The 72,089-nt window shown below is 41.9% G+C and overlaps 2 protein-coding genes and 1 non-coding gene across 17 annotated transcripts; 1 reads left to right on the forward strand and 2 right to left on the reverse strand.

Moving 5' to 3' along the window:
- Positions 1-9,993: 9,993 nt before the first annotated feature.
- On the forward strand, positions 9,994-12,578 carry rassf11 (Ras association domain family member 11). The gene is made up of 3 exons (XM_014135535.2): positions 9,994-10,085; positions 10,583-10,692; positions 10,817-12,578. Exons 2-3 carry the CDS (start codon positions 10,590-10,592, stop codon positions 12,205-12,207), a joined length of 1,494 nt encoding a protein of 497 aa, XP_013991010.2. The 5' UTR covers positions 9,994-10,085; positions 10,583-10,589; the 3' UTR covers positions 12,208-12,578.
- A 255-nt stretch (positions 12,579-12,833) lies between these two features.
- Positions 12,834-47,879, reverse strand: LOC106566849 (cold shock domain-containing protein E1). 15 transcript variants are annotated; one of them, XM_014135334.2, is made up of 23 exons: positions 47,664-47,879; positions 30,020-30,695; positions 28,914-29,160; positions 26,865-27,023; positions 25,212-25,407; positions 24,696-24,805; positions 23,848-23,934; positions 23,660-23,757; positions 23,468-23,549; positions 23,243-23,371; positions 22,797-22,922; positions 22,435-22,674; positions 22,004-22,168; positions 20,586-20,756; positions 20,282-20,293; positions 17,652-17,759; positions 17,328-17,503; positions 17,099-17,211; positions 16,864-16,983; positions 16,555-16,733; positions 16,184-16,347; positions 14,417-14,549; positions 12,834-14,313 (listed from the first exon to the last, which is right to left on the reverse strand). In XM_014135334.2, the coding sequence occupies exons 3-23, from the start codon at positions 29,037-29,039 to the stop codon at positions 14,266-14,268; spliced, it is 2,742 nt and encodes a 913-aa protein (XP_013990809.1). In that variant the 5' UTR covers positions 29,040-29,160; positions 30,020-30,695; positions 47,664-47,879; the 3' UTR covers positions 12,834-14,265. The 15 variants fall into 15 exon arrangements, with proteins under 15 accessions (XP_013990809.1, XP_013990807.1, XP_013990801.1 ...); XM_014135332.2 differs by having other exon boundaries at positions 23,660-23,778; XM_014135326.2 differs by having other exon boundaries at positions 24,639-24,805.
- A 13,989-nt stretch (positions 47,880-61,868) lies between these two features.
- Positions 61,869-61,945, reverse strand: trnat-ugu (transfer RNA threonine (anticodon UGU)). The gene has a single exon. It is a non-coding gene; the product is annotated as a tRNA-Thr (tRNA).
- Positions 61,946-72,089: the final 10,144 nt, after the last annotated feature.

The following is a 72,089-nucleotide window of genomic DNA, read 5'->3' on the forward strand; positions in this document are numbered from 1 at the left end:
ATTGCAAAAGGGTTTTCTAATGATCAATTAGCCTTTTAAAATGATAAACTTGGATTAGCTAACACAACGTGCCTTTGGAACACAGGAGTGATGGTTGCTGATAACGGGCCTCTGGACGCCTATGTCGATATTCCATAAAAAAATCTGCAGTTTCCAGCTACAATAGTAATTTACAACATTAACAATGTCCAGTGTATTTCTGATCAATTTGATGTTATTTTAATGGACAAGAAATGTGCGTTTCTTTCAAAAACAATGAATTTTCTAAGTGTCCCCAAACTTTTGAACAGTAGTGTACATATGCATAAATCATCAGATACAATTTTAAGCTTTTTAGAAAGTAACATATAACGCATGTACCTGCATTATGTACCAATTTCAGTTCAACAAAGGCTTGATGTAAAGCAAAAAAGGCAGATTGTAGTTCTAAAAGAGCCTTGTCAACAGAAGGGGCAACAGAATACACAACATTATTGTCCGCAAGTGGAGGTTACAATTTCTTAAAGAAAAACCAATATTTTTTATATACAGTGGCAAGAAAAAGTATGTGAACCATTTGCAATTATCTGGATTTCTGCATAAATTGGTAATAAAATTAGATCTGATCTTCATCTAAGTCACAACAACAGACAAACACAGTCTGCTTAAACTAATAACACACAAATTATTGTATTTTTCTTGTCTATATGGAATACATCATTTAAACATTCACAGTGTAGGTTGGAAAAAGTATGCGAACCCCTAGGCTAATAACTTCTCCAAAAGCTAATTGGAGTCAGGAGTCAGCTGACCTGGAGTCCAATCAATGAGACGAGATTGGAGATGTTGGTTAGAGCTGTGACGTGTCTTTGGCATCATTAAAACTGAAGACATATTTATCAAATAACTCTCTGTAATTATTATTACGCGATTCACCTGATTAATCATGTAACTGTAATTAACTAGGAAGTCGGGGCACCAACGAAAATATTCAGATTACAAAGTTATAATTTTCCTAATATAACTTTCAGATATTTTAATATCTGATCAATTAGTCTTCGAATTAAATTGAATGAGACGTCGATATCTAGTCAATTGCGATTGGCTGGATATCTTAACGTGATCCACATTTGGATTTCCCCTACTTTTCCCAAGTGATGCAGAATGCTGAAATCAAACGGAAGTACAAAGGGCGGGACTTCCGTCGCGCCAGGCGGAGGAATTTAAACTGGTCACAGGAAGAGGAAAATGTTCCCCCTTTTGTTAGCTTAGCATCACGTGCAAGCTAATCCTACTTTGTTCAGAGATATCACTTCCAAGCACAAAATAGGGTCCTCTCACCATGGAAAGGGTGGGTTTACTAGTGACGTCTCACATTAACCCATTCGGCATACTTTGCTAGCGTTATGTTGATTGGAGCGACACGGTACATAAATACAGATACGCCTGTGGTCTGCCCACACTGTCTTAGTGCGGTAGGCGGATAGAATACTTCGGCTCGCCGAACAGATATCTCCTAATTTCTAACCTTACTGGCTCTATGCCCTTGCTCTAGAAGTTAATATTGACCGACAGAAATAGTACCGTTTGGCCTAACGGACTAAATCTGGAATTTATCCCTCATTGCTATCGACACACGACCGGAGGCACTCTCCAAATAGCTTGTTCCGATGGGAATACACACACAACCAATTTGTATAGATAGCAGTCTGTTTGTACAATTCTGTTTGCACAATTGATATATAGAATTCCACAGCAAAGTCCAATTCTATCTTAGATTCCTCGCACGGGGGCGTCATAAATGTATATTATCAAAATGACCCAAACGTGCGTCCTAGTTTTACAGTCCTCACAGGGGGCGCCATAAATGTTGTGTCTTTGGCATCATTAAAACTGAAGACATATTTATCAAATAACTCTCTGTAATTATTATTACGCGATTAACCTGATTAATCATGTAACTGTAATTAACTAGGAAGTCAGGGTACCAAGGAAAATTTTCAAATTACAAAGTTATAATTTTCCTAATATAACTTTCAGATATTTTAATATCTGATCAATTAGTCTTCGAATTAATGACTTATTTACCTCACGTCAGTCTCATTACAAACGTCGTAAATTGTTGGTTATCTGCACGAACCCAGTCTTCACTATGAGTCATCCATACATCAATTGTCTTAAAATCATTTATTTACTAACAAAGTAATTCACAGAAATGCATAACAAACAGTAGATAACGTTACAAAGAAATGATAGAGGAATGTGCCCTAGTGGGCTAAACCGGCATGGTGGCTTGTTAGACAAAAGGGGAGTGTGGGTCAGCTGAGAAGACACTACAGAGTTGACAATTATAACAATTGAAATGCTAATCCTTTGCACATGAACACTCACTCATTCGGGAACAATTGCAATCAATATATATATTTACGCTCAGTGTGTCGTCGGGATCTCTGTTGAAAAGTTTGTTTCTGTTGGAGAGGCTGTCCGCCCTCTCTCTCTCTCTGTCGTGGTTAGAATGCGTAGTTCAGAGTAACATTCATTCATGTCGTTATAGAATGGCGGTTGTCGGTCTTCGCGTTCAATGATACCGAATTCCTAGCTGCAGACTAGTAATTAATATCAAATACTTGTTCTTATTCTGTCGGTATCGATAGTCTAAGAGTTTAACCATGTGGTATGGTTAAAGTTCAGAAAGAGGAATGCATGGTCAAACCTTGGCCCTCTCGTTATCGAGGTAAGCTGGTCTCCAACCTTTAGCCATCTCGTAATTGAGGTAAACTCGGTCCGGTGATAGAAAACCAAGGTGGGGGTTTTATTCGGAATAGCAGGAAATGGCTGTCTCATGACGCCAGGCCCTGTCTGTTCATGGGGGCGTGCCCATGACTTAGTGAAGACTCCAAAGGGAATTGGAGTTTCCTTCATTAAACAGTCCAAAATCACATTACACAATTTCACAAACAGTTCCATCCTTATTCATTCATTTTATACAACCATTTAGATGTAAGTCTCATACCTGAGACTCTTCTATAAACATGATTATGGTAATGTGGCTGTATTGTCTCTCATGAGTTTCACAAAATTGTACCAAACGGACAAGTTCGTTGCTGGATTCTTCACCGATCTTTTATACCTTCTCCAGAACATAAATGTCGTTCGGTTCTCCAGTTCTGTGAGGTGGAAGAACTCCTTTGTTCTCTATGAAAACTCACTTTCTCTCTATACTGGGGCCATGAGGCAGGATCTTCTCATAGGAATTCACGACCTCTTCTGACCACAGCAGCCTGGGTGTGGGAGACAGAGGTAGGGGGATGGTGCATAGAAAACCCAAAGAGGGCAACGTCATGACAGCTACCTTGCCCTATTAAAACACTCACAAAATTTGAGTTTGCTATTCACAAGAAGCATTGCCTGATGTGAACCATGCCTCGAACAAAAGAGAGCTCAGAAGTCCTAAGATTAAGGATTGTTGACTTGCATAAAGCTGGAAAGGGTTACAAAAGTATCTCTAAAAGCCTTGATGTTCATCAGTCCATAAGACAATATGTCTTTAAATTGAGAAAGTTCAGGACTGTTACTACTCTCCCTAGGAGTGGCCGTCCTGCAAAGATGAATGCAAGAGCACAGCACAGAATGTTCAATGAGGTTAAGAAGAATCCTAGAGTGTCAGCTCAGAAATCTCTGGAACATGCTAACATCTCTGTTGACGAGTCTATGATACGTAAAACACTAAACAGGAATGGTGTTCATGGGAGGACACCATGGAAGAAGCCACTGCTGTCCAAAAACATTGCTGCGCGTCTGAAGTTCGGAAAAGAGCATCTGGGAAAATATGCTGTGGACAGATGAAACTAAAGTTGAGTTGTTTGGAAGGAAAACACAACACTATATGTGGAGAAAAAAAGGAACAGCTCACCAACATCAAAACCTCATCCCAACTGAAAAGTATTGTGAAGGGAACATCATGGTTTGGAGCTGCTTTCCTGCCTCAGGGCCTGGACAGCTTGCTATCATCAATGGAAAAATGAATTCCCAAGTTTATCAAGACATTTTGCAGAAGAATGTAAGGCTATCTGTCCACCAATTGAAGCTCAACAGAAGTTGGGTGATGCAACAGGACAACGACCCAAAATACAGAAGTAAATCAACAAGAAAATAAAATTTGCCTTCTGGAGTGGCCCAGTCAAAGTCCTGACCTCAACCCGATTGAGATGCTGTGGCATGTCCTCGAGCGGTTCACACCAGACATCCCAAGAATATTGCTGAACTGAAACAGCTTTGTCAAGAGGAATGGTCCAAAATTCCTCCTGACCATTGTGCAGGTTTGATCCGCAACTACAGAAAATGTTTGGGGTTGAGGTTATTGCTGCCAAGAAAGGGTCAACCAGTTATTAAATCCAAGGGTTCACATATTTTTCCCACCCTGCACTGTGAATGTTTACACGGTGTGTTCATTTAAGACATGAAAACGTATAATTGTTTGTGTGTTATTAGTTTAAGCAGACTGTGTTTGTCTATTGTTTTGACTTAGACGAAGATCAGATCAAATTTTAGGACCAATTTATGCAGATGTCCAGGTAATTCCAAAGGGTTCACATACTTTTTCTTGCCACTGTAGACAGTAAAAATACAGGGCCCAAAATCGACTTAAGACCATCAGAAGAAGCACATTGTGTCCTGTCTTTCAGGTAGTTTTCCATCCAAATGTAAGCTGCCTGACCCAGGTCAATTTCAGACAGTCTAAGAATTAATAACGAATGGTCAACAGTGTCTTTAGCCTTCGGCGGGTCTATAAAAAGGGCAGCACAATGCTGCCTTTTGTCCATGCCATTTACAATGTAATTTACCACCCAAAGAAGGAACATAAATAGTGCTATGACCTGGCCTAAACCTGGCTGATTGACACTTAGAATACATTTTATAGCTAGAAAAGATCTAAGCTGAAAATATCAAATTTTCGCTAGGCAAGAGAGTTTGAGCGATAATTATTCATGTTAGAGGGGTCATCACTTTTGTGGAGAGGCAGCACATGGGCAGCCTTCCAGACACTAGCGGTAGCACCTGAAATAATTGTCAGGTTAAAAATATGTGTCAATGATTCCACAATTAGGGAGCAGAAAGCTGCAGCAAGAAAGGATCAAGCAAATCAGCCCCAATGGATATATTTTTATCTTAAGCAGTGCGTCTAGCACATCACAAGTAGAAAGTTGAAGTGAAAACAAAGATTCACTAGAAGTTGACAGAGCTTAGATCCTGCCAAATAGAGGTAGTGCGAGGCGTTGGGTAGAGCGGAGGGAGGTGGGCAGTGGGAGCATTGGCACCGCAGTTTCCCCTATACTCTATAAAGGAATATCAGATCATATAAAGGACTGATCCCTGGCCCCAACTGGTCATTTTGAAGCAGATTACCAATAACGATACACATGAGTTCTGTCTGCATTATTGGAAAAGTGATATTAAACTGCACTCTAAAATCTTAAACAGGGCATCTTGCACATCACAAGTAGAAAGTTGTTGAAGTGAAAACAAAGATTCACTAGAAGTTGACAGAGCTTACATCCTTCCAAGTAGAGGCAGTGGGAGGCGTTGGGTAGAGAGGAGGGAGGTGGGCAGTGGGGGACATTGGGTAGAGAGGAGGGAGGTGGGCAGTGGGGGACATTGGGTAGAGAGGAGGGAGGTGGGCAGTGGGGGACATTGGGTAGAGAGGAGGGAGGTGGGCAGTGGGGGACATTGGGTAGAGAGGAGGGAGGTGGGCAGTGGGGGACATTGGGTAGAGAGGAGGGAGGTGGGCAGTGGGGGACATTGGGTAGAGAGGAGGGAGGTGGCAGTGGGGGACATTGGGTAGAGAGGAGGGAGGTGGGCAGTGGGGGACATTGGGTAGAGAGGAGGGAGGTGGGCAGTGGGGGACATTGGGTAGAGAGGAGGGAGGTGGGCAGTGGGGGACATTGGGTAGAGAGGAGGGAGGTGGGCAGTGGGGGACATTGGGTAGAGAGGAGGGCGGTGGGCAGTGGGGGACATTGGGTAGAGAGGAGGGAGGTGGGCAGTGGGGGACGTTGGGTAGAGAGGAGGGATGGGCAGTGGGGGACATTGGGTAGAGAGGAGGGAGGTGGGCAGTGGGGGACATTGGCACAGCAGTTTCCCTCAGGACTGATTCCTGGCCCCAACAGGTCATCTTGAAGCAGATTAGAAATAACGATACACATGAGCTCTTTCCACATTATTGGCAAAGTGATATTTATTTATTTTATTTTACTAGGCAAGTCAGTTAAGAACAAATTCTTATTTACAATGACGGCCTACATATAAAACTGTACTGTACATTGTATTGTCATTGTGATGAATCATGGATGATATACACAAATTAATTTCTAATTATCAAAGGAATATGGCATGACATTGCAAAAATAAGCACATACAACAGAGCACAGCCTCATGAACAAAGGTTTCCTGGAAATATTATGTCCAAAATGAGACAAGTCCTGAAAAAATGTATTTCACAATTTCCCATAAAATGTTTAAGCTATAGCACTAAAGTGCCACACTAGCCCAACATACATCATTATGGGAGAATAGTACCAATTAGCCTATTGCATATCTTATATAGAGGGCCCATAGTTTTGCACCTCAATATTCTGGAGTTAAGTTTACCATCTCACTTCTAAGCAACAAATCACAACTGTCAGAATTTGTTATGAACAATGCTCCAAACAAATCCAACTGAACAACCAACTTCCCAAAAAACTGAACAATTGATATCAAGAAGTAGTCTTTTAATTTAGGTTAGATTTAATTAATTTACATGAAATACAGTCCTCTAATCTTCTACTTAACACTACTGATTACAATTTAGACACCACTTAGACTCAAGCAACCAAGTGCAAACAAACACACATGAACAAACATGACCTCTTTCAACTATCTGTCCTCCTTGTCTGTCCTGGTCTGTAGCTCACCATTAAGCTATGAGGCCGGGAGCAGCTGGACATGTGGTTTGCGTTGCAGAATGGGAAGGGTTCTAATTTTCAACTCTCACATTTCTCCTAACATTAACCCGTCTAGGGAGGAGGGACTGGCAGGCTGAAGAAAAGTTTGACAACAGGTGTTCCACTTCTTTTACTCCAGCAGTTTACATGATGTATCTAGTCTAGTGCACATTCTAGCCTAATTCACTCCTGTCCCAAAACTATCCAAAACAAAAGCACATGTCGCCTACTTAAAATAATATACAACCTCAGTCTGAATAGTTTTGGCACAGGAGTGAATTAGAATGTGCGCTAGACACAATGTAAATTACCCATTTTTATTTGGTATACAAACGACTTATCTGTTAGCTATTGAGACTAAGAATTTGAGTGGAAAAATTACAAAACCTTTGCTCCCCCTTGTGGGGTGACCGAGCTTAGATATCCAACACCATATTTTCAGTTCAAGCTTCATTTGTACAGTGTGAGCCATAGAAATAGAATGGATAGAGTGAGTGTCCCCATTCAAGTCAAATATGACATAATAGGTGGACTGGCGGCCATTGGGAGTGTACACATAAGAGCAAAGCAGGAAGTAAAAGCAGGAATTGTACCCATCAATCTGTGCTGTGATTTGTTGAATCAACTCAACATTACAAAAAAATACATTCCATTGCATGAGCCACATTTCTTAGCATCATTTCAATGAACAATCTACATTACCATGGAAATATTACATTACATTTAAGTCATTTAGCAGACGCTCTTATCCAGAGCGACTTACAAATTGGTGCATTCACCTTATGATATCCAGTGGAACAACCACTTTACAATAGTGCATCTAAATCTTTTAAGGGGGGGGGGGGGTTAGAAGGATTACTTTATCCTATCCTAGGTATTCCTTAAAGAGGTGGGGTTTCAGGTGTCTCCGGAAGGTGGTGATTGACTCTGCTGTCCTGGCGTCGTGAGGGAGCTTGTTCCACCATTGGGGTGCCAGAGCAGCGAACAGTTTTGACTGGGCTGAGCGGGAACTGTGCTTCCTCAGAGGTAGGGGGGCCAGCAGGCCAGTGGTGGATGAACGCAGTGCCCTTGTTTGGGTGTAGGGCCTGATCAGAGCCTGAAGGTATGTAGGTGCCGTTCCCTTCACAGCTCCGTAGGCAATCACCCTGGTCTTGTAGCGGATGCGAGCTTCAACTGGAAGCCAGTGGAGAGAGCGGAGGAGCGGGGTGACGTGAGAGAACTTGGGAAGGTTGAACACCAGACGGGCTGCGGCGTTCTGGATGAGTTGTAGGGGTTTAATGGCACAGGCAGGGAGCCCAGCCAACAGCGAGTTGCAGTAATCCAGACGGGAGATGACAAGTGCCTGGATTAGGACCTGCGCCGCTTCCTGTGTGAGGCAGGGTCGTACTCTGCGAATGTTGTAGAGCATGAACCTACAGGATCGGGTCACCGCCTTGATGTTAGTGGAGAACGACAGGGTGTTGTCCAGGATCACGCCAAGGTTCTTAGCACTCTGGGAGGAGGACAGAAGGGAGTTGTCAACCGTGATGGCGAGATCATGGAACGGGCAGTCCTTCCCCGGGAGGAAGAGCAGCTCCGTCTTGCCGAGATTCAGCTTGAGCTGGTGATCCGTCATCCACACTGATATGTCTGACAGACATGCAGAGATGCGATTCGCCGCCTGGTTATCAGAAGGGGGAAAGGAGAAGATTAATTGTGTGTCGTCTGCATAGCAATGATAGGAGAGACCATGTGAGGATATGACAGAGCCAAGTGACTTGGTGTATAGCGAGAATAGGAGAGGGCCTAGAACAGAGCCCTGGGGGACACCAGTGGTGAGAGCGCATGGTGCGGAGACAGATTCTCGCCACGCCACCTGGTAGGAGCGACCTGTCAGGTAGGACGCAATCCAAGCGTAGGCCGCGCCGGAGATGCCCAACTCGGAGAGGGTGGAGAGGAGGATCTGATGGTTCACAGTATCAAAGGCAGCAGATAGGTCTAGAAGGATGAGAGCAGAGGAGAGAGAGTTAGCTTTAGCAGTGCGGAGAGCCTCCGTGACACAGAGAAGAGCAGTCTCAGTTGAATGCCCAGTCTTGAAACCTGACTGATTAGGATCAAGAAGGTCATTCTGAGAGAGATAGCAGGAGAGCTGGCCAAGGACGGCACGTTCAAGAGTTTTGGAGAAATGATTGCATCACAATTCCAGACAGCCATTGCGAGTGTACCCCATGAGTTTACCAGTAAAATTGCCAGGGTTAGAGGTTCCAAGCCTGTTCTATTGATTCTATTTCTATGGTATGAGCATCCTATTCAGTTGAAGGTGTTATTGGCAGTAACAACATTTATTTAAGAATATCCATTCCCTACAACATCTAATCAGAGCACTAGTTTGGATAACTTGTCAGGGGTGATGTGTAAGTACATTTACAAGCATTTTGCTGTCGATTCATGATGAACAAGGGTCAGTAGCTAATGAGGGATTACTGTACTGTTCGACTTAAAACCCGAAAGTATTTGGCCAATCGAAGGCAAATCATTTAACAGTTGTGGAATGCTCTAGAACTTGGCGTACTGGAGCTTTGGACAGTTTACCAGAATGTTTATATATTCCGTTCCGATAGGGATCCCCTTCCTGTCAGAAAGATACACAAAAACACCCAGAGCCAAAAATATCTGACAGTTTACTGATGCAAGTGAACCAATGTTGATAGTATTTGGTTAGCTCAAACAAACTAAGTAGCTAAGAGTTTGTCAGCTTGGATATTAATTTATACCCAAATAAGATTATTTATTTTTCTTGACGCAACAATGCCATTTTGAAAATAAATAATACAATGCATACAAAGTTGTCAATTTATCCATTATATTCAAGTATCGTAAGAGACAAACAAAATGCCATTTTAAGCATAATTATAGCAAACCTACTGATAAACCTTCCGAGTCTAATCTGTGCAATTTTCACACAGATCAGCCCTCAATCTTTTTTTGAGAGGAGTGGGATAATAAACTTCCCTGCAGTAGTAGTTACCCAAGGGACTTCAAATTGGCCTTACCCACTCCACGATGCTCCTCACAAGACCGTTTCCATCCCTTTCAGAGCATTGTGCCTTCAGCATAGTGGACGGCTCCCAGCATCGGATCTAAGAGGTAGGTAGCGAACTTTATTCACAGTCTATGCATGTGATATTCTGGCATCGGAACTAACCGATTATTACAATTATCTTGAGCAAATGTCCAACTTCAAACCATCTACTTTTGACGCCAAATAGGTGAATTTTGCTGGCAACTGGATGCTTTGTTCATTAATGCCTTTGATAACATTTTATACAACTATTAAGTTTTACCCTCAATATATGAATTGTTTGTTTACCTCCTTGAGTATCATTAGGCATTATTTGAAAATACTATAAATTCCAACTCGATGATTGCATTCAACTTACAAATATGTAATTTTGACTGCCCTCAAGACACAAACTGGCCAAGACAGTGAGCAGAGAAACTATTTACAGAGAATGGTAATGACCGTCATTAGTCTGTCTCCACCACTTCCCCTGTGTGTACAGTAACGGAGGCTCTTTCCTAGAGATATCAGCACCTACACTAACGCTTCATTTTGTTCTCATGCCTTAATTTTCTGAATACAGAATAAGAATGGAGGTTAAGGTATCAGTGGAGGGAGTCCCACGTGTTGTCTGTGGAGTTACTGAGAAAACCACATGCCAGGAAGTAGTCATAGCTTTGGCTCAATCCCTTGGTGAGTACACATCTGGCGGCATTTACATTGTAGGGTCTTATTTCACTGTATACTTTACTTGATTTCTAATACAAATCAATCTTTTCAGGTAATAAATTCATCCCAATTATCTTCCTCTGCTTAGGTCGTCCTGGGCGCTACACACTTCAGGAGAAATTCAAAGAGTTTGAGCGGAATGTGACGCCTAATGAACGGCTTCTGGAGTCTCTTGAGAAGTACGGCCAGCAGGCCAGGGAGATCCAGCTCACCCTGCTGCACAATGGGCCATCCCTCTGGGAAGGGCCTAGCAGAGGGAAAGGCGGCAGATGCGAGGCTGGCCCTCAGCTTAGGAGAGCAGAAGCTGGGGGCAAAGTACAAAGGGTTAGCGGTGGGCTTAGTTTACACCGTCAAAGCCTACCTCCCTTATCGTGCTTGCGGCAACAAGCCGAACAGCGACCGGAAGAACCAAAAAGACCCAAAAGAAAGTCCCTGACCCTAATGGAGGAGGCTTGGGGATGGCTGGAGAGCATAGGAAGGGGTGCAGTGAACCAATCAGGCCGCGAAAAGGGTAGCAGGATGGACACTGTTAAAAGGGATGGTTGTTCCCTGAACGTTTCGGTCACTGTTGCCAAGGATCCCTCCACTCCTGGGGTTTTGCAGAGCAAATTTAGAGAAAAGAGTGCTAAGTCCACTGAGCACCAGCAAATCTCCTGCTGCATGCGAGACCAGGGCAGGGACAGAGAGAAAAGAAACATTCGCAATTCTGATGAAGGTAATGATATCCAACATGTTAAGAAACACCCAGAGGTTAGCATGGCAAAGATAAAAACTGAGGGCCAGCAGAATCTAACCAGTGCCCTTAAGATGGTTGATGAGAAAAGGAAGTTAAGAGCACTAGTTGCTATCCAACAGGCTAGTCTGAAAGAGCTGCAGGTCCAAATAACCTGCACGGATAGCCAAATTCATGAGCTGGAGGAGCAACGAAAGCCCAGGCAAGCTTACCAAGAAGCCCAGCAAAAAATAGTGGAGGAGGCAGAGCACCTGGAATTTTGGAAGAATGAGCTGAAGGCTGAAGAGGGATATGAGAAAGACTTGCAGGAACAGTTCCTGGAGATGAAGGTGAAAGCTGTGGAGTGTAAGGCCAAGTTGGAAGAGTACAAACGCAAAATGCAAGGTCTTGATTCTTCAAGGGACAGGAGGACTGTTCAAGAGGAGCAAGTGAATGTTCCAAGCCAAGATGCCACATCTCCTGCTGCTGCAGGGTGGACAAGGCTCAATGAGGCCCTGAATCAATCAAGATCTCTTACAGTCAGTGTGGTAAATACTGACAGGAAGTTTGCGCCCAGAGTGGACTCCAGTCATCGTCATGCTGTAGTTCTTCCAAACCAGATCAAGGAATTGCGGCCCCCAGGGCCAAGTCAGTTTAGGGACAGGTGGACATGCTTGTCTGAAGCTCAGAGTCCAAATCCAGAAACACAACCAAGGGTTGTGCATCTCTCTGAAATAATGATACATCTGGACAGCACCAGAGTTTGAAAAGAGGTAGAGGAAAAACAGAAACTTATCTGTGAAAACCAAACACAATTTAGGCTTAGTGTTCAGCGAGGACTGTGAAGCAACAAACATAGGCACAGACATGCATACACACAATAAAATACACACATACACATGGATTTTGTACTGTAGATGTGTTAGTGGAGTTGGGGCCTGAGGGCACACAGTGTGTTGTGAAATCTGTGAATGTATTGTAATGTTTTTACAATTGTATAAACTGCCTTGGTTTTGCTGGACCCCAGGAGTAGCTGCTGCCATGGGGATCCATAATAAATACATGATTTGTTTGCAGTTTCACATTTCTGTACCAACTGTTCTGTGGCTGTAAAAATAAAAAGGCTAAATATTTGTCCTACCACGAGTTGCTTGATATCTTTTAAATATTCAGTTTGTTCCACTTTTCAGGCACCTTGGTTTGAAGAGGTTAGGACAGCATTTCCTTTTTGCTGCACTGTCAAAAGAAAATGACATTGTCAAGCCTATACAAAGAAAACATTTTAAATAAGTATCTTACTGCCATTGAGTAAAATACATTCTACAAACTATATATTAAGAAATAAAGATGAAACTGCCTTGATTTTCTTTTAAATAAAGACAAACGCCAGATGTAATTTTCATAAAACTTTAATTCAATTGTTTCATTCAAGACCATTAACAAAAGTACATAGGAGAGCCTCTGTGCAGTTCAGGAGGAAGCCAGTGATCGCCAGTTTAAATTCATTTAGACTAACTCCCATATGTGCATTCAGGCACAACAGATCACCCACCAATGCCACTAAAGCACAATAATCGATATCCTGATCCTTAAGATTTATTCTAATACTTTAACTTTTCCCCCATCTTTTACTTAAGTAAAATGTATTTTTGTTATATTGTGATGTTTTAATCTTTCACTAAGAAAAAAAGCACACATTACATACAGTATATTTCCACCCACAGGTATTTGGGATGCAGACCAGTATTATTTCTACTAGAAAAAAAAGCCATCCCAAGATTGTTCTTAATATTTTGGCGGTTGGCTGGGGACAGAGGATACATCTAATTTTTTTGTTTTCTTTGTAGTTTTTAGGCACCTTATTTTTACTTCATTTTATTCATTAGCAGATATTGAGATTCAATGGAACAAAAAAAGAGAAAATGTGCAAAAAAAGAATACATTGTATAAAATAACTGCTGGATATAAGATGCCATTAGGAATTCTGCACCTGGGGAAATTGCTTATGGAGCGTGTGAATACTGAAAAGGTATCGAAATGCTCCAGATTTGTCAATGTAAATCCTAATCATAGTCACTTAAATATTCACATACATCACAACACCATGCTTTCACTCCAGCTCTTGGATAAAGTGTTTCAAAACTGCTCAAAAAACCGAGCAGAGAAATAGCCTCCATGTTTTAGCCCCCACACACACGAAAAACAGGATCCTCCTTATGAAGGGAACTTTGCTTTATGCATTTTGTAGGAAAGCATAGTGGAAACCATTGGCAAATGAGAATCATTTAGTTTCCTTAAATGAGGGAGAACAAATGGAAGAAGCAGGTGAGCTCTAATACATGCCCACACTCACACATATCCACATACACAACATGTTGCAGGTGCAGAATTCCAGACATTTAAGCAGATTCAGCAAAGATGAGGACAAGACAATGCCACACAACCAGCACTCTGATTTTAAGGGGAGCAGAAACCCTTTAAAACAAATCCTCTGTAACCTCTACCATTTCTAAAACACCTTATGCACAACAATCACACACACTCAGAAGAGAAACCTGCAATGTTTACTGCAGTATGAAACCGTATCAAGTACATCATATGTGGGTGGCAGGGAACAAATGGAATGAGAGGGTTCCATTGCAGGTGATGGAACAGGGAGAGGTGTTACACATGCTTATTTCTGTGTGCCTGTCAAGAGTATGTATGTGTGTAAGAGCATGTTTCTGCAAGACAGCAAAATTCCCTTTCCATTGTTGTCCTCCATTCTGGGATTGCATTTCTAAATCCGGGCCCACCTATTACAGATGGGGTGGGGTATACACTGTTCAGTCAATTACACCCGGTTGACGAGTCTTCCGCTCCACGTTGAAGCCCTAGGTACAAAACAAAGACCGGTCATTATAAGCAACACGCTTAACACACCTTAAATATAAATCAGAACCTATTATACAGCATTTTGCTACCAAATGTGTGTACCTTTGAGTTGTCAGGGCCACGGGGCTGTCTCACAATGACTAGGCGGGGGGCGCTAGCGTCATCCAGGGTGATGCTCTTGAGCCGGTTGACCAAACGATCGGGACGGGGGGTTGCCACCGGTTTAGGCCCTTCACTGTAGGGGTAGAGAAACAAGATGCCTTTTAACCAACAATATACCGTCTAGGTTTAGGATAACTGGGTCATAAATGAGACATGACTAGTAAATCTGGTGGCTAGAGATTAAATTTAACTTATTTACAGTGCCTTCGGAAAGTATTAAGACAACTTAACTTTTTCCACACTTACCTTACAAGCCTTATTCTAAAATTGATTAAATAGTTTTTTCCCCCTAAGTATACACACACAATAGCCCATAATGACAAAGCGAAAACAGTTTTTTAGAAATGTTTGCAAATTTATAAAAAATTTAAAACAGAAATATCTTATTTACATAAGTATCCGGACACTTTGCTATGAGACTCGAAATTAAGCTCAGGTGCCTCCTGTTTCCATTGATCATCCTTGAGCTGTTTCTACAACTTGATTGAAGTCCACCTGTGGTAAATGTAATTGATTGGACATGACTTGGGAAGGCACACACCAGTCTATATAAGGTCCCACAATTGACAGTGCATGTCAGAGCAAAAACTAAGGCATGAGGTTGAAGGAATTGTCCGTAGAGCTCTGATACAGGATTGTGTCGAGGCACAGATCTGGGGAAGGGTACCAAAACATTTCTGCAACACTGAAGGTACCCAAGAACACAGTGGCCTCCATTATTCTTAAATGGAAGTTAGGAACCACCAAGACTCTTCCTAGCAGGCTGCCAGGTCAAACTGAGCAATCGGGGGAGAAGAGCCTTGGTAAGGGGGGACACCAAGAACCCGATGGTCACTGACCGAGCTCTAGAGTTCCTCTGTGGAGATGGGAGAACCTTCCAGAAGAACAACCATCTCTGCAGCACTCCACCAATCAGCCCTTTATGGTAGTGGCCAGATGGAAGCCACTCCTCAGTAAAAGGCACATGACAGCACTCTTGGAGTTTGCCAAAAGGCACCTAAAGACTCTCAGAACATGAGAAACAAGATTCTCTGTTCTGATGAAACCAAGATTTAACTCTTTGGCCTGAATGACAATCGTCACGTCTAGAGGAAACCTGGCACCATGCTTACGGTGAAGCATGTGTTAGCTGCATCATTCTGTGGGGATGTTTTTCAGCAGCAGGGAGTAGGACTAGTCAGGATCGAGGCAAAGACGAACGGAGGAAAGCACAGAGATCCTTGATGAAAACCTGCTCAGGACCTCAGATTGGGGCGAAGATTCACCTTCCAACAGAACAATGACCCTAAGCACACAGCCAAGACAACGCAGGAGAGGCTTCGGACAAGTCTCAATGTCCTTGAGTGGCACAGCCTGAGCCCGGACTTGAACCCGATCAAACATCTCTGGAGAGACCTGAAAATAGCTGTGCAGCAACGCTCCCCATACAGCCTGACAGAGCTTGAGAAGTTCTGCAGAGAATAAATGGGAGAAACTACCCAAATACAGGTCTGCCAAGCTTGTAATGTCATACACAAGAAGATTCAAGGCTGTAATCTCTGCCAAAAGTGCTTCAACAAAGTACTGAGTAAAGGGTCTGAATACTTATTTCAAACCCTGTTTTTGCTTTGTCATTATCGGGTATCGATTGAGGGGGGAAAAAAACAGATGAATCAAAACATTTTAGCCCACTTCATGGGTACTTGTATACCCCCCTGCAGTCTTTACCTGACTCTGCGCACATTGCAGGCACTACATTTCCCTGTGCGTTGGTTGAGAATGACTGAGAACTCCACCTCATCCCCAGTCTGGAGCTCCAAGCCATCCTGCACCTCTTTGACATGGAAAAACAGCTTCTTACTCTCACCAACTTCATATGTGATGAAACCAAACTGGGGAGACAAGATATTACAGACTAAATAGGCATAGCACTCAACATGGGTAGCCACACCAAGAAAGTCCAAAAACAAAGTATATGTCCTTATTTCTTCATGTTAGGTTTCCTTAGCAAACTTGAAAAATACATCTATAAAGTATTATTTTGAAAGGCAATTAAATCATGTCTGCCTGCACCCTTTTCAACAAGCATGATCAGATACCTGGTCCTTGACGCACTCCACTAAGGCTTTGCGTTGGGGGACAACGTTGCAAGCCATCTTCTGTCCTGTCTGGGCCACTGTGCACAGCTGGAACTTCACCAGCTCTCCTTTCTGCAGACAGTCTGCCTTGTTTGTCATGCCCATGATGCCAAAGGGGTAATTCTGGCCCTTCGTGCCCTCTGAATAGTTAGAGGGACAAGGTGGGAGAACATGAATGGTAAATTTAGCCATTTGGTTATTGTAGAGTATGTGCAGGAGTAAAAACATTGAATTGATGGACATAACCCTCCAATGCCAGTGGTGACTCGCCTTCCTCTGAGTGCTCGATGAGCCCCTGGTACTCTGTCTGCGACGGGTCCACACTACGCAGAGGGCGCACCACCTTCCCCAGCATCACCGCCTCACCAACATCCTGCCCCACACTATTCACTGCAATAACAGCACACCATTAGCATAGACACTGATGACTAATATATAAATGCTTCACCATAGAGCGGACTGTAGCGCAAAATCAAACAAATTATTAGAGCATCGTCTTGCCTACCTGCTGCTACCTTCGTAACCTTCTCAGCGCTGACTTTGTTTCCTTTGCCCTTGGACAGGGTGTATTCCACAGTGTCACCCAGCTCCAGGTTCTCCATGTCTCCACACAGCTCACTGGTAGAGAGATACAGGCACTATGAAAAACTTGGGACCTCCTTTTTTAGACACATCTAATGTGCCAACAACCAACATATTTTACACTGTAGCTTGCCTGTGTTGAATAGTTGTACCTGTAGTGAAAGAAGATCTCTTGATCGTGATTGGCCGTCTCAATGAACCCAAAGTTGTCTTTCAGGGTGGCGATGTATCCCAGCAGCCTTTTGGTGTTGACTGTGCGGTTGAGGATCTTAATCGTGACCGCACTCTGCTGGCCCGTCCTCTTTACCTCATTGATGGAGAACTCCACCTTGAAGACAAAGTTGGATTTACACCAAATAGAAACACCTAACTGCAGGATGTATTTTTGGGGTTGGTACGTTGCCATTTCGACAAAACACATTTGAGCCAGTGTTGATTTGTTTTACTAGTTTAACTTGTAAACTGGTTTTTAGTACCTTGTCTCCTGCCTGTGGCTGGGCAGCTCCCTCCAGGTCTTTGACATGGTACGACACAGTCAGCTTCACTCCACAGTCCTCATAAGAAATCACTCCCTCTTCTGCTTCCTACAGGAGGACACACCAGCAAACTGATTAGACTGGCAGTTCCAGTCAAAGGTTGGGAAATGCTCTTCTCTCCAAAACTCAGGCATTGAACTGTAGCACCTTGATGTAACTTGGAGGACCCTACTGTGGTTCTGAGCATTGGGAAATGTTAAAATACTTCCAGAGAGGAAAAGGCACCCTTCCTGGCAATTTTTTGTATTACTGATCTGAACAGTCTGGATAGGTGAAAGTAAATGGTGTCGTGTCTTTGGGCATCATTAAAACCGAAGACTTATTTTGATCAAATAACTCTAATTATTATTACGCGATTAACTGATTAATCGTGTAACTGTAATTAACTAGGTCAGGGCACCAAGGAAAATATTCAGATTAAAGTTATAATTTTCCTAATATAACTTTCCAGATATCATAATATCTGACCTATAAGTCTTCTGATTTAATTACTTATTTTTACCTCGCGTCAGTCTCATTCCAAATGTCGTAAATTGTTGTTATCTGCACGTACCCAGTCTTCACTAAGTCATCCCTACATCAATTGTCTTAAAATCATTTATTTACTAAACTAAGTAATTCACAGAAAGCATACAAAACAGTAGGTATCGTTACAAAGCAATGGTAGGGGAATGTGCCCTAGTGGGCTAAACCGGCATGGCGGCTTGTTAAACAAAGGGTGATAAAGGGGAGCTGAGGAGGCACAACAGAGTTGATAAATATTAACAATTGATATGCTAATCCTTTGCACATGAACGCTCACTCATTCGGAAACAATTGCAATCAATATATATATTTACGCTCAGTGTGTCATCGTGATCTTTGTTGGAGAGTTTCGTCCTCTCTCTCGGTTAGAATGGATCTTTCAAAGCGACATTCATTAACGTCGTTATAGAATGGATGTTTCGTCGGTCTTCGCGTTCAATGATACCAAATTTCTAGCTGCAGACTAGTAATTAATATCAAAGACTTGTTTAACCACGTGGTATGGTTAAAGTTCAGTAGAGGGATGCATGGTCAAACCTATTGGCCAACTCGTAATGGAGTGGAGGCCTGGTCTAAAGAAAGAAACCCTAGGTGGAGCTTATATACTGAACGTAGAAAAGGCTGTCACATGACGCCTTGTCCTGTCTGTGTCCCTGGGGGCGTGCCGATGACTTAGATAAGCTTTGAACAGACATACAATTCTCTCACATTAACATAAGTACATAGCATCTCAACATACTCCAAATAGCTTTATCCTTATTCCTACATTTTATACAACCATTAGATGTAAGTCTCATCGCTGAGGCTAGTATATAAAACTTAGTATGGTAATATGGCCATATTGTCTCTAATGAGTTTCACAAAATTGTACCAAGCAGACCAGTTCGTAGCTGGATTCTTCACCAATATTTTATACCTTCTCCAGAACATAAATATCGTTCGGTTCCTCCATCCGGTGAGGTGAAAGAATTCCTTTGTCTCTCTATGAAACCATTCTGTCTCAAAACTGTGGCCTGTGAGGCAGGACATTCCCTTTGGAATTTACGACCACCTTCTGACCACAGCAGCCTGGGTAGGGGGAGGTAGGTAGGGGGATGGTGCATAGAAAAGGCCTGGTGCCGAGGGGGGAGGGTTTAACTGTGCTCGCTGTACCCAAAGACGGGAAACGTCTTGACAATGTTTAGGGGGGAAAAAAATATTATAATAATTCATCCAAGCTAGTGCAGATCAGTGATCACTTCAGAGGAAGGGAGGAATGCATCTTTGATATAAGCTTTGGAGTATATCAGATGAACGGTAGTACCAAGTCCTTAAAAAGCTAATTGTGCAGATGACTGGCACACATGCCAAAGCACCCAGTTAGCATTAGCCTTATCTGTTTGAAATCAACACCTTTGTACAAACAGTGTTAAATGTCCTTAAAAAGCTAATTGTGCAGATGACTGGCAAACATGCCATAGCACCCTTGGTAGTATTTGGTTAGCATTAGCCTTATCTGTTTGAAATCAACACCTTTGTACAAACAGTGTTAAATGTCCTATCTCCTTAGGAATTAGTGAAACAAATATCATGACTTTATAAGTGAAGTGTTTTTACAGAGGAATTGATTTAGAGGTTAATTAGTGGACTGAAACCATGCTGCCAACTCTTGGGCAAGGAGCACATTTAGCAGGACATAGAAAAGGTTAGTGGTGTGGTCTACTACTTTATCCTTGAGAAATAAGATAAATATACACATTCAGACTATCTATTTGAGCGTACATGTCAACTATGCTTGTCTGCCGAAATATGAAAAAGAGCAAGTAAAAAACGAAACATTGTGAATTTAAGGTAACTAGGGGAGCTTCTCGCAGTAGCCATGTAAAAACTCTGGCAAATCAATGTTATATCTAGTCAATTTGAGGAGACTTATCCCAAAACCAGTGGTTAGTACTGTGCCTCAGTTTGTGTCAACCCTGTAGGAAAACAATTCAATAGAATGGGCGTATTGGCATAAATAAAGCATTGATCAGGGTGATGGCATCATGCAAAGACAGAATGCCTACCTTGTCTTTTTTCTAATGGAAAGAAGGAGCATGAGGGGGAAAGGAGAAAGCAAAGAGGAGAATTAGAACTAAAGAGGGGTCATCAAATCTGTGGTCTGAAAAATGCATGAACACAATGGGAAGTGTGTGTGTGTGTCTCGGAGCGGTTTTCAATTTCAATACTGTTCAGACTAGGAGGCGAGGGAAACGGGGAAATAAATGTAAAAAAAAGATCAGGCAGGGAATAAAGACAAAAAACAAAAAAGGGACAAAAGTTGACAATGTTGCTGTGGGCTTTCTAGTGTTGCCCTGGGTGCTCTTGTACCTTCTCTTTGGCCTTGCTGGGGCTTGCGCTCTTGTTGTTGGTGATGGCTGCCGTGGTCTCCTTCTCTACCACGCCCACAAAGCGCTGCTCAGACTGGGTATGGAAGGATACGGTGCCTTTGGGCAGCTTCTTGATGCGCACCGCATGGTTCCTCTGGGCAGACAGCATGTCCTGCACAGGAGAGTGGAGGGAGAAAACATCCCTTTCAATTAGTGATGGTGTTCGATAATGCTCTCATTGAGATTGTCTGGATTATATTGGGGAGGTAGCCAGAGACCAAAATATATTTTAAACACAATGTGCCTAGGCGATTTGAATGGGTTCAAAGAGTGAGAATTCTTAATATTTAAAACAATTGACTGCATGTTCATTCCTAAAGCAAGATTTCCCTACTAAAATAACACCCTTGGAAGATTGGGGTTGCGTTAACGCAGAATTCGGTGTTTTTCACAACAACAAAAAGATAACGCATAGAAGAAATATCTTGCTGCGTTTTGTAAATGCAGATCTAAAATGCTTCTTATTGTAATTTCTGCTTGACAGACTTAAGCGTAAATCATAGTCCACAGACACTAGGAAACGATAGTTCAGCATCCCATTGTGACATAGATACATGGCTCCAAGACCACCAGCCGCAGGGACATAGAGCCCGAATGCGCAACTCCCCACAATTCCCAACCAACGCGCCGCGCCCTCTAGTCATTGGAATGTTTTGACAGTTAGACATTTTTGGAGCTGCGTTGAGAATTCAAAAAACATGAACGCCAACGGTCCAATATTCTAAAAACACTGCTGTGCGTATATGTACACGTTTGGTACTCTGACAGACCCTTCCGTTTGTGCTTCAGTTGCACTTCTCCACTTGGATGAGAATTCACAAACGGGCATTATATCAGAAGACTTACAGATGTGTAGCTACTTTTCTCCCGTACTTTTCTCATTGTAGCCTACTTGTCTCTGGTAAAATGAAAGATTAACTTCAACCAAAACATTAGAAAGAATGTAGCCAGCTATATATCCTATGATCAACAGGCATGCATTGTAAAAAATTTTTTGAATAAAAGACTTAGCTTATTCATTGTAAGTTACATTTACTTGTGTGGCTGCTAGCCAAATAGCGCTGCACTTCTGTTGTCATCTGATGAAAATTAAGCTTTTTCTGCCAAATGTGTTGCACAAATTTTCTGTGAAGGAAAACTATAGTTGCCCATCCCTGATCACTATTGAAGAGAAGAAAAAATCCACTACTTTCAATATAAAAACGAAGATGAAATTATTTAAAATGAAGATTTTTTGGATGGTTTCCATTTCGAAAATGTAGATTTCGGAACGCTAACACAACACCTGAAGATGGACAGAAAGAGGGCAGGCAAGAGTAAAGGAATTAAAAGACAGCATTTGTATGTTGAAAAACGGACCATGGACTTTTTCCCTGGACTCACGGGCACAACGGTGAACTCTACTTCGTCAGAGATGTGCAGCTGGCTCTCCTCCAGGACCTCGCTAAAGTGAAAGAACATCCTGGCGTCCCGGTCCACACACTTGATGAAGCCAAAGCCGTCGCGCATGGCAGCGATCACACCCTATAGGACAGAGAGGAGAGGGAGAGCCGTTACCACAGCAGAGATGCCGTCGACTCTATAACATTTAAAGGACAGTGTACTGCAGATACAATGCTGAAAAGTCCCAATCTTTCCCTTTCATTCAGGCCTGAAGGTTTCTGATCATGCATTTTGTAGGATTTACACAACATTATGGAATATGGACTAACAGAGAATTTAACTAGGTTGCCATATTAATTTATTAAAACCCCACAAACAAACTTCCTCAAATGAACTAGAGGGCGTACCATGGATCTCCTCAGGGTCCTTACCATCTCACGGGACTCCTTGGTGAAGTGGAAGGTATCGGGCAGGATGTCGATGTTGGTGGCCCGCTCCAGCTTGTCCCTTCGGTCCGTGGAAATGTTGAACTGCACATGGTCACCTTCCAGCAGGGTCACCTTGGACTTGGTGTCCTTCTCACCAAACAGGAGCTCCTTGTCCGTGTAACTGATCCTGGCACAGATGCGGCCTGGTAGTGGATCATTCTGAAATGGGGAGGAACAATGTAAAAAGATTTATCATTATCATCAAAATAATCTACATGATTCAGTAAAAAACAAAAACTCAGGTTACTTGTGAGCATAAAGGCATGGTTTAAGTTTCTGACCTGGTTCTTGGTTGTTACTTTAGGGATGACCTTGATAACAGTGCCTTCAAACTGCTCGATGCTGATGTCCTCAAATATGACTGTCCCCTGGGCGAGCAGCCTCACGTCAGTAGCCACCTCTTTCCCCTAAAGGAGAGAAAACAAGATGCTTTAGTTACTTCAATGTTGCTTTCCCCCCCCCTCTATTAGGATATTATGTTGCATCTTTACAGGCTTATGGCATCAATATATGTTCAGAACATATACATGAGCAGGAATCATTTCTGTTGAATGGCTTTTCCTATTGAGACATATTGACTGCCATTAAACCTAAGCCTGCTTTGACAAGTCCCCAACATCTTAAGAACAACAACTTGATTCCAATGATCCAATACTGGCCTCGTATTCTATACTTTTGCAACAACTTGAGTTGGCTGGCCAGAACAGTTCCATGTGATGCCACCTACGTTTCTCTCTTTGATGGTAAACTCCACGTCGTCGCCGGCCTGCAGGGCCTCCAGGTCGCCCTTGAACTCGCTGTAGTGGAAGAAGATCTCCTTCACCACGTCAGCTCTCTCAATGAACCCAAAGGCCTCCTGGCAGACACAACACAAAGGGTTATAGAACATAATCAGGCACGTAGACTAGCGAATGTCCAGCCAGGGATCCACAACAGTGTAGTGTGGCTTTACCTTGGTGGCACAGACAACCCCCTGGCACCTCATCTGTTTCTTCTTTACCAGGACAATGTTGTGTGCACTGACTGCACCGGTGCTGAAACACACAAGATAGGCATGAGGAAAGGGCTAAGGTATTGTGCAATCAAACATTGTAAAAAGATAATTTGTTTGGGAAACAATAAGACACAAAGAAAAACAACTCACTGCTTGTTGGTTTCCATGTAGAAGCTGACTTTGTCTCCCGTGTCCAGGTGCATGTTGCCCTCTATGTCGTCTGGGGTGTAGGTCAAGTAAAACACCTCCTGCGTGGGAAGGAATCCATACTTTACATTACATTGACTACCAGCCTTGACATGACAAGTCTCTTTCTTTAGGCCATTTGACAGTCTTACCCCATTTCTCTCGTAGCACACACTGCCAGTGGGCACCTGCCCTGGAGCAGACTTGCCATCCAGGTGAGTAGGAATCGCTGAGACGACCTAACGGACAGGAAGAACCACATGGGGAGGAGATGGTTAAGAATGGCATTTGGGTGAGTCAGACAAACACGATTACCTAACTACAATCATTGTAATTAATTAGATTGCATAAATTACAATAATCAGGTAAGTGAAAAGACAAACTGGTTGATTTTCAAAAGTATATCAAGAAAGCAAAGGGCTACGTACTGTAGATACTACTGCATGTGATGTGAAATGCCAAATTGAAGAGAAGGCTAATAGAAAAGACTTCAATGGACATCAAAAAATTACATCCAATCAAGCTTATTCGATTGAATGACTTTCTGGATAAAGATTTATGCTCTGTACAATTCTTTATTTTCTATTTTGTTTAAACATTAAATCCCACCTCCACCCCTGAACACCACACAAATTGTATGTCGAGGAAAGTTAAGCCCATTGTAAATCTCCATGGAAACAGATGGTATCCCTAGTGTTTCAGACAAAACGGAGACACTAACGATAACATAAATAATGGAAAGACAAATGTGGATTTAGAATCAGATTCAAATCCTTGGGGAGAAAGGTTTAGTATAAAGAATGTACGCATCTATGAAACTATTAATGAACAAAAATTAGTGAAAAGATTTACAATGAGCTTGAACATACACCCAACCGACAAACACCAACATTGAGGTGACACGGACAAGAACAGAACCAAAAGTAAAATGGTGTTCCTTAACTGGATGAATATAACCATGCAGCACAGTAAATGGAGAGGCGTGCGAGTCTGGCCCCACCTGGCCCGAGATGCGCTCCTCTGGAAGCACCTCTGGTTTGATCTTAAGCAGCTTCACTGCTATGGGCTTGCCAGTACGCCTGTCTGAGGACACTTCAAACTCCACATCATCTGGAGAGGCAGAGAGAGATGTAAGAAAAACGGGTTTTGAGAAAATGTGTGTTCCACACCAAATACTGACCAGACATTCATGGAGTTCCATTGACTTAAAGGCTACCCACAGTATCTTGTGAAGAGACCGAGGCAGAAATCAATTGTCACCACTAAGCTCCCAGGATATCTTTGGGGGATTTTTTATTTTTTGACCAGATAAACATTAAGGGGCAGTTTCCCAAACACAGATTAAGCATAGTCCTTTACTAAAAAATTAACTCAAAGGAGAATTTCATTTAAATGCTTTAGTCCAGGATTAGGCTTAATCTGTGTCTGGGGAAACCACCCCTAAAAGGTTGTGTTGTTTAGTAGAAGGCTGGTGGATGAGACTACTAAATGACTAGAAGAAGCCCTGGCCTCTCACCTCCTATCTTGAGCTCCTGCAGGTTGCCGTTGTACTGGGAGCAGTGAAAGAAGAGGCGTGCCTGCCGCTCCGAGCACTGGATGAACCCATAGGAGGTGAGCAGCTTCTCCACCACGCCAGTCTCCCTGATGCCCACCGCCGTGCCGTTGGCAAACGCGGTGTGCCCATTGTGGAGCATGCCAGGGTCAAAACTCATCTGAACAGAACAAGAACGGAGAATGTTACTCATTGAACAAATCAAAAGGTCAGTCAAAACACAGCTCTTAAAATTGAGAGCGGATGTGAGTTTATGAGTGGGATTGTGTAAATGTATGATAGAACAATTAATTGACAAATGAAACTCCCACACACACAGAATGGATCTATTTTACCCAAACATGCATTTAGTGAACACACATCTACAAAGACCAATCCCTACCCAAAATGTGCTTCCCGAACAGGTGGTTGAACCAAAGTTTGGAGAGACTAACCCAAAGAGCTTTCTGGTGTTACCTGACAATTTCCCTCTCTTGTGAATTCCAGGGGGAGCACATTTGGCCAACCCCAGATTGGTTTTCATGTCGATTCAGACCATTCACTATAAGCTTGGGCAGTATACTGTATATACCGCAGTATTTGGAAAAAGCTCTCGGATGGTTTTCAATACTGTTTCAACTTTTTTTTAATACATAAAACATTTGAATATTTGTAGTTACTTTTAAGTAAATACCTGCAGTCCACTTGTGCAATACGTTAGGAGATAAAAGAACATTGCTTTCTTCATTTCACCGGTCACATTATGTAACTTACGGTAGTCCCCAGTCACGAGGGGTTTGTTTACAAGCCCACGACGAGAGACCAGCGCCTATAGTCACTCACTGTCGTGTAGCATGCGCCAGGTGATCCAATTACATATTGAAATTCATAACTAAATGTTTACCAGCTAGATATCTTATAACTTGTCTAAAATGTGCTAAATGCTCTGCAGTTGTGCATTTGGTTTGCTAATGTAGTAATGTCAGCTAGTTAGCTATCTAGCTAAGCGGTTAGCTTCTTCCAAAACCAAGAGTCTTGCTGGCTAATATTCGTTTTGTGCCTGCAACAAACTGTGCAGCATTGGAGTTACTTGTATAATTTAGGTCAGAAACTGTACAAAATGTTTGCAATGCTCTCGTTAGCATTCTCTATGGGGATTCTTTAGTACTTGTAACCAGAATGCTAACATAATGCTAAGTGACATTAGATTTTTTTTTTAAGCCCCTTGCGGTAAAACCATATGTGCCGGGATGGCACAGGCACGGTATGAAGGTATGGAAAGCTGGATACCATCCAACCCTAATTCACTACAAATAAAGGCCACACTGTAGTCATTTCTAGTTGGCTCGAGAAGCATGCACTTCTATTCACTCCATTTTTTACAATCACTATCACAACTGAATCCACAAGCACCCCTAAATTGACAAAGTTAGGAACATTATACATGCAAAATCAGTTGGTTATAGAAACCATTGCCTTCTTCCATTGACTAGCACAATAATCAGTCATCAAGAACCACTGCAAAACAATCAAACCGTGCGGTTAGCAAACGTCACCAAAGGAGACCACAGGAGCAGACAGGGCAGTCCATCACTGAGGGTGCAACCGATGCGATGCCCACACAACATGCCCACTTACTGATCTCTGATACAGGGGTGTCCGCTTGTGTTTTTTGTGGGAAACCGAGAACGAGCGGGGGATAGCCACCACAGAGGTGGCAGAGGCAGTATTACGTGCCAAAGGGGGTTCAGAGTGCACTCTCTCCATATCTGACAGTGGGGTCAGGACTGGGTCACACTGGTTGGATGGAGGAGAGGAGTCAAAAGATTTTTGGAATTCAGAGATACTTGGAGCTGTGGTTTTAACCATGAGCTCAGATTTAATTCCATTACACCTCAGTGTTCTAGTTCTAAGGTATATTCTTAAGCTTTCTTTAACTGTAAAAGTGAGGCAAGTAAAAACACTGATCGATACTGACCCTGAGAATCATAATTCCATAAGAAAAACCCATAATAAATGTAATTGGCAGAGACCTAGCATCCCCATCACAAACTAAAAGAATACAAAAACACTTGCCATTCAGCATATTTGATGGAATGGAACAAAAGGTAGAGGAAGGAGGTCATGTAACATTTTAATTGCTGAAGTGGAATGAAACTCATGAAACTCAATGTTATATCATTATTATTGCCTGAAATAAAGTTAAACTGTCCAGTTAATCTCACTTTTTAAAGTTAATATTCTGCCCAAATAATGTTGTTGACTCGTCCTATACTCATGTGGTCAAAGTATTATTTGGCGGGAAAAAAACATCCTCAAATGTGTATCTCAAACAGTTTTAAAAAAATGCTTGCCATTTCCTCAGAACGTCATTATTTTATTACTGCTGCTCTTTAATTATTTGTTATTTGAATTTACTTATCTATTTTTTTACTTAGTCAACAATGCAGTTAAGAAAAAAAGTGTTACGGGCTTGTAAGTAAGCAATTCACGGGCTTGTAAGTAAGCAATTCACTGTAAGGTCTACACCTGTATTCAGCGCATGTGACAAATAAAATGTCATTTTATTTGTTGGCTCATTGGCTGAGCTGGCTAATCAGCGGTCTACTTGCATTAATAATTTTTATGAAGCGCATCTACACAGTAAAGTAATAGTTGGCTACATGAACAGTTCCAGTGCAGCCTTGTCACCTTAGGGGGCTTTCACACCAAATGGGTTTGGAGTAGTCTTTCCCCGAACTCTGGTGCGCTTACTCACTTAGTTCAGTTCGTTTGGCCTGGTGTGAACACCATCCACACTTGGGGGCGCAAAAAACAACACACTGTGGTTCCCCCAAAAAGCGATGACAATTGGGACACAAAAGTGATGCTTCATGATAATGATAGATGGATTTAACGGAAGCATTTTGTCCGGTAAACAAATGACTTGCATGGACATGTGGTTTTGTTCAAGAATATTTGTTACATTTCAAAACAACCGGACCAAAATGAAAAAAATAAAAATACAATGTAACAAATAATCGAACTGATTCTAAATACAGCTCAAAAATGTTTGTAAAAACACCCTTCCTAGCAAAGCATCGATGCTAACAGAGTTGAACTTACTAGTAGTTAGTTAGTGATCCGTCCTCAATAGTTTTGATTTGCGGTTTTGATACCTAAGATTTCAGATTAAGCAACCTTGTTTCCACGCAGTTCCAAATAAACTAGTCTTACAAACTAACCTCTCTCGGTTATAAATTTGCTTAATTTCAGTCTAGTATTACTTGAGGAAGAATGACAGATTTTGTCCCAAGTCTCGTCGAAAGTGTCTTCTGTACTGTCTTCACTGCACAGAAGTTACTGATCAAACAGTTTGTTTATATTGTCTACATAAGATGGCAATTACAACACTAACCATATCCCACACCTTTAATCTAAGAGGTGGTGGGGCATGGCACAAAGCATTTACGGCCTCATTTACATAAATTGTGGTGGGTAAAACAGAATTTGAAACAAACCCAAATTCCCAGTAACCTTTAGACCACCCTGTACTTGCTACACAGCACCTGAGCAAAGGCTAGTCTCTGAGTCCAGAGCAATGGAAAGGTTAAGCCAGTCAGAGCAGAGGCAGGGCAAGGTGGGTGAATGGGTGTTCGATGGGGGGAGAAGACGGAGGGAGGAAGTGGTGGGGATGATGGAACTTACGGATCGGCCGTACGGTGACAGGCTGAGTCCGACGGGCGAGGTGCTGCTCAGGTCAGCGCTAACGAACGCGGCAGGCGGCGACGCGGGCAAGGTAAACTCGACAAAGCCTTTCCAGGGGCTGCCCATATTTTTCCATAAACTTGAGTCAAACTCCACCCCTTTGTTGTACTTGATTACTGGTTTGCTTGAACACCTTGATTTTTCTAGTTATTTTTCCTCTTTTTTTTTTTAACCACCCAGTGGACGTCTGCAAGGGTAAAAGGGACAAAAATAAAGTAAAAAGTAGGCAAAAAAGGTCAGCCAGTGAGCAAAGTGTCAATCATGGGAAAGGGTCTGTGGGTGTGAGGAGACAAAGGAACATAAGGCTAGATGGACAGGTAGGATAAAGAGGCAGAGGAAAGCCTGCTAAAAACAACTTCCATAATGAAGTACGCCTATGGCTACAACAACAAAAAATATTTAAAAAATGAATACTTCACAACTGCGCTAAATTTCTCTGCAAGTGTTGGTGCAATTAATCTGGCTTGTTACCAATTGACCCAAAGCAAGTTACAGAATAATACCATTGTTAAAATTGTAGCACATGTGCACATGTACAAAGAGCAGCATATTGTTTAGTCAAGATTGATTTCTGGGACATTTAGTGGATTATTTGTTTTCATAGTCAAATAAATATCTACATTGCTGCTCTATGACAGCCCAGCACTGAACCAGAGTAGAAATTGGGAGCATGTGCTTTCCCCTTCTTAGATTTAATTTCAAATGACATCTATATCAAATGTAATTTGATACATGCATTTTGTGAACTGCTGTAATAGTGTATCAATTGAGTCCTTTCAGTCCTTGATATGTGTAGATAAGTAAAAGCCTCATGCAGGGTAAAGGATATTTTTCAGTTTGTGCAAATTTCTTTGGAGATGGACAAGATGGCTGGGCATATAAAGGATGCCTTTACAGACCTGACACATTCAAACATGCGCCATAATTATTATTATTATTTTTTAAATGAGAGTTTAAAAAAAAATCCTACTAAGCTTTGTAATAGAAATTCAGCTGCCCCAACATTTATGGAATAAGTGTGTAAAAAAATAAATAAAAAGACCTACCTTGATTTGGCGTCTTAAAAGGTGTGGTCTTGAACGTTAACGACTGTGCAGATGTTGCAGATCTTCTCTTCAAACACACACACACACACCCACACGTATTTGTTGCAGGTTTCTGGCACAAGTTCTGCATACGAGTTGCATATAGAAAAAAATAAAATAAAAATAGGAGGCAAACGCAGGTGCAATAACACTGCTTGAAATCAACAAAATGAACAGAGTACAAGGAGATAGAGAAAGGAGATGGGGAGACAGCTAAAGGGATGAGAAGGAAAAAAAACTAGCAGACAGCAGCCCTCTAAGCACCCCGGGGTGAGTTGGTGGTGCGGTGAGGTGAGGAGGGCTGGGAGCAGCGTTGGGACGTGTGCTTTGTCAAAGCTGTTGAGTAGGCACAAACTTCTGGTCTCAGATCAGTTATGTTCTCGGGTTTGCAATTTTGGCAAAGGATTGTTTCTCTTGAGCGCGTTTCGATTGGGCAGCTGTGTATCTTGACTTTGGTTGTTTCTTCGTTTTGTTTGCTTCTATATTTTCCTTTGAAGTGAGCCTTTCCTTTTATTGAGTTGTTGCGACTTTGTTCATTTTGGGATGTTTCTCTTGAATTTGTTTCTTCGTTGTGATCTGAACTTGAAGAAGCAGTTGCGGATAGTACAAAAAAAATTCAGTTCCGTTTCACTTCATACTGTTGAGAAAAAGAAATACACTATTAGTTGACAATAGATCAATGTAGCCTACATATTTCCTACTGGTGTGAATATACAACTAGAAAAACTGGGTGAAGCCTGAAACGCAAAATTCTTGCTTGAAAAGAATTGGTCTTAGTTTCTTTCTTTTTTTTTTACCATTTTAAAAATTGTACACAAGTCACAGTAATTGTTACCCAGAAATGATTTGATATATAAATAAAGACAGCTGCATTGGACCTTTAATGTTTTTATCGTCACATGAGAAAGTTAAAGCCGCCTGTGGACTAGTGCCCTGGGTCATTTCCTTTTCATGCGAATTAAACTCCAGATTCTTTGCACCCAGGCTAAAAGGCCTAAAGATAGACCATCTTCAGCTGCCCGACTACGTGCAAGTCCTGTGGATAAACAAGTCCCTGTGCATATCTTTGATCATATTGATGGCACAGTTTCTGACCAGGGAGGTGTGTGTAATCATATGAACTATGTCATAATCCACAGTCTCAGACACTGATCCTAACATTCAAGCTAACTGTATACACAGTAACAAGAAGCAGAGACACACCAAGTTTGGCTTTTGGGACAACGCCCTTGGCTGGGCATTGCTGGCATTATTGACCTAATTGCAATTGGCTGAACAGGGCCACGTGAAAACTAATCTGACATGGCAGTGTCGCAATGTGTGCCATCCCACCTGGTTTCCAGAGTGTTCAAAAATAATGTTGTGAAAGGGGTCAAATTTCATTCCAAGGAGTGGATAGGTCTTTATAGGTCCTACTTGGCAATCAGGCTAGAGTTGTTTATTGACAGCAGCGCTCAGTTGAACCTCTTTGAAGTCAAAGTTTCAGTGAAATTATGCAATCTATGGCTTAAGGCGTTCGCACGCTTACCAGCCGAAACTCTTCGGAAGAGTTTGAGCAAACATAATCTTTGTTCGTTTTGAACTATAGTAAGAGTTTTTTCAGCTGTTCAGACACACACAAAAAAAAGTCCAAGGCAAGCAGGTAGCCAAACTCTACGCCCCTTCGTTGGTGATTGGTCGACAGTAGGGATTTTCAATTAAGTCTTGACATTCAACGAGAGTACTTGTTTTCTTGCACATTTTTTTCATTGAGAAATACCAATCTGAAGCAAGCGGGCGCCTTTCGTTTATCTACATAAAATTATAAACTGGGTGGTTCGAGCCCTGAATGCTGATTGGCTGACAGCTGTGGTATATCAGACCGTATCCCATACTTATGGAAGAAGAAAAAGAAAAAAAATGTACTGCTCTAATTACGTTCACAACCAGTTTATAATAGCAATAAGGCACCTCAGGGGTTTGTGGTATATGGCCAAAATAACAAGGCTAAAGGCTGTATGCAGGCACACCGCATTGCGATATGTCTATGTCCTGGGAAATGTTCTTGTTACTTAAAACGTCATGCTAGTCACATTAGTGCACGTTAGCTCAACCGTCCTGCGGGGGGGAAGACACACACACACACACACCCTGTAGAGGTTAAGAACAGCCCTTAGCCTTGATATATTGGCCATATACCACACCCTCCCGGCCTTATTGCTTAAACATGATGCCTTGCCATTCAGATGCCAATTGACATCTGCATTAACATGTGGTTTGATAACACTCTTTAATAACTAACTGTTTGGTTACAGCATGTCATTGTGTGGTCAGGCTGTCATGATGGGATTGGCACAACTCGACTACCATTTTTCAAGGTACGTTGACACATTACACCGATGTAAATGTTAAACTGAGAATGGTCTGCAATTTCATCACCCTTGGTAATATGGTCACGTTGATTGAAAGGAGTGGAGGAAACGTATGTTCACTCCGACAACAATCCTTACTGAAACCAATGAAGCGGTACCTCAGCGCCATGCCTGGGGCCAAAAGGCTCCTGAACAGCTTCTAGTCCCAAGCCACAAGACTGCTGAACAGTTAATTAAATGGCTACCCTATTTGCATTTACCCCCTTTTTATTTGCACAGACTCTTGCACTGGCTCCATGTTCATTCACTGGACTCTACCCCAACCCACATACATATTGATGACACGCACACACAGTTTATTATCTATCCTGATTGCCTAGTCACTAAAGACGTTAACGGTTCACCGACTAGCCACCAAAAATACATTTGACCACTCATGCTTACCGGGCTTTAGGTTAATTTTCCAAATTTTGTGGAATTATATTGGCGCATGTATTTTCGTTAGTTGTCATGCATTTTATTTATCACATGCGCACAGCATACAGAGCCTAGTTTGAGGAGCTGAATAACCTACCACCTGTCAGACAGCACAAGAGTAGCTCCTCAAAGCCTATAGGGTACTGGAGTGAAACTTGCTTTTGTAAGCCCAGTCATTGCGCAACAACAATTCTAAATGCAATCGTATGTTAACTTTGCTGGCCATGAATAAAAAGGAGCTATTTTTTTATTTTAACTCGTAAAGCGTGCCTCCCATTCGTATGCATAGGCTATAGCCTGCCTACCGTTGACTATCAGCACGTCACTCCCACTTTTCCATTTGAGCTTGAGGTAGGATAATTGTTTAAAACCTGAACATTTTACTTTACTTCAAATAATGAGGCATGTCTTACCTTGCTTCAAAGTAGCCTTGTGAAAATCCATCCATAGAAATATGAAGGCAATTATTTAATGAATACTTCCTCAAGCCATTGACCAGCATTTCTCTCCTGTTCTATTGGTTTTCATATCAACTTTCTTTCATTGTCCAGAAGCCAAAATCACAATGCTAGTCAGATAGGGCAGCTGTGCTTCTAGCTCTTAGGCAACTTTGCAGTAGGACTGGGCAATATGGCAAATACATACATACGATAATTATCACAATTTTAACCAAATAATGTTTAAAAGGGTCATTTCTGCTTCAGACTAAAGCCTGCCTGAACAAACCAAAGGCTTTAATGTTTCTTATTTATTGTCAGAAGTAGAAGAACTCACAAATAACATTAACTCCACTTTTTTTAAAGCTAAAAACCCTGACAAGTTTTGGAGAAAAAAGAAATACAAAAATTGTGCAAGTCAATATGCATTATAACTGTTAGCCTAATGGCACATCACAGTTGAAGTTGGGGTAGTTGTTGTCTTACAAGCAAGAAAAGACAAGTCTGTCTACGGTCTCTGGCTTTAAAGCTGCCCTATGGCAGGTCACTATGTTGCCACCTGTGCTAAAAACACGCTCTGACGGGGAGCTGGTTGCAGGAATGCACAGGTTGCGCTTTTGACAGGTGGCTGACTTTGGGAACGTTTTTTGGTTGATCTTCACCAGTCCAGTGGATTGGTTTCACTGTCAGCATCAGGAGACTGAAGGTAGCAGCAGAGTTCCTTTTCTACCAGCTGGATTTCAGTTAGACCGGTGGTGGAGCATGGCTTTTTAAAAACTGCCCAGGGACTTTCTTTTTAGCTGTCAGTTTTGGTGAAGCAGCATCAACGTCTCCCTGTGCTGGGCTTGGGTTTTCATGTTCCTCATTGACCATCTCTGAGACAGCTCTTGCGGCCCACCTTCTCTTTGATGTATTGTGTTTTAAACCGAGGGTCGGCCAACGAGGCTATGTCCAGGTCATCTGTGGCTAGGTCATCATATTTCTCATTCAGATAGTCCATGAATATCATTTTGATGGTTTGGGTGAGCTCGGTTTCACCATCATCAGGTTTCATAACCTCTGTATTGAACAGGTATAGTACTGGCTTCAGGTAAGACACACTGACATAAGACTCACCAGACAGAGCATCTGAATTCTAGGAGTGGGGTCACTGCCTGGTTGATGGACTTGAACATCTATATAGGTGGGAGCAAAGTGCCAGGTCTTCTTGTCATTGGACAAGACCTGTGAAATGGCCTTCTCCTGCGGCAGTAGTCTTTGCAACATCTTTTGACGTGATCCCCACCTGTTAGGCGACTGTCACCAACTTGTGCTGGGGTAGGTTGTGCTCTTTTTGAGCAACTGCCAGGTCTCTTCTTTTTCCACGAATAGGAAAAGGCACCTACCACTTTCTTACACACGCCAATTGCTCGATAAACCCATTTGTCTCTACCCACTCTCTAAGAGAAAATAGATTTTAATAAAATGTTAATCACAATAATCCCTTTAGTATGTACAAATGTAATATTTAACTTACTCAGTTGAATATAAAACGCACATTTAGTTTCATCCAACCAGTCACTTCAATATACACAATTGACAAGGTTACTTACCAATGGCCAAGTGCAGACAATGTCCAAAACATTGCAGTCGGGTCCATTTGTTGATTTGAGCAGCCTTCACCGCGTTCGCACCACTATCTATTGTAATGCAGACCTGTCTGTCTTGACTGAGTCCCCAGGAGGCGAGAGCGTCAATGAGCCACTCTGCTATAGCTTCACCCGTGTGGTCGTCGGGAAAGTATGTTGTTTGAAGGCATTTATTTCGAAGATCCCACTCTGTCAATATAGTGGATAGTGAGGCTAATAAGGCTCTGACGTGCGACTAGACCACAGATCGGTAGTAGCAGCAAAATATGTCAAATCTGTCTTAAGCTGTTCCTCAACCTTTTCCCTAAACTCGACGTAGAGTTTAGGCAGTGCGGTGTGAGAAAAATGTTTGTAGCCAGGGAGCCAGGGACCTGGGGTCAATTGATAAGCCTCTTGAAACCTTCCTTATCGACTGTGCTAAATGGTAGCATGTCCTTAGCAATGCATAATAGCATGTGTGATGTATTTGTGTCTTTTCGATGTTTGCTCGTAGGGCATAAACGCTGTCAGTGTTGACTGCTTCGGGTGAACATCCCTAGATTGGTTGGTGCTTTATCAATACCGTGGCGCAAACACAAACTTTCTGCATGTTCCAAAGAGTGATTTTGCTTCAGATGGTGAAAAAGGTTTGTCCTATTACCAGACTTGGTAGCCACCCGTCTACGGCACAATTTGCACCGAACATTGCTCTGCTCTTTGTCAGACTTCAAAAAGTCAAACCACTTCCAAATAACAAACAGTTGAACCCTTTTTATCAGTAATTTCTTTGTTGGAAGCTGCTCCTTCTCCATGGCTATCACTGCCACTGTTTTCACCTACATCACTAATTTTGTGTGGTTAAAACCTCTATGGGACCGGCGGGACGAATTCGTCCCACCTACGTAACAGTCACTGCCAGCCTGTGGCGCGATTTTCAAAACCTTAAAAATCCTATTACTTCAATTTCTCAAACATATGACTATTTTACAGCCATTTAAAGATAAGACTCTCGTTAATCTAACCACACTGTCCGATTTCAAAAAGGCTTTACAACGAAAGCAAAACATTAGATTATGTCAGCAGAGTACCAAGCCAGAAATAATCAGACACCCATTTTTCAAGCCAGCATATAATGTCACCAAAACCCAGAAGACAGCTAAATGCAGCACTCACCTTTGATGATCTTCATCAGATGACAACCCTAGGACATTATGTTATACAATACATGCATGTTTTGTTCAATCAAGTTCATATTTATATCAAAAACCAGCTTTTTACATTAGCATGTGACGTTCAGAACTAGCATACCCCCGCAAACTTCCGGGGAATTCGCTAACATTTTACTAAATTACTCACGATAAACGTTCACAAAAAGCATAACAATTATTTTAAGAATTATAGATACAGACCTCCTCTATGCACTCGATATGTCCGATTTTAAAATAGCTTTTGGTGAAAGCACATTTTGCAATATTCTAAGTACATAGCCCAGGCATCACGGGCTCGCTATTTAGACACCCGGCAAGTTTAGCACTCACCATAATCATATTTACTATTATAAAAATGTCATTACCTTTTGTTGTCTTCGTCAGAATACACACCCAGGACAGCTACTTCAATAACAAATGTTGGTTTGGTCCAAAATAATCCATCGTTATATCCGAATAGCGGCGTTTTGTTCGTGCGTTCCAGACACTATCCGAAATAGTAAAGAAGTGTCGCGCTTGGCGCAATTCCTGACAATAAAATTCAAAGTATTCCATTACCGTACGTCGAAGCATGTCAACCGCTGTTTAAAATAAATTTTTACGTCATTTTTCTCGTAGAAAAGCGATAATATTCCGACAGGGAATCTCCTTTTCGGCAAACAGAGGAAAAAATCCCAAAGGCGGGGGCGGTCGGGGTCACGCGCATAAGCTAGTGTCTCTTGATGGGCCACTTGAGAAAGGCGATAATGTGTTTCAGCCTGGGGCTGGAATGACGACATTCTGTTTTTTCCCGGGCTCTGAGAGCCTATGGAAGATGTGGGAAGTGTCACGTTAGAGCAGAGATCCTTAGTAAATGATAGAGATGGAAAAGAAGTTCAACAAATGGTCAGACAGGCCACTTCCTGTAAAGGAATCTCTCAGGTTTTGACCTGCCATTTGAGTTCTGTTATACTCACAGACACCATTCAAACAGTTTTAGAAAATTTAGGGTGTTTTCTATCCATATGTAATAAGTATATGCATATTCTAGTTACTGAGTAGGAGTGGTAACCAGATTAAATCGGGTATGTTTTTTATCCAGCCGTGTCAATGCTGCCCCCTAGCCCTAACAGGTTTTAATAGTGGCTACTCCATCACTTGAGGTGCTAAGTGGTTTTTAGTGGGCGTATACCTATCCACATGCATATTGTCACTTCTCCGCACATTCCTATAGATCCACAGACGATGCAATCGCCATCACACTGCCCTATCCCATCTGGACAAGAGGAATACCTATGTTCATTGACTATAGCTCAGCATTCAACACCATAGTACCCTCCAAGCTCATCATTAAGCCTGGGGCCCTGGGTCTGAACCCCGCCCTGTGAAACTGGGCCCTGGACTTCCTGACAGGCCACCCCGAGGTGGTGAAGGTAGGAAACAACACCACTTCGCTGATCCTCAACACAAGGGTGTGCTCAGCCCCCTCCTGTACTCCCTGCTCACCCATGACTGCCTGGCCACACACAGCTCCAACTCAACCATCAAGTTTGCAGACAACAACAGTAGTAGGCCCCATTACCAACAATGACGAGACAGCCTACAGGGAGGAGGTGAGGGCCCTGGGAGTGTGGTGACAGGAAAATATCCTCTCGCTCAACAAAACAAAGGAGCTGATGGTGGACTTCAGGAAACAGCAGAGGGAGCACCCCCCTATCGACATTGACAGGACCGCAGTGGAGGTGAATTTAAACCCCATTATTTAATTTAAATTTAAAATTTAAATTCAATTTAAAACATTAAACCCCTACAACTCATCCAGAATGCCGCAGCCCGTCTGGTGTTCAACCTTCCCAAGTTTTCTCACGTCACCCCGCTCCTCCGCTCTCTCCACTGGCTTCCAGTTGAAGCTCGCATCCGCTACAAGACCATGGTGATTGCCTACGGAGCTGTGAAGGGAACGGCACCTCCATACCTTCAGGCTCTGATCAGGCCCTACACCCAAACAAGGGCACTGCGTTCATCCACTGCTGGCCCCCCTACCTCTGAGGAAGCACAGTTCCCGCTCAGCCCAGTCAAAACTGTTCGCTGCTCTGGCACCCCAATGGTGGAACAAGCTCCCTCACGACGCCATGACAGCGGAGTCAATCACCACCTTCCGGAGACACCTGAAACCCCACCTCTTTAAGGAATACCTAGGATAGGATAAAGTAATCCTTCTAACCCCCCCCCCTTAAAAGATTTAGATGCACTATTGTAAAGTGGTTGTTCCACTGGATATCATAAGGTGAATGCACCATTTTGTAAGTCGCTCTGGATAAGAGCATCTGCTAAATGACTTAAATGTAAATGTAATGTAATGAGGTGGAACGCTTCAAGTTCCTTAGCGTACACATCACTGACAAATTGAAATAGTCCACCCACAGACAGTGTGGTGAAGGAGGCTGAAGAAATGTGGCTTGGCACTTAAAACTAGGCATGCACGATATATAAAAAATAAATTAGGTAAGCATATCAGAATCGGCCAATATTAGCTAAAAATGCCAACATCGGCGCAATGTCTAGTTTAACCTGTTTAGGATAGGGGGCAGTATTTTCACGGCCGGATAAAAAACGTACCCGATTTAATCTGGTTATTACTCCTGCCTAGAAACTAGAATATGCATATAATTATTTGATTTGGATAGAAAACACCCTAAAGTTTCTAAAACTGTTTGAATGGTGTCTGAGTAAAACAGAACTCATATGGCAGGCCAAAACCTGAGAAGATTCCATACAGGAAGTGCCCTGTCTGACCATTTCTTGTCCTTCTATAGCCTCTTTATCGAAAATAGAGGATCTCTGCTGTAACGTGACATTTTTTAAGGCTCCCATAGGCTCTCAGAAGGCGCCAGAATGGGGAATGATGACTCTGCAGTCCCTGGGCGAAAAACAGTAGGGCTTTTGGAAAGTGGTCGTTCTGAGAACAATGACACGGGCGCACGCGTGCATATGACGACTACATTTTCTATTTTCAGTGTTTGAACAAAAACAAGGTCTCCCGGTCGGAATATTATCGCTATTTTACGAGAAAAATCGCATAAAAATGTATTTTAAACATGCTTCGAAGTACGGTAATGGAATATTTAGAATTTTTTTGTCACGATACGCGCCGGCGCGTCACCCTTCAGATAGTGTCTTGAACGCAAGAACAAAACGCAGCTATTTGGATACAACTATGGATTATTTGGAACAAAAACAACATTGGGTGTTGAAGTAGAAGTCCTGGGAGTGCATTCTGACGAAGAACAGCAAAGGTAATCCAATTTTTCTAATAGTAAATCTGAGTTTGGTGAGTGCCAAACTTGGTGGGTGTCAAAATAGCTAGCCATGATGGCCGGGCTATCTACTCAGAATATTGCAAAATGTGCTTTCACCGAAAAGCTATTTTAAAAATCGGACACCGCGATTGCATAAAGGAGTTCTGTATCTATAATTCTTAAAATAATTGTCATGTTTTTTGTGAACGTTTATCGTGAGTAATTTAGTAAATTCACCGGAAGTTTTCGGTGGGAATGCTAGTTCTGAACAAAACATGCTAATGTAAAAAGCTGGTTTTTGATATAAATATGAAATTGATTGAACAAAACATGCATGTATTGTATAACAATGTCCTAGGAGTGTCATATGATGAAGATCAAAGGTTAGTGCTGCATTTAGCTGTGGTTTTGGTTTTTGTGACATTATATGCTAGCTTGAAAAATGGGTGTGTGATTATTTCTGGCTGGGTACTCTCCTGACATAATCTAATGTTTTGCTTTCGTTGTAAAGCCTTTTTGAAATCGGACAATGTGGTTAGATAAAGGAGAGTCTTGTCTTTAAAATGGTGTAAAATAGTCATGTTTGAAAAATGGAAGTTTTTGGATTTCTGAGGTGTTTGTAATTCGCGCCACGCTCTATCATTGGATATTGGCGAGGTGTTCCGCTAGCGGCACATCTAGATGTAAGAGGTTAACGCCGATGTGAAAAACCGACGTTAAAGCTGCATACCTATATAACGTAGGTAAATGACACCACGAAAAATACTGCACTACACGTGCAACACAGCATTCCTAACCTAGCCCACAATGTCTGCTGTGTGGTGGATCTATTTTGAAGATTCAAAGGAAGATAAAAAAGGCCATATGCAACATTTGTGCTGCTATTATTTCCAGAGGGGAGAAAGTGAAATCTTTCAATATCACAAACCTAATTACTCATTTGAAAGTGCATCACCCCCAGAGGTTCAACGACTACATAGAACAAACGCAGGAAAAAACTAGGTGCACACTTCCAACAACTGCTTAGTGTGCTCGGGTACAACCTCTATGTTGTGAGTGGCTACCTGGTTGATCCTGCCAGTAGCGTAAGCTTGTCTCAAAGATTAAGCCATGCAAGTCTAAGTACACACGGCCGGTACAGTGAAACTGCGAATGGCTCATTAAATCAGTTCAGCGAGACAACCCAAGGCAAAATCCATTAACGCCAAGATAATGGAATTTTGCCCTTGACAATCAACCGTTCTCTGTTGTGGATGATGTTGGCTATTGCCGTGGATGATGTTGGCTATTGCCGACTGGACGACCACCTCAAGCCCCGGTACACTCTACCAAGTAGGTACTATTTTTCAGATGTTGCCCTACCGGAGTTACACAGTACATCCATGAGCTACTTGCTATGGTCATCACTGCTATTAGCTTCACGTCTGACATTTGGATGAGCGACGTCAGCCCCATGAGCATGCCGAGTCTGACAGCACAGTGGGTCGACGAGGATTTCATACTGAAGAAATCCATATTGCATTCTCAAGAATGTGCTGGTTCTCATACCACTGCTGCCATTTCAATGGCATTTGAGAACATGAACACACTCCTAGCGCCATTCGAACTACTGACTCGAGAAATAAGCTCATCAACCACATCTGCAGATACCCTCGGGCATGGCATTGAAACGCCTGCTCAACAAAAATGACAATACAGACCGTCGGGTTAACTTGGAGTACTTTACTAGAGGATGTGAACAAGCAATTAGGTGGCATTCTCTTTGAGCCTCTTTACGGTGTCGCCACCATGCTCGATGCTAGGTACAAGGACCGCTACTTTGATGCAGACAAGAAACCGGGTTTACGAGAAATGTTAAAGACACAGCTGGACAAGATGGAAACGGAGACAATGACAGTACGCACCGAGGAAGAGGCCACGGACAGACAGAGCTGAAACTTCACTGCTTGACATGTATGATGAAATCCTGGTTGAGAATGAAACGACTGAACAAAATGACCAACACAGAAAGTATGCAAAATACATTTTGATTATGTTTTACTGGTAATGGGGACATACAGTTGAAGTCAGAAGTTTACATACACCTTAGCCAAATACATTGAAACTCAGTTTCACAATTCCTGATATTAAATCTAGTAAAAATTCCCTGTCTTAGGTCAGTTAGGATCACCACTATATTTTAAGAATGTGAAATGTCAGAAAAATAGTACAGAATGATTTATTCCAGCTTTTATTTCTTTCATCACATTCCCAGTGGGTCAGAAGTTTACAAACACTCAACTCGTATTTGGTAGCATTGCCTTTAAATTGTTTAACTTGGGTCAATGTTTTGGGTAGCCTTCCACAAACTTCGCACAATAGGTTGGGTGAATTTTGGCCCATTCCTCCTGACAGAGCTGGTGTAACGGAGTCAGGTTTGTAGGCCTCCTTGCTTGCACATGCTTTTTCCGTTCTGCCAACAAATTGTCTATGGGATTGAGGTCAGGGCTTTGTGATGGCCACTCCAATACCTTGGACTTTGTTGTCCTTAAGCCATTTTGCCACAACTTTGGAAGTATGCTTGGGGTCATTGTCCATTTGGAAGACCCATTTGCAATCAAGCTTCAACTTCAATGACTGATATCTTGAGATGTTGCTTCAATATATCCACATAATTTTCCTCCCTCATGATGCCATCTATTTTGTGAAGTGCACCATACCCTCCTCGTTTTACTGTGGATATAGATACATTTGTACCGGTGTCCTCCAGCATCTTCACAAGGTCCTTTGCTGTTGTTCTGGGATTGATTTGCACTTTTTGCACCAAAGTACGTTCATCTCTAGGAGACAGAATGTGTCTCCTTCCTGAGCGGTATGATGGCTGCGTGGTCCCATGGTGTTTATACTTGCGTACTATCGTTTGTACAGATGAACGTGGTACCTTCAGGCGTTTGGAAATTGCTCCCAAGGATGAACCAGACTTGTGGAGGTCTGCAAATGTTTGAGGTCTTGGCTGATTTCTTTTGATTTTCCCATGATGTCAAGCAAAGAGGCACTGAGTTTGAAGGTAGTCCGTGAAATACATCAACAGGTAAACTTCCAATTGACTCAATGATGTCAATTAGTCTATCAGAAGCTTCAAAAAGCCATGACATCATTTTCTGGAATTTTCTAAGCTGTTTAAAGGCACAGTCATCTTAGTGTATGTAAACTTCTCACCCACCGGAATTGTGATACAATGAATTATAAGTGAAATAATCTGCCTGTAAACAATTGTTTGTAAAATGACGTGTCATGCACAAAGTAGATGTCCTAACCGACTTGCCAAAACTATAGTTTGTTAACAAGAAATTTGTGGAGTGGTGGAAAAACGAGTTTTAATGACTCCAACCTGAGTGTATGTAAACTTCAAAAATTGTATATCGGTGCATCCCTACCTAAAACCCTCAAACTTTTACAGATGCACAATTGAGAGCATCCTGTCGGGCTGTATCACAGCCTGGTACGGCAATTGCACCGCCCAGAACCGCAGGGCTCTCCAGAGGGTGGTGCGGTCTGCACAACGCATCACCGGGGACAAACTACCTGCCCTCCAGGACACCTACAGCACCCGAAATCACAGGAAGGCCAAAAAGATCATCAAGGACAACAACCACCTGAGCCACTGCCTGTTCACCCCGTTATCATCCAGAAGGCGAGGTCAGTACAGGTGCATCAAAGCTGGGACCGAGAGACTGAAAAAACAGCTTTTATCTCAAGGTCATCAGACTTTTAAATAGCCATCAGTAGCACCTTAGAGGCTGCTGCCCTATACGGACTTGAAATCACTGGCCACTTTAATAACGTTTCGATATTTTGCATTACTCATCTCATATGTATATACTGTACTCTATTCTACTGTATCTTAGTCTATGCCGCTCCAATATTGCTTGTCCAAATACTTATATTCTTAATTCCATTCCTTTACTTTGGATTTGTGTGCACTGTTGTGAAATTATTAGATATTACTGCACTGTTGGAGCTAGAAACACAAGCATTTCGATACACCCACAATAACATCGGCTAAACACGTGTATGTGACCAATAATTTTATTTATAGTATTTTCTATTAAGTTCATCATCTTTCTAAGTTTCTAATAGAGATTTTCATTTTTGTCACTCATGGAATTTCTGGCATTAGGTGCGCTATTTAGAACTGGTTTCCACAAATTGTATTTTGGCAAATTGAAAAATGACGTTTTATTAGCTGCTTCATTACAGGAGTTGCATGATCAATAATAGGCTATAGCCTTTTGGCTGTAAGACGATATGCAACAACAGCAAGCTTGTTTCCATTAAGCTTTTAATGACAAATGTCTGGTCCTTGTATGCATGCATAGTAAGGCGAGAGGTTTTGCTCGCTCCAAAATCTTGCCAAAATAGGTCCAATGCATTTCCAGGGGATTATTTTGGGCCTAAGCTTGTCGCCTGCCCTCCCGCCTTGGGACGACTCCCATTGTTAGAGTGGAAACATAAGCATCTCGTCATTATATACAGTACCAGTCAAAAGTTGACACCTACTCATTCAATGGTTTTTCATTATTTTTTACTATTTTCTACATTGTAGAATAATAGTGAAGACATCAAAACTAATAAATAGCACATATGGAAACATGTAGTATCCCCCAAAAAAGTGTTAAACAAATCAAAATATATTTTAGATTCTTCAAAGTAGCCACACTTTGCCTTGATGACAGCTTTGCATACTCTTGGCATTCTCTCAAACATCTTCACCTGGACTGCTTTTCCAACAGTCTTGAAGGAGTTCCCACATATGCTGAGCACTTGTTGGCTGCTTTTCCTTCACTCTACTGTCCAACTCATCCCAAACCATCTCAATTGGTTTGAGGTCTTGTTCTCAAACTGGCCTACCCGGTTATATAAAAGTGAGGGAAAAAAATCATAATAATAATTTTTTTAAAGTTGGGTGATTGTGGAGGCCAGGTCATCTGATGCAGCACTCCGTCACTCTCCCGGAGGCGTGTTTTGGGTCTTTGTCCTGTTGAAAAACAAATGATCGTCCCACTAAGCGCAAACCAGATCAGATGGCACATCGCTGTAGAATGCTGTGCTAGCCATGCTGGTTAAGTATGCCTTGAATTCTAAATAAATCACTGACAGTGTCACCAGAAAAGCAACCCACACCATCACACCTCCTCCTACATGCTTCACGGTGGGAACCACACATACGGAGATCATCCGTTCACCTTCTCATCAGACCAAAGGACAGATTTCCACCGGTCTAATGTCCATTGCTCGTGTTTCTTGGCCCAAGCAAGTCTCTTCTTCTTATTGGTGTCCTTTAGTAGTGGTTGCTTTGCAGCAATTCGACCATGAAGGCCTGATTCACATTCTGTTGGTCATGTCATTTTACTGTTGGAAAAATGTTTTACCGTTTGTTTACCGGTTAATTAGGGTCAGTTAGTCTGCAGCACAATTGACCGAAATTTGCATCCCTTCTAGTTAATCTTACCCCTTCTGTAGAAAAAGCCCATGGAGTTTGTGGAATAATCCTTTAATTCATTGCCACTTACTCAGCTGGGCCAGGGGCGCTTTAATTAGGTCAGGTGGAAATGTCCGACAGATCTCCAGTCCATAAAAGGAGGAAATCACCATCGCCTGATCGCGCTGCTTTCTCTTCCTTCACTCTGTCAAATCCAGAAGTTCTGTGCGTCCATGAGTCCACCGACTCTGTTACCTTTCATCTGAACTATCTGTTGCGATCGGGAGAGTGGGCCATCAGTTGTTGGAGTTATTATCGCGGAGCACGGCTTGGAGCGCACGCTTTAAACATTTTGTGTAATGTGAATGGTCAATGATCCCGGCCCTACGGATCATAATAGGCCAATTATGCAATTGGTATGGTTAATATGTAATGAAATTACATGTACGCATGAAGACACTTGAAGGGGTGAAATAAGAAAGTCATTGTTTGTTGAACTGATCGGCTCTGATCCAACTAATGGCGATTATAGATTGAATAACCGATCACTGTTTGTATTTCATGATTTATGATAAATAGTTACGAGCCTAAATTGCTCACCGACGATTCCTATTGACTTAATGAACTGGATTGTTGAATTCCCTAAATGATGTTAACGAATGATTGTTATGATTAGATCTTTGTGATGATGGATTTGATTGGATACACGTTATTCTGTTTCCTTTGTTATGCAGCACAGACTACACAGTAAATATACCACTTTATGGTTAAGTAGCTATACGTTTTTAAAAGGCATACTGCCTCCAGCTCATTGCAAAGTGGTGTGTGACGAGCTGATGAAGCCTGCCTTCTGTTGCCTATGCATTTGAATGGAAAGTGTGTTTCAATTACCGGTTGAAATAAAAATAGCCCTTTTTAATCTTGGCCATTTGAACTATTTTTAACATACTGTCTGACAGATTTTCTGCTCAAAGACTGTCTGCTGTGCACGTGTAATAAATAAGATGCATAACAAATATACACATGCACCAATTGAATTCCACTAAATTATGCAAATGTACAGACTGATAAGGCCAAATATATTTACATTGATTAGTATTTCGTCAAAGCGAAATTATTCTTTTAAGCATATTCAATGGGATTTCCCCTCCATTGTAAATGTCCAGTGCCATTTTTATTTAAAAATGTAAAACTGGCTTTGTATACACCAAAAGCAGGGTGTTTCCTTCTAACAGAAACCCTGAGGTACACATTACCACAATTAGATCGTACCTCTTGCACATTGACTCAGCACCGTTTGTGTAACTATTTCCTTTATTTTTTTAACTCTGCATTGTGGGGAAAGTAAGCATTTCACGAAAAGTCTACACTGTTGTATTAGGTGCATGTGACGAATAGAATGTGATTTGAAGAGCATCAACATGATAAACAAAATAGGACTCGGGAGCGTCTGCTTTTCAGCTGCTTATGACGCAGTGATAAAAACATTTGCCCACCCGTGCCCACCCACTAAAATTACTGGCTGTGATTGGCTCTTTAGCACAGATTTCCAAAACAAGTGGTCGAACACATTGTCGAGTTCAGAAGCCCTTACCTAGTTTACTTACTAACGTTACCTAGCAAGTGTTTTATGTTTAACCAAATAATTAATTTCAGTGATGCATGCTGAAGTATGCAACATGCACACGTATATACGGCCTAGTCTCTCGCGGCCTTCAAGCTGGTGGTAGCTAGCCAGCCAGCTAGGTATTGTATCGGCCTTCCGCTAGCTGACTAGAACTGCGACGTTCATTAATAACGGCAAAATAGTTAGCTATCTAGGTCGTTCATTATATTACCGAAGTAACGTAGATAACCAACTGTCCCTGATGGTTAAAACATTGTTTTACAAGTTAATGGCACAAACAATACCATTAGTTACCAGCTATGCACAGCCATGGCATGTGATTTGCTGTCAAGCGACCATGCTTTGCAATGCAGTAACGTGGCGTACTAGCCAACGAACGCATCATTCGTTTGCATAAGTAACATGCAGTGGTTTGCTAACAAGCACTTTAGCCAGCTACAAATTAGCTAGCTACGTTAGCTATACAAACAGGGGTATTATCAAATCGTCAAATGCAGCAATGTCTAGCTAATGTTAGTCAACAACATTAGCTTTACTTCGCTACCTATTATGATCACTTAGCTAATCATACATTGTTTCTTAATTCAGGAACTTGTCAAAACGAACATGTCAATTCCAACAACCATGTCTAAAACATGTTAAGTGCTGGCAGGCGCCGTAACTGAGTGTTTCACCTGACAACAAAGGAACTGCGACTGATGAGGCTAAACCCGCTAGTTCGTGGCTAACTAACCAACACTTGGTAAACTCGTGCCAGTCCAGATAGTAGGTAACGTTAACTAACAAATGCAGTCGTCGGGTCAGCTAGTTTGCCACTTCAGCAAATTAGTTTAACGCCAAACATAGTTGGTATACCGGTAGGCATTAAATAATTAAAATGTTTAGACAGTACGTTGGCATCTTATTAATACGCCGAAACATTTGTTAAAATAAGATAGGTAACTCCCCAGCTAGATAGTGTCGGTATGATTTATGACGAGCAAAAACACCGGCGCCCGGAGAACACTGCCCCCGCCCAGGCCTAAGATTTGAAGGGTAAGAACATTGGTTACAGATTATTTTTACAGATATAACTTGAATACGAGGAACATCATCTCCCACACTTATATTAAGGGGTTCTCAACCGTAATTTTCAATTTGTTAATAAAACAAAACTCACCCCAACAGCTTTCAGCACTGTCACCAGCGCCGCTAGAAGCAGCACGGCACATTACGTAGTGATCTAAGTGGAGTCCTACCGCGAGATTTCATATGACAGCGGTACAGGAGAAAACGTTGGAAATCATGTTTTTGGGGGTTTGTTCAAGAGCCAAACACCAGAGCCCAAGTTGAATGGATCAAATCAAACTTTTTTTTGTCACATGCGCCGAATACAACAGACTTTACCGTGAAATTCTTACTTACGAACCCATTCCCAACAATGCAGAGTTAACAAGTAAGAAAATTAGCTAATAAAAATAAACAATAGTAACACAATAAATAACAATACCGAGGTTATATACTAGGACTACCGGTACTGAGTCAATGTACACATGTAGGTAAGGGTAAAAGTGACTCGGCAATCCGGATAGATAATAAACAGAGTAGCAGCAGCGTGTGTGTGTTGGAGTGTCAGTCTAAGTATCTGTGAGTGTATGGGTAGACTAGAGTCCAGTGAGTGTGCATAGAGTCAGTGCAAAAAAGGGTAAATGGGGCCAATATGTGACATCAGGGTCAACATTTCAAAATGGTTTGATATACATTTAAATGTGATTTTTCTTGCAGCTCCACATGTGTAGTAAAAGGAATAAGAGTCTAGATAGGCACAATGAGACCATAACTCCTAGCAACAACAAAACATTTACATGTCATTCAAAATGTCACATGAAACATGGACCATGCATGTTTCTTTGTCATGCCTAGTAGCCAGGTCTGTTTGTGCTTTAGTCATCTTATCTATCATGTATAGCCATGCTAAACATTCCACAAGAATGTAAAAGACAAGCAACAGCATTTCTATATTTTGTAATAGTTTATCTTGTCATTTAGTACAAGAATATAATACAATGGGTTCTGTCAACAAAATCATTGATAATTATTAATAACAATAACCAATAAGGAAATCTTTATAATCAGTAAAGTCTTCAAGCAGTGTGTGAAAACTAGACATCACATTCTTGCTTCCTCTGTCCTTGTTTCCTTCACTCCTTGCCTCTCCTTGAAAGTGCATTGGCGCCTGAGTCGAGGAACCTTCCCTGCTCTCCCTCAATGTGCTTTGAGAGTGAGGTGAGGAATGGAGGAAACAAGGGGAAATCTCAATTGCATTTCCTTCATTCCTCATGTCCTCTCTCTTCGCCTCCTTCTCAAAACCCATTTGATAAGAAGTTGAGAGGGGAGGGACCTCTGACATTCTCATCCAATGGTTTTGAGAACGAGACGAAAAGAGAGGATGCAGTGAATCAAGGAAATACCATTTAGATTCTAATAAGGACAGAGGAAGCAAGTATTTGACAGCTATTCAAATATTTTGAGTGCCAGACTGACTGAATGACTGAGCTACCATAATACCCATGGCCTGTCCAACCCCTAACCCTTACTGCCCAGAGTCTAGACACTTGTGGAGAGCTGAGAGGGATTGATGGTGAGAGCTCCACCTTACCCTCTTATAGGCTTGGTGAAATTTTGGCGGTATTGCATTTATTTATTTATTTATTTATTTAACCTTTATTTAACTAGGCAAGTCAGTTAAGAACAAATTCTTATTTACAATGACGGCCTACACCGGCCAAACCGGACGACGCTGGGCCAATTGTGCGCCGCCCTCTGGAATTCCCAATCACGGCCGGTTGTGATACAGCCTGCTTACACCTGTCCAATTCCCTCAGATCTCCACAAGTGTCTAGGGGTGTGTGGTGAATCTACAGCACAACACTTGAGGCATTGGTTGGATGTGTAGCCCATTACTGCAGTCAACTGACCTAGTGGCCTCATGGGTGGAATGTTGAATGTCATAATTTCATAATTAATAAACATATATTTTATTTAACAACGCTGAACATTTTGGATTTCTTTTGTCTAACAGTTTTGTTATATTTCAGTCTTCTGTGATATATATATGTATATGTATGTATGTATATGTATATGTGTGTGTGTGTAATATTGGGATGCAAACTCAAAATTGAGTACATATATCTGACATGGTACATGTCTTATTTCTTTAAGCCCATAACCATGTGTGTGATGTGTATACTTTTGTTTCAAAGTAGATTTGTTTAAGACTACCAAGAAATACTCTGTTACCCCGATTTAGCCCACTGCAGTAAAATGTTAATTCCATTGCTATACACACACAGATTTGCACAGGTGTAAGCTGGACACACCCATGGCACCCTATCAGGCTGATCAGACAGGTCTGGGTAGCTGGAGACCTGCTGTAAACATTGAAATTATATATTTGCATGCCTACTATTCACATCGTTGCTTCGGAAGTCTAGTTAGATGTGCAACCACTAGAAAATAAAGGAAAGCCGCACACTCTAAGAGCTCAGATGCAAACATTTAATAACCAACGTTTTGACAGCGAGGCTGTCTTCATCAGGGTGTCTTCATCAGGATACCCTGATGAAGACAGCTTCGCTGTCGAAACGTTGGTTATTACATTTTTGCATCTGAGCTCTTAGTGTGCGGCTTTCCTTTATTTTCTAGTGTTCTACTCCGCTAGCCAGCACCTCGCCTTTATAGGTGTGCGTTTCTTTTTTCTAGATGTGCAACCACTGACTAACTATAGCTAGGGCATATCTCTAGTCAAGCAATGTATACTGTTGTTTTGCCTGTATAGTATAATTTAATAAGATTACCAATGGGTAAACATTACAGTCGTGAGCGAACAGGGAGTACAGGAGGGGACTAAGCACACACCCCTGAGGGGCCCCCATGTTGAGGGTCAGCGTGGCAGATTTATTGTTACCCATCTTCACCACCTGGGGATGACCCGTCAGAAAGTCCAGGATCCAGTTGAAGAGGGAGGTATTCAGTCCCAGGGTCCCGAGCTTGGTGATGAGCATGAAAGAAACTATTGTGTTGAACGCTGAGCTGTTGTCAATGAACAGAATTCTCACATTGGTATTCCTCTTGTCCAGGTGGGAGAGTTCAGTGTGGAGTGCAATAGAGATTGCGTCATCTGTGGATCTGTTGGGGCGGTTTGAGAATTGGAGTGGATCTAGGTTAGAGGAGGCTGGTGGGAGGAGCTATAGGAGGATGGGCTCATTGTAATGGCTGGAATGGAATGGTATCAAACATATGTAAACAATGTTTGACTCTATTCCATTCCAGCCATTCCAGCCATTACAATGAGCCTGTCCTCCTATAGCTCCCCCCAACAGCCTCCTCTGGTCTAGAGTGTCTGGGATGATGGTGTTGATGTATGCCATGACCAGCCTTAAAGCATTTCATGGTTACAGATGTGAGTGCTATGGGACGATAGTCATTTAGGCAGGTTACCTTTGAAATCTTTGGTACAGGGACAATGGTGGTCTGCTTGAAACATGTTGGGATTACAGACTGGGACAAGAAGATGTTGAAAATGTCTGTGAAGACTTGCCAGTGGGTCTGCACATGCTCTGAGAACACGCCCTGGTAGTCCGTCTGGCCCAGCAGCCTTGCCAGCATTAACCTGTTTAAAAGTCTTACTCACATCGACAGAGCGAGATAGTCTGGGACAGTGAGGGCTGTCATGCCTGGCTCAGTGTTTGCCTTGAAGCAAGCATAGAAGGCATACAGCTCATCTGGGAGGGTTGCATCACTGGGCAATGTAGGTTAACAGTTGAGTGCTCCTGATGTAGTGCTTACTTTAGAATTATGTAGTGTATGGTAGAATACTATACTGCAAACTAGTATCCTCCTCGACCGTGAAGTGCTTACTATAGAATGTTGTAGCATACTGTAGAATACTATACTACACACTAGTATTCCTTGATCATGATCAGACTCACATTAAGCATCTCCAATCCAAAATTAAATCTAGAATCGGCTTCTTATTTCGCAACGAAGCCTCCTTCACTCATGCTGCCAAACATACCCTCGTAAAACTGACTATCCTACCGATCCTGTCAGGCGTGTGCGTACTTGTGCTGAAGTTAGGTGCAGGAGAACAGAGAATTGTGAACAGGCGCACACTTTATTTCGGCAGGAGAGATATACAGACGGACGCAGCTGCGTCCAAAAACCTCCAGCCAACAAGGCAAAGTGTAAAACGTGCAAAACAGTCACAACACATCAAATGTATAAAAACAGGCTTCGTGAAATGACACGGGAAAAACGCACGCAAGCCTAGTGCATACAAAAACACGTGTAACACACAATCTTACACAAAGACATGAGGGGGAACAGAGGAATAAATACATGTAGTGTGATTGGGGAATGAAAACCAGGTGTGCAGGGAACAAGACAAAACAAATGGATACATGAAAATGGAGCGGCGATGGCTAGAAAGCTGGTGACGTTGACCGCCGAACTCCGCCCGAACAAGGAGAGGAGCCGACTTCGGCGGAAGTCGTGACAGATCCTTGACTTCGGCAATGTCATTTACAAAATAGCCTCCAACACTACTCAGCAAATTGGATGCAGTCTATCACAGTGCCATCCGTTTTGTCACCAAAGCCCCATATACTACCCACCACTGCGACCTGTATGCTCTCGTTGGCTGGCCCTCGCTACATATTCGTCGCCAAACCCACTGGCTCCAGGTCATCTATAAGTCTTTTCTAGGTAAAGCCCCCCAATACACAATCGAGGTCCCCCCTCGATTGTGTATTGCTTACTATACAATTTTGTAGTATACTGTAGAGCCGTGGTTCCCAAACTTTGTATAGTCCCCTTCAAACATTCAACCTCCAGCTGTCTACCCCCTCTAGCACCAGGGTCAGCGCACTCTCAAATATTGTTTTTGCCATCATTGTAAGCCTGCCACACACACACACACACTATATGATACATTTATTAACCATAAGAATGAGTGTGAGTTTTTGTCACAACCCGGCTCGTGGGAAGTGACAAAGAGCTCTTATAGGACCAGGGCACAAATAATAATATAATAAAAATCTATAATTTTGCTCTTTATTTAACCATCTTACATATTAAACCTTATTTGTTAATCGAAAATTGTGAATAACTCACCACAGGTTAATGAGAAGGATGTGCTTGAAAGGATGCACATACTGTAACTCTGCAATGTTGGGTTGTATTGGAGAGAGTCTCAGTCTTAAATCATTTCCCACACAGTCTGTGCTTGTATTTAGTTTTCATGCTAGTGAGGGCCGAGAATCCACTCTCACATAGGTAAGTGGTTGCGAAGGGCATCAGTGTCTTAACAGCGCAATTTGCCAAGGCAGGATACTCTGAGCGTTGCCCAATCCCAAAATCTGGCAGTAGCTTCTGATTAAATTACATTTTCACAGAACCGCTTGTTGAAATTTCAATGAGGCTCTCTTGTTCAGATATCGATAAGTGGACTGGAGGCAGGGCATGAAAGGGATAATGAATCCAGTTGTTTGTCTCATCCGTTTTGGGAAAGTACCTGCGTAATTGCGCACCCAACTCACTCCGGTGCTTCGTTATATCACATTTGACATTGTCCTTAAGCTTGAGTTAATTTGCACACATAAAATCATACAATGATGGAAAGACCTGTGTGTTGTTCTTGTTAATGAAGACAGAGAAGAGCTCCAACTTCTTAATCATAGCCTCAATTTTGTCCCACACATTGAATATAGTTGCGGAGAGTCCCTGTAATCCTAGATTCAGATCATTCAGGCGAGGAAAAAACATCACCCAGATAGGCCAGTCATGTGAGAAACTCGTCATCATGCAAGCGGTCAGACAAGTGAAAATTATGGTCAGTAAAGAGAACTGCTCATCTCTCAATTGATAACCAGCGCACTTCTGTATGTTGTAAAAGCGTTACATGGTCACTGCCCATATCATTGCATAGTGCAAAATATACACGAGAGTTCAGGGGCCTTGCTTTAACAAAGTTAACCATTTTCACTGTAGTGTCCAAAACGTCTATCAAGCTGTCAGGCATTCCCTTGGCAGCAAGAGCCTCTCGGTGGATGCTGCAGTGTACCCTAGTGGCGTCAGGAGCAACTGCTTTCCACGCACGTTACTACTCCACTATGTCTCCCTGTCATGGTTTTTGCACCCTCAGTACAGATGCCAACATGAGCAGCAGCTACATTTGGCTACATACTGACCGTTAGGGGAATTTCCATGAGAGAGTAACGCTTAATGTGATTCGATGTTAATTATTTGACTAAGCTACCTGTATTTTACATTGTGTTGTTATTTCACTGAACACTAGATGGTTTAATTTTATTTTTGGCAGTGAAACGAGGCTACTCAGGCGAGAGAAAAAACTCACCCAAATGTATAGCCCTGTTGGAAAATGTAAATGGTTGTTTGAAAATGTGAATTACATTTCTTATATATATATTTGTCATACCCCCGACAACATTGCGCGTACCCCAGTTTGGGAATACCTGCTAGAGAATACTATACTCCACGCTGTAGTATCCCTTGATTTGTATTTGACTATTTAAAAATTCTATCAAAATGTGGATACAATGCATTTAGAAATGTATCCAGAATAACAAAAAAAGTTACATTTCCATTGTTGTTCAAACATATTAGATATTTACAGCGAACCCACATGAAAAAAATACAGTAGTAAACCATGGTCCAAATACTGTAGTATTACCATACTTATGAACTATAAGAGTCACTAGTGTTTTTGCAGACATGACTGTAGTATACTGTAGTATTTACTGTAGTGTTTACGTGTACATGGCTGTAATATGCTGTAGTGTTTTTGATGACATGACTGTAGCATATTGCAAAAACATCTGCCGATTAGGGTTAGCAAAAATGGCACAACTATCAGATTATGCCAGTTACTGTTTAATGAGGGGAACACGTCAACCAGAACAAAAGACACAGGTTCGTGACAGGTCATCTATTGAGTTGGGTCAACAGTTCTGAGCAATGCAGTGGACCCGACAACACCTTAACAAAAATATACTATTTTTAATTAAAAGGTTCTAGGCCTATTAAAAGGAAGCAGATACAGTATAAAGAACAAGCAATGTTTATTAAAGCTTAGAGGATTAAGTTTGCTTGTTTGACAGATAAACACACATTAATTATCAAGAGTACACCAAAATGAATTCTTAGAGCTGTTACTTCCACTAGATAGCTTTCTGAAATACAACAGTGCTTTCACAGGGATTCAGCTGACCAAGTTCACAAGATGACCAAAAACAGTGAAACAATACTGTACTTCTGATGGTAGAAAATAACAGTTAAGCACAGCATTTACATAAACAATTGCCATTTTAGAAATACAAATTACTTTACTTAGACAGTCACCTTATTGGAGGGCACTGCCAATAAATTGCCTGGACCTGCAAAGAAGTGTTTGAGTTACAAGGTGTGTTGAGTGAGTCCTGTCTTTTCAGGCTGTTGACCTGAGGTAAGAATAGATAGGTTTAAATAGTGGAGTAGGGTGGTGTTTTTATTTATTCCTTTTTTTGTACTTTTTACTCCTTTTTCTCGTCCCATCGCTGCAACTCCCGTACGGGAGGCGAAGGTCGAGAGCCATGTTTCCCCCGGAACACAACCCTGTCAAGCCGCTCTGCTTCTTGACACACTGCTCGCTTAACCCGGAAGGAGTTGCTAGAACGCGAGGCGACAAGAACATCCCGGCCGGCCAAACCCTCCTCTAACCCTGGCGACGCTGGGCCAATTGTGCGATGCCCTCATGGGTCTCCCTGTGGCAGCTGACTGCGACACAGTCTGGGATTGAACCCGGGTCTGTAGTGACGCTTCTAGCACTGCGATGCAGTGCCTTAGACTGCTGTGCCACTCGGGAGGTTTTTAATGAGTGTAGGGTTAGATGGTAGGGTATTTGTTGATTTATTGTCCTTTATTCAAGCAAAGTATAAGGGAGCTATTCTCCAGTCTAGTTGGTGGCGGTAATGCAACATTTAGTGGATGGCAACCGCCGTTAAACCTCATTGAAGAAGGTTTTATCAAATCAAATTTTATTTGTCACATGTGCCGAATACAACAGAATACAACCTTAGTGAAATGCTCTTAACCAACAAGCTCTTAACCAACAATGCAGTTAAGAAAATACCTAAAAAGTAAGAGATAAGAAAAACAAATAATTAAAGAGCAGCAGTAAATAACAATAGCGGGGCTATATACAGCGGGTACAGGTGCCGAGTCTGTCACACGGGTCGTAAAATGGAGACGAAGACGCAGCGAGGATAGTGCTCATTTTCAAACTCTTTAATGAACACACTTGACAAAATAACAAACAACCAACACAGTCCCGTCAGGTACACTAGACTAGAACGGAAAACAACTGCCCACAACCCCAAAGGAAAAACAGGCTGCCTAAGTATGGCTTCCAATCAGAGACAACGAAAGACACCTGCCTCTGATTGGAAACCATACCCGGCTGAACATGAAAACCAACACATAGAAAATGATAACTAGAACAAACCCACATAGAAACAGAAAACCCAAAATATCTACAAAACAAACCCCCCTGCCACGCCCTGACCACTCTACTATGGCAAATTACCTCTTTCACTGGTCAGGACGTGAAAGAGTCAATGTGTGGGGGCACCGGTGTCAAGGTAATTATGTACATGCAGGGAGGGCTATTAAAGTGGCTATGCATAGATGATAACAGAGAGTAGCAGCAGCGTGGGAGGAGGGGCGGTGGGGTGCAAATAGTCTGGGTAGCCATTTGATTTGCTGTTCAGGAGTCTTATGGCTTGGGGGTAGAAGCTGTTTAGAAGCCTCTTGGACCTAAACTTGGCGCTCCGGTACCGCTTGACTAGGGAGGTTGGAGTCTTTGACAATTTTTAGGGCCTTCCTCTGACACCACCTGGTATAGAGGTCCTGGATGGCAGGAAGCTTAGCCCCGGTACTGGGCCGTACGCACTACCCTCGGAGGCCGAGGAGTTGCCATACCAGGCAGTGATGCAACCCGCCAGGACGCTCTCGATGGAGCAGCTGTAGAACCTTTTGAGGATCTGAGGACCCATGCCAAATCTTTTCAGTCTCCTGAGGGGGAATAGGTTTTATCGTGCCCTCTTCACGACTGTCCTGGTGTGCTTGGACCATGTTAGTTTGTTGGTGATGTGGACACCAAGGAACTTGAAGATCTCAACCTGCTCCACTACAGCCCTGTCGATGAGAATGCGTGCTCGGTCCTGTTTGCTTAGGGCGGAATACAGTTCATTGACTGAGGTTTTAGTGCCAACCATGCTCTGAGGTGGTATGTAGATAGCTACGAAAAATACAGATGAGAACTCTAGGTAGATAGAGTGGTCTACAACTTATCATGAGATACTCTACCTCAGGCGAGCAAAACTTTGAGACTTCCTTAGATATTGTACACCAGCTGTTTACATAAATGCATAGGTCCCCGCCCCTTGTCTTACCAGAGGCTGCTGTTCTGTCTTGCCGATGGAGTGTATAACCCGCCAGCTGTGTGTTTTTAATGTCATCGTTCAGCCACGACGACTCGGTGAAACATAAGATGCAGTTATTAATGTCCTGTTGGTAGGATATATGTGCTTTCAGTTCGTCCCATTTATTTTCCAGCATTTGAAGGTTAGCTAGCAGAACGGAAGGCAAGGGCAGATTAGCCACTGGTCGCCTGATCCTCTAAAGGCACCCTGATCTTTTGCCTCAATCTCAGTTTCCTTCTCCAGCGAATCGCGGGGATCGGTACCTGGTCGGGTGTCTGCAGTATATCCCTCGCGTCCGACTCATTGAAGAAGAACTCCTCGTCCAATTTGAGGTGAATAATCCCAGTTCTAATGTCCAGAAGCTCTTTTTGGTCATAAGACGGTAGCAGCAACATTATGTACAAAACAATATACGAACAACGCAAAAAAACAAACAAAATAGCATGATTGGTTGAGAGCTGAAAAGACGGCAGCCCTACTCTCCGGCGCCATCATTCATTATGTGAGGGTCATAGGGATGCCCATCTACTGTGGGTCTCCAGTTAAAGAGCAGGCAGAGGCAGAGATGCAGTTCAGTTTAAGAGTCTTTATAGACTCAGGTAATGGAGATGATACATGGCAGGGAATGATTGACATTGTTGACATGACTCTTCTTGAATTGAGATGTGGTTTGCTTTGTATGGTTTATCTAATAGGAGACACAAAGGTACAAATAATAACAGGCAATAACAGCAATGAACATGCATAATACAGTTGGCTGTTGATGGCAATAATCAATGACAATATGCAAATGAAATAAGCATATAAATGTTTAAAGCTATGCATAAATATAGCAGCAGTTAACATTAATGGCCAGAAAGGGGGTGCAATAGCATGTGGCATGGTAGGCCGAAGCTATAGCAGGCTATTTTATCAATGGCTACATAGCATAGCATGGCAAGCAAGCAAACAATATAAAACTAACAAGAGTAACAAGCATCAACTTAAAGCAGGCCTAGTTAGCATAACAAAAGGCAATGCATTAAAAGTGCAACAATTATAAAAAACTTATTGCTATAGAGTTATAGACTTGTCACGAGTGCCCTCCGGCCTCACGTGACCATAGAGATGGGTAGAGCACACATTTGTTTATAAAGCAACTACTCAGACAATCATAAATAAGTAGGACTTCAAGTCATGTATCAAACAGGATCATTTCAAATACCTAGCATATTTATGATTGTCTGAGTAGAGTAAGACACTATCTGGGTATGTACAGTCGTGGCCAAACGTTTTGAATGACACAAATATTAATTTTCAAAGTCTGCTGCCTCAGTTTGTGTGATGGCAATTTGCATATACTCCAGAATGTTATGAAGAGTGATCAGATGAATTGCAATTAATTGCAAAGTCCCTCTTTGCCATGCAAATGAACTGAATCCCCAAAACACATTTCCACTGCATTTCAGCCCTGCCACAAAGGACCAGCTGACATCATGTCAGTGATTCTCTCGTTAACACAGGTGTGAGTGTTGACGAGGACAAGGCTGGAGATCACTTGTCATGCTGATTGACTTCGAATAACAGACTGGAAGCTTCAAAAGGAGAGTGGTGCTTGGAATCGTTGTTCTTCCTCTGTCAGCCATGGTTACCTGCAAGGAAACATGTGCCGTCATCATTGCTTTACACAAAAAGGGCTTCACAGGCAAGGATATTGCTGCCAGTGAGATTGCACCTAAATCAACCATTTATCAGATCATCAAGAACTTCAAGGAGAGCGGTTTAATTGTTGTGAAGAAGGCTTCAGGGCACCCAAGAAAGTCCAGCAAGCGCCAGGACCGTCTCCTAAAGTTGATTCAGCTGCGGGATCGGGGCACCACCAGTACAGAGCATGCTCAGGAATGGCAGCCGGCAGGTGTGAGTGCATCTGCACACACAGTGAGGCGAAGACTTTTGGAGGATGGCCTGGTGTCAAGAAGGGCAGCAAAGAAGCCACTTCTCTCCAGGAAAAACATCAGGGACAGACTGATATTATGCAAAAGGTACAGGGATTGGACTGCTGAGGACTGGGGTAAAGTCATTTTCTCTGAATCCCCTTTCCGATTGTTTGGGGCATCCGGAAAAAAGCTTATCCGGGGAAGACAAGGTGAGCACTACCATCAGTCCTGTGTCATGCCAACAGTAAAGCATCCTGCGACCATTCATGTGTGGGGTTGCTTCTCAGCCAAGGGAGTGGGCTCACTCACAATTTTGCCTAAGAACACAGCCATGAATAAAGAATGGTACCAACACATCCTCCGAGAGCAACTTCTCTCAACCATCCAGGAACAGTTATGTGACGAACAATGCCTTTTCCAGCATGATGGAGCACCTTGCCATAAGGCAAGTGGCTCAGGGAACAAACATTGATATTTTGGGTCCATGGCCAGGAAACACCCCAGACTTTAATCCTATTGAGAACTTGTGGTCAATCCTCAAGAGGTGGGTGAACAAACAAAAACTCACAAATTCTGACAAACTCCAAGCATTGATTATGCAAGAATGGGCTGCCATCAGTCAGGATGTGGCCCAGAAGTTAATTGACAGCATGCCAGGGCGGATTGCAGAGGTCTTGAAAAAGAAGGGTCAACACTGCAAATATTGACTCTTTGCATCAACTTCATGTAATTGTCAATAAAAGCCTTTGACACTTATGAAATGCTTGGAATTATACTTCAGTATTCTATAGTAACATCTGACAAATATATCTAAAGACACTGAAGCAGCAAACTTTGTGAATATTTATATTTGTCATTCTCAAAACTTTTGGCCACGACTGTATTATTTGTTTTCTGATGATTGTTAATTCATACTGGTAAAGCCAAAAGGAACTGTCAGTTGGTTTAGAATCTTTGTACAGAATTCAAACCTCGGTGATGTGGCAGATGTGCCCTCTACCCATCTCTATGGTCATGTGAGGCCGGAGGGCACTCGTCACCGGTGTGCCCTCTATATAACTCTATGGCATGGTATTTTTACTGCTAGATTTGAGGCAAGGTTATTATATTATTTGTGATTTAATTAGTATTTATTTTTATTTGTTTTTATATTTTATTTGAAATTCAGTTTAGTTTCAGTTCATTTTCAGCCTTGATTTACTAGTTTTGATTTAGTTTCAGTTGAATAAAAAATAAAAAAAAGAATTATTATTTTATTTAGTTTTAGTGTTCGGGACAGAAAGTAGCCTATGGATGGGAGGATAGGAGCCATTTATGTGTTGTAGGCCTATAGTTAGCTTTATTGAGATGTCACTTATTGCCACTTGGGAAAAGTAATACAAAGCGTTCATACCCCTTGACTTAATCCACATTTTGTTGTGTTACAGCCTGAATTAAAAATGGATTAAATATATTATTTTGATCAGCCATCTACACATAATACCCCATAATGACAAAGTAATTTATTTATTTTTGTACAACTTTATTGAAAATGAAATACAAAAATATCAAATTTACATATGAATTCACACCCCTGAGCCAATATTTTGTAGAATCACCTTTTTTCAGTGATTTAAAGCGGTGCGTCTTTCTGGGTAAGTCTATAAGAACTTTCTGGATTGTGCAACATTTGTCCATTATTCTTTTCAAAATTCTTAAAGCTCTGGCAAATTGGTTGTTGATCATTGCTAGAAAATCATTTTCAGGTCTTGCCATAGATGTTTAAGTAGATTTAAGTCAAGACTGTAACTCGGCCACTCAGGAAGCTGTCACGGTCTTCTTGGTAAGCAACTCCAATGTAGATTTGGCTTTGTGTTTTAGGTTATTGTCCTGCTGAAAAGTGAATTTATCTCCCAGTGTCTGGTGGAAAGCAGACAGAACCAGGTTTTCCAGTAGGATTTTGCCTGTGCCTAGCTCCCTTCTGTTTCTTTTTTATCCTGACAAATTACCCAGTCCATACCCATAACATAATGCATCCACCACTATGCTTGAAGATATGGAGAGTGGTACTCAGTAATATGTTGTATTGGATTTGCCCCAAACATAACACTTATTCAGGACAGAAAGTTCACTTCTTTGTCACATTTTTTGCAGTGTTACTTTAGTGCCTTGTTGCAAACAGGATGCATGTTTTGGAATATCTTTTGTCTATACAGGCTTCCTTTTCACTTTGTTAATTAGGTTATTATTGTTAAGTAACTAAACTGATGACGGATCAACAACATTGTTCTCCTATCACAGCAATTAAACTCTAACTGTTTTAAAGTCACCATTGGCCTCATGGTGAAATCCCTGAGTGGTTTCCTTCCTCTCCGGCAACTGAGTTAGGAAGGACACCTGTATCTATGTATTGATACACCATCCAAAGTGTAATTGATAACTTCACCAAGCTCAAAGTGATATTCAATGTCTGCTTTTTTCCCTCATCTACCAATAAGTGCCCTTCTTTGCAAGGTATTGGAAAAACCTCCCTGATCTTTGTGGTTGAATGTGTGTTTGATCGACGGAGGGATCTTACAGATAATTGTATGTGTTGGGTACAGAGATGAGGTAGTCATTCAAAAATCATGTTAAAAACAATTACTGCACACAGTGTTAAGCAGAACAGCACAGGGGAACCCAAGAGCAGACTCAGACCAGGAAACAGGGATGAATGAACCAAGATATTTATTGTAACACAGGGAGAGATGAAGTGCAGATCCAGGGAAGCTTGGATGAGTTGTAGGAAACCAGATGAGGCTGAGGTGAGCTGGGTTGGGACAGGGTAAACAGGTCTGGAGGGGAATCCAAGGGAGTGATGAGTTACGTCATTTAGCAGACGCTCTTATCCAGAGCGACTTACAGTAGTGAATGCATACATTTCATACTTTTTTTCTTTCTTTCCCGTACAGCCCCCCCGTGGAAATCGAACCCACAACCCTGGCGTTACAAACACCATGCTCTACCAACTGAGCTACAGGGAAGGCTTGAATCCAGAACAGGATAGCAGGGTGGTGAGATGTGGAACAGGAGACAGGAACCAGCATCAGAGCGGCAAAAAAGCAGTGAGAGGAGAAACAGCGTCAGGCAAGGTAATAGGCACAGCAGGATCTTAAATAACAACAAATAGCTAGAAGCATGACTGACTGAACGGAGATTACGATCTGGCAGAGTGGAAGTGGCAGGACTGAGTATTTGTAGAGGTCTTGATTATGGAACGGGTTGCAGCTGGTGGGGAACTGCTCTGACTCCAGCACACCTGTCTCCAACCACACACACAGAGAGAGAAGAAGAGGGAGAGGGAGAGAACTGGGGGAATGACTGCAGGTCAAGGAGACACCGGATGTCCACTAGGGGGTGTAGCAGGAGCAGATGTGACACAGAGTTAGTCTCTGCAACTTATGTGACTTGTTAAGCAATTTTTTACTCCTGAACTTAAGTAGGCTTGACATAAAGGGGTTGAATACTTATTGACTCAAGATATTCAGCTTTTCCTTTTTAATAAAATTTGTAAACATTTAGAAAAACATAATTCCACTTTTATTGTGTGTAGGCCAGTGACATTTAAAAAAAGGTGTAATCAATTTTAAATTCAGGCTGTAATACTTTCTGAAGGCACTGTAAGGTGATCGGCCAGAACATACAGTACCAGTAAAAAGTTTGGACACACCTACTTTATTTTTACTATTTTCTACATTGTAGAATAATAGTGAAGACATCAAAACTATAAAATAACACATATGGAATCATGTAGTAACCAAAAAAAGTGTTAAACAAATCAAAATATATTTTATATTTGAGATTCTTCAAAGTAGACACATTTTGCCTTGATGACAGCTTTGCACACGCTTGGCATTATCTCAACCACCTCCAACTCAATCATAAAGTTTGCAGACGACACTACAGTGGTAGGCTTGATTACCAACAACGACGCGGCTTACAGGGAGGAGCTGAGGGCCCTCGGAGTGTGGTGTCAGGAAAATAACCTCACACTCAACGTCAACAAAACAAAGGAGATGATCGTGGACTTCAGGAAACAGCAGAGGGAGCACCCCCCTATCCACATCGACGGGACAGTAGTGGAGAAGGTGGAAAGTGTTAAGTTCCTCGGCGTACACATCACGGACAAACTGAAATGGTCCACCCACACAGACAGCGTTGTCATGACGTTGGCCTGTGGGTAAGGTTTATGACCCCCCCATAAATACCTTTCTCCCTTTCCTCTCTTGACTCTACTGAAGGACTCTTGAAAAGCCTTTGTTAAACATAGAGAGTCGGGAAACATCAAGGTGGGGGGAAAGTAACCATATTTCGGTAATCCAACCAGTTGAAAATATGCATTGGTACGTTCGGTTGTCATCTGAGACATTCTTATTAATGATAGGATGACATAAACTGTATCGTGGAAAGTCTACACATTATGATTAGATTAACCAGGTAATATTAATTACAGAGAAAAGATTTTATAGAATAGCATGTCAAATCCCTTAATCCGGCATAGCCAAAGACACAACATTAATGACGCCCCCTGTGAGGACTCTAAAACTAGGACGCACGTTTGGGTCATTTTGATAATATACATTTATTGGAACCCCCGTGCGAGGAATCTAAAATAGGATGACGCTTTCATTTTGATTCAGCCTGTATGAAATTGAAAAGCAGATTACATAATATACCAAGTTCATTATACACATTATGGGAGTTGGAGACAGGAATTATTGGTGCGCGTGTGCTCTGGAGAAATTCCTCCGTGTTGTGCTCTGACGTAGTCAGTGGGTACCGTAAGCGAATACATTTCTGTATTTGGGCTGATAAAGCTAATTATAGAAATCTGAGAAATGGAGCATTTGGCCAAACGCAGGGCTATTTCTGCCTCGCGCGTTTCAGACGTGGATTGGCTCGGTCATATTAATCTCAGCGGTGCCACCAAGGGCCAGCCGATTGAAATTGAGGAGATATTAGCTTGACCAGTGATAATTAGCTCTCTCTCGCGCATTTCCACTCGAGTAGACCATGGTGCATTTCGTTGTTTGCCGCGCGTTCCGGTTAAAACATCGTCAAAATAACGCCAAAAAGGGTTTGAACATAATATGTTATGAGTAAAACCTTTCCCTTGCCAAGGGAATCCTATGTTGTGCATTTCTCAGGCATAAAGTAGGATTAACTTGCATGAGATGCTAAGCTAACAAAGGGAAAACAGCCATTTTGTCTTGTGCCACATTGTAATTCCTCCGCCTTGCGGAATGGAAGTCAAGCCTGGGTACTTCCGTTTGATTTCAGCGTGTGCAATCAGTGACCGCTGAAGTGTGCCATTACATTCCTTCAAGAAGAATTATTCAGGTCACACTCAAGCCATTACTTATGATATCCAGACAGATATCGATGTCTTATTCAATAGAACTAATAAGTGAAATTGCCAAACTTACATTCTCAAATGGATATTTTTAAAGAATATCCAAATTTATGAGTTTTCTAAATGAGACTTTGTAAACCTTTTCCACACTAACCTACATGAAGCAGCTTCTCAGGTTAATTAAGTTTAATTTCCAAATAGCCTATAAAGGTGATTTATCATTAAATTGATCAATCAATAAAATTTGGCTTTTGCAAAACCCATTCAGTAATCCAGTACTGACAGAAGTCCCGCCCCAGCGGGAATCCCATGTGGCTTCGACCTTAGGGAGAAGTGTACCATAGTGGTGAATGTCCCCAACATTTGATCTACTGTTTACACTTATGATATCCAATCAATGGAGATTGTATGGATTATCGTCTCATTCAATTTAATAAGTTAAATTGTTGAACATACCTTCATGTTTTTCCAAGCAAATGAGACACTTTTAAACTTCTCATATCAACCTGGATGAAGCAACCTATCAGGTTAATTAAACTATGAATTCCAAACCCAAACTTTGAAAGAATAGGAACATTTTTCCTCTACATTTTTCTAATAATGTGCAAGCTATCAAAGGAGGTGGTCACCACTCCTCTTCTAATTAGTAAACCTCCACCCATAAAAGGATTGATCTCTGACCTCAGCAGCAATACCAACCCTAATTATGCCATTAGTGAAAAAACAGCCGAAATTGCGAACAACACTCTTCAAAATCAACCATCAAACACAGGCTTTGTGACGTTTCTCTCCACTTTAGCACTTAAAAATCGCCATCAAAGGTTGGCATCGGTCCAATACCACACAGCACAGTTGAAGCACGTGCAAGACATGGCTAACATGAGGGCACAGGTGGAGAGAACTGAGCAACTATTGACAAAAGCAGGAAATGAAAACATTCTGCTAGTCGAGGAACTGCGTTTGAAATCTGAACAATTAAAAGTAATTGCAAATTCTTATGACGATGAATGAGCACAAACTCTTAAACAAAATCGTTGTCTCCAGGAACAACTCGATTTAGCCAAAACTAAATACGATGTAGTCCACTCCGAACTAGATAAATCTGTCGAGTTATCTATAAATAGGAGCGTGCAATTTGATAACATGCAGGCAGTTTTGTTGAACGTTACTCAAGGTAACAATGTTCTACTCCAAATTCTGCAGACCAAAGTAAAGGTCGACCGATTATGATTTTTCAACGCCGATACCGATTATTGGAGGACCCAAAAAAAAGCCGCTACCGATTAATCGGCCGATTTTTATTTTTTATTTTTATATAATAATGATAATTACAACAATACTGAATGAACACTTACTTTAACTTAATATAATACATCAATAAAATCAATTTAGCCTCAAATAAATAATGAAACATGTTCAATTTGGTTTAAATAATGCAAAACAAAGTGTTGGAGAAGAAAGTAAAAGTGCAATATGTGCCATGTAAAAAAGCTAAGGTTTAAGTTCCTTGCTCAGAACATGGGAACATATGAAAGCTGGTGGTTCCTTTTAACATGAGTCTTCAATATTCCCAGGTAAGTTTTAGGTTGTAGTTATTATAGGACTATTTCTCTCTATACGATTTGTATTTCATATACCTTTGACTACTGGATGTTCTTATAGGCACTTTAGTATTGCCAGTGTAACTGTATAGCTTCCGTCCCTCTCCTCGCTCCTACCTCGACACATCGACAACAGCCACCCTCGAAGCAGCGTTACCCATGTAGAGGAAGGGGAAACAACTACTCCAAGTCTCAGAGCGAGTGTCGTTTGAAACGCTATTAGAGCGCACCCCGCTAACTAGCTAGCCATTTCACATCGGTTACACCAGCCTAATCTTGGGAGTTGATAGGCTTGAAGGGGTGGGTATAATTTGTGGAACGTTCCAACAGGAATCTTTTCCAGAAAATGTAAAGTAAAAGGTTGCCAACCAACAACACATACAAAGTAGCAATGCATACAAACCTAGCTAACTAGCTGCCGAATAGGCATCAACTCACCACGTAGCTTATTCTTAATGTTTGTCCATAGGCAACCAGAGTGAGGACAGACATTTTTCGGAATAAACGTGATGAGTGAAAAACGCAATGAAATAGACCACTCACTACCCGGTATCTTATTCTGCCGCTATACAGCTTTGTATACGTTGGTTTTTGGCAACCTTGTTATTTACAAAGTTTTTGGAATAGATTCCTGTTGGAACGTTCCACAAATTATACCCACCCGGTTTGAAGTCATAAACGGCTTGAAACACAGCGAAGAGCTGCTGGCAAAACGCACGAAAGTGCTGTCTGTATGAATGCTTAGGAGTTATGTCAATGTTATGTCATAATTACGTAAAATTCTGGCAAATTAGTTCGCAACGAGCCAAACTGTTGCATATACCCTGACTCTGCATGGAATGAACGCTAGAGATGTGACACAATTTCATGTTAGCAGGCAATATTAACGAAATATGCAGGTTTAAAAATATATAGTTGTTTATTGATTTTAAAGAAAGGCATTAATGTCTATGGTTAGGTACATTGGTGCAACGACAGTGCTTTTTTCGCAAATGCGCTTGTTAAATCAACATCCGTTTGGCGAAATAGGCTGTGATTCAATGATAAATTAACAGGCACAGCATCGATTATATGCAACGCAGGACACGTTAGATAAACTAGTAATATCATCAACCATGTGTAGTTAACTAGTGATTATGTTAAGATTGATAGTTTTTTATAAGATAAGATTAATACTAGCTAGCAACTTACCTTGGCTTCTTGCTACCCTCACATAACAGGTAGTCAGCCTGCCATGCAGGCTCCTCGTGCGTTGGATTGGATTAGTAACCGGAAGGTTGCAAGAACGAATCCCCCCCTGAACAAGGCAGTTAACCCCAGTTCCTAGGCCGTCATTGAAAATAAGAATGTGTTCTTAATCTGACTTGCCTAGTTAAATAAAGGTGTAAAAAAATAAAATCAAAGTCAACAAAAAATCTGCAAATCGGTGGCCAAAAATACCGATTACCGATTGTTATGAAAACTTGAAATCGGCCCTAATTAATTGGCCATTTAGATTAATCGGTCGACCTCTAGACCAAAAATGATCAGTTGATGAACACAATGACTTAGTTGGATGATCAGCAGAACTCATTAAAGTCGCTGACCAAATTAATGTTGAGGGAACTCGGGTGATGAAGATGGAAATATTGATTTCCAAGCAAGCGGAAGAAATCTAATCACTGAATCTCTCGCTCCGTACTCAAGACCTCTATCTGCAAACCATGACAGATAAGTTTGAGACCAAAAGGAGCAAGTGCGACACTCACGTGTCCAAAATCAGTACTCTAAGCGCTCAAGTGGACTCTGCAATGCAGCAGAATACCACCCTTAGGTACCATCTGGAGGAAGTCCAGAATGGTCACGCTCTACAGCGTGACTATCCATCCAAGCAACCGGAGTCCGGTACTCAAAGGAGTGAAGACGATAGGTTTCAGACATCGCCTCCCTCCAGTGTCCCTCAGTCTTCTCCTCTTGGCCATTCGGCACTAAGTAATAAGGCGCCTCTTGGCCAACAAAGCCAAAGCTTGGCTTCTCTTGGCCTTTCGGCCCCACTTTCCCCACAGGATGAAGCCAACCCTCTCCGCCCGCTTAACGCGGAATACCTTGACAAACTCGTCAAGAATTTCCCCACCTTTGACGCCGTTCCAGGTCAGCCAAACGATACTGAGACGTTCCGGGTTTTGACAGGGTTTACCTGTTGAAGCGAACGTCGAATAGACACGTGACGAGGTTCATTCGTCTACAACAGCAACACGTGCTAAATGACTATGCTAAACTTGCCACAGCTTTGAAATTAGAATTCAGTGGTTCTGTGACTCGCAAACACGATAGCTCACTGGCTAACACCGTCAAACAAGCTCGGAACGAACACCCACAAGCTTACTATGATAGGCTTCGTTCAGCTTACTTTGGCCTACTCACTGAAACAGGAATGGAAGAGCTGTTACCATTCAAACAAATGTTTCTGTCGAACATGTATCCCACCTTCATTACCTACTTGGGCCCTGCAGCCCACGTTGGCTTGCCTATCTTACAAATCAGAGAGCTTGCAAGCACAGCTTTTGAGGCATCAAAAGCTCGCAACGCTAAGAGCCCTGACCACTCTGTTTTGAAGTTTGACCAGGAGCACTCACTCCAGTTAGAGGGTGCATTATCAGGTATGAAGCGTTGAGAGATGACGCACAACGGTTTCTACCATGAAACCACGAATCCAATAACCACCGCGGTCGACATAACTGTAAAGTACGTCGCCATCAAAATGACTACGACTAACGACTAATCGACCTGTTTGCTACGTTCCTGCACCCAAACCACACAAAGTGTCAGAGCACAAGGGTAAAAAAGGGTTGAAGGACGATCAAAACGTAGACCAATGTTCTCCTGAAGTTCCACTACATGTAGAACTAAAGCGAGAAACATTTGAGAAAAGGGTAAAAGATAAGTCACAAGGACTAGACGGGGAATTACCGGACACCAGGTCCGCAGGAATTAACACCCATAGCAAGGACGTTAAAATTGAAATCTCTCACGCTCTCACTCGAGACCCTATCCAGGCCCGCTTGATCAAGAAACAAGCCCATGGGCTTTGTCTATAGACTCTGATACAGAGGTTGTGAAGAAAAAGGTCAAACGATTCGTTAAAGCCAAGCCCACTCAAAATCTGAAAAGTCGATCTGCTTCCACCTTGAACAGAAATGACACATCACGTCGTTGTGAACGACCACTCCACTTCGTGGGGAATATGTCCACTAAACACGAATCGAAACGCCCATACGTGGAAACAGTCCTGGAGGACTGCTTAACCTGTCTGGGCTAGGGGGCAGTATTTTCACGGCCGGATGAAAAACGTACCCAATTTAAACAGGTTACTACTCTGGCCCAGAAACTAGAATATTCATATTATTAGTAGATTTGGATAGAAAACACTCTGAAGTTTCTAAAACTGTTTGAATGATGTCTGTGTATAACAGAACTCATATGGCAGGCAAAAACCTGAGAAAAAAATCCAACCAGGAAGTGGATTGTAGTTTTTCAAGACTGGGCCTATTCAGTATACAGTGTCTTAGGGTTCAATTTGCACTTCCTAAGGCTTCCACTAGATGTCAACAGTCTTTAGAACGTGTTTCAGGCTTTTGCAGTCAACAGAGACCTCCTGGAGTCTAATGACCGAGAGAATGACAGGCCACAATTACGCGCGTTCACGTGAGGTAGCTGTGTTCATAACGTTTTTCAAGACATTGGAATCGTCCGGTTGGAATATTACTGAAGTTTTATGTTTAAAATGCCCTAAAGATTGATGTTTTACAACGTTTGACATGTTTCAACGAACGTAAATATAACTTTGTCGTGAAATTTTCGGCGCGCTTCCTACATTTGGAGTAGCTTACTGAATGCTCAAACTACAAGGAGTTATTTGGACATAAATTCTGGACTTTATCGAACAAAACAACATTTATTGTGGACCTGGGATTCCTGGAAGTGCCTTCTGATGAAGATCATCAAAGGTAAGTGAATATTTCTAATGCTATTTATGATTTTAGATGACTCCAAAATGGCGGGTATCTGTATTGCCTGGTGTATTTTTCTGAGCGCAGTACTCAGATTATTGCAAAGTGTGCTTTCCCCGTGAAGCTTTTTTAAAAATCTGTCACAGCGGTTGCATAAAGGAGATGTTCTATGTTCTATAATTCTTTGAATAACAGTTTAATATTTTATCAACGTTTATGATGAGTATTTTTGTAAATTGTTGTGCTGATTCACCGGAGGTATTGGAGGCAAAATATTCTGAACGTCACGCGCCAATGTAAAATGCTGTTTTTTGATATAAATATGAACTTTATCGAACAAAACATACATGTATTGTGTAACATAATGTCCTAGGAGAGTCATCTGATGAAGATCGTCAAAGGTTAGTGCTTCATTTCGCTGTGTTTTGGGTTTTATTGACACATGTCCTTGCTTGGAAAATGGCTGTGATTATTTTTGTCTGTACTCTCTGAACATAATCTAATGTTTTGCTTTCGCTGTAAAGCCTTTTTGAAATCGGACTACGAACAACACCGTATGAGGCCGCCAGAGAATAAATCAAATCTAGTTGTAAACTCCCCTTTAACCTGTTTAGGATAGGGGGCAGTATTTTCACGACCGGATAAAAAACGTACCCGATTTAAATCTGGTTATTACTCCTGCCCAGAAACTAGAATATGCATATAATTAGTAGATTTGGATAGAAAACACCCTAAAGTTTCTAAAACTGTTTGAATGGTGTCTGTGAGTATAACAGAACTCATATGGCAGGCCAAAACCTGAGAAGATTCTGTACAGGAAGTGCCCTCTCTGACCATTTCTTGGCCTTCTATACCCTCTTTATCGAAAACAGAGGATCTCTGCTGTAACGTGACATTTTCTAAGACTCCCATAGGCTCTCAGAAGGCGCCAGAACGTTGAATGATGACTCTGCAGTCCCTGGCTGAAAAACAGTAGCACATTTGGATAGTGGTCGATCTGAGAACAATGAAACGGGCGCGCGGGTGCACATGAAGAGTCCATTTTACATTTTCAGTCTTTGAACGAAAACAACGTCGCCCGGTCGGAATATTATCGCTATTTTACGAGAAAAATCGCATAAAAATTGATTTTAAACAGCGTTTGACATGCTTCGAAGTACGGTAATGGAATATTTGGAAATTTTTTGTCACGATACGCGCCGGAGCGTCACCCTTCGGATAGTGTCTTGAACGCAAGAACAAGCGCATCTATTTGGATATAACTATGGATTATTTGGAACCAAACCAACATTTGTTGTAGAAGTCCTGGGAGTGCATTCTGACGAAGAACAGCAAAGGTAATCCAATTTTTCTTATAGTAAATCTGAGTTTGGTGAGTGCCAAACTTGGTGGGTGTCAAAATAGCTAGCCATGATGGCTGGGCTATCTACTCAGAATATTGCAAAATGTGCTTTCACCGAAAAGCTATTTTAACATAACGATTGCATAAAGCAGTTCTGTATCTATAATTCTTAAAATAATTATGTTTTTTGTGAACGTTTATCGTGAGTAATTTAGTAAATTCACCGGAAGTTTTGGTGGGTATGCTAGTTCTGAACGTCACATGCTAATGTAAAAAGCTGGTTTTTGATATAAATATGAACTTGATTGAAAAATGGGTGTGTGATTATTTCTGGCTGGGTACTCTCCTGACAATCTAATGTTTTGCTTTCGTTGTAAAGCCTTTTTGAAATCAGACAATGTGGTTAGATAAAGGAGAGTCTTGTCTTTAAAATGGTGTAAAATAGTCATATGTTTGAAAAATTGAAGTTTTTGGATTTTTGAGGTGTTTGTAATTCGCGCCACGCCCTATCATTGGATATTGGAGCAGTGTTCCGCTAGCGGAACATCTAGATGTATTAAGAACAGTGAGGAGCAGACAGTCCCCGTCTAGGGGCCTATCTTAGAACACACCTAAGATAGTACGGAGGTGTACCACACTGGTCGTAAAGGAAGTCCAGTGGACTTGTCCACCTCCAAAACAAATGGCAACAATAATCATTCCTTGCCATGTGTATTAGCCACTACAAGACAACTCGTAAAATGCTCTAATCATGTATTCCTGTAGGATAACATTTCAGAATAAATCAGTAGGACAACTGGTCCCCTTGAGTACCAGTACCAATACCACAGTCAGTCCAGCAACACT

The sequence above is a fragment of the Salmo salar genome, chromosome ssa13 (genome assembly GCF_905237065.1).
Source record: "Salmo salar chromosome ssa13, Ssal_v3.1, whole genome shotgun sequence".
Classification (NCBI taxonomy): domain Eukaryota; kingdom Metazoa; phylum Chordata; class Actinopteri; order Salmoniformes; family Salmonidae; genus Salmo; species Salmo salar.

Bases quoted from the DNA above. Each gene is read 5' to 3' on its own strand.
- LOC106566849 (XM_014135324.2), bottom strand. From the start codon at position 29,039: ATGGGCAGCCCCTGGAAAGGCTTTGTCGAGTTTACCTTGCCCGCGTCG. The intron at 23,372-23,467 runs GTAAAGCCACAC...TGTGTCTGCCAG, and splicing joins GGGTTGTCTGTGCCACCAAG to GAGGCCTTTGGGTTCATTGA. The intron at 16,348-16,554 runs GTATCTGATCAT...TTGTCTCCCCAG, and splicing joins TGGAGTGCGTCAAGGACCAG to TTTGGTTTCATCACATATGA.
- rassf11 (XM_014135535.2), top strand. From the start codon at position 10,590: ATGGAGGTTAAGGTATCAGTGGAGGGAGTCCCACGTGTTGTCTGTGGA. The intron at 10,693-10,816 runs GTGAGTACACAT...TCCTCTGCTTAG, and splicing joins AGCTTTGGCTCAATCCCTTG to GTCGTCCTGGGCGCTACACA.